A 72,089-nucleotide genomic window follows, 5' to 3' on the forward strand; every position below is an offset into this window, starting at 1 on the left:
TGTCACTGTCCAGCCAATAGTCTGCAGCATGATGGGCTCTTTGCCCTGATAGCGTCTCCATTGTGGCAATATCCTGGTGAAATCGCTTCGCCGTGCTCGTCGCTGCCACTGCTCCGCAGTTCGGTGGAAATCAAGATGAGAGTGCAAAAAATGCTATCTGTAGTGACATGTTGCAACACAGGCTTTTGTTGCTTGAGGAGGTTTTCCACCAACAACCTGTAGTTGTCTGCCTGTGTTGTTCCGAGAAAATTTATTGCACCTAACTGGAAGGCTTTCCAATGTCATCTTTTCATTGCCCGCGTGTCATGGTCAAATGCATCAATCTCGGAGTGCCCGAATCTGAGGACAACAAAGACGCCTTCCTTTATCGTAGCTCATTAACCTTGGAATTTTCCACTAGAGGTACTTAGAAGCTGCTTGTGTTTTTGTCAATGCCTTGGACAAGTTTTTCTCAGACCCAGCCTGACTGTGTAAGGGTTGTACAAAATCTTCTGGATTCAAGAAGTGGTGGTGCTGAACACTTTCCTCCCAGGCTTCATGACTGTCGGAGTGGCCGATCTTTCTTGATGTAGTGGGAATCTCTTGCACGCCTTCCATTCGCAGGAACAGCAGTACTGTTGTTATCCATCTGCAGACCACATGCAAGGAAGCAAACACTTGCATGCAATCCTCGCATTTACAACGAGTAGCTTCACTGATGTTGGTCATAGTTATGCATCTCCAAAGTTGTTTCTATGTTGTCATAGGGTTCCTTCAATATGGTTTGCATGCCAGCTGTGGATATTGATGGCAACACATGCCGTTGTGCAGCAAAAGCTGTTAAGACTCGTCTTTCGATGAATCAAATGCAACAGCTCCACTACATGCTGGATCGTGGAGCGATGTGAGGGCTGCCATCACAACATCGAATGTTGTTGCAGCTACCAAGTCCCCTTCCATGGAAGACAGAAATGGGACAAAGCAATCCTTTGACCGTCAACGGACATGGACCCCTAAACATCACCTGCCAGAAGATTCCATGCTGTAAGTCCTGGAGCCCAACAGCTAGCACAAGAGCCAATGCACACATGTTTACAGCTCATTTTTCATTCTTGCAGTGACCCAGGATATTAAAGTAAAGTCTTGACTACATTTATCTTTCAGAAGCATTTTGGGCTGTAGACAGCTGTACCTATCATCGTCTCGCCCAATTTTACATGGCAGGACGGTGCAAGTTAGGGATGGTACCAATCTCTGCTATCTTGGCAAAAGCATAATGGCTTGCTCGCTGTGTAGCACTGAGTTACGTGTCTGTCAGAGATCCAGTACACATTACAGTGACCAGTGACTAAGGCAAAACGGGCTTCCATGGTTCGCCCTGCCTTATGGCATCTGCCAGGGCAATCCAGGGAAAAAGGGCGCAAAATGATTGTCTGCCGTTGCTTTCATGAGGAAGGATTGAGTGATGACATTTATCCAGAATCACCTGCGACACTGTTTTTGCATTGGGATATCAACCCAGAATTCCAATGGGCGGGGGAGACTGTGGGAACTATGGGATAGCTACAGGATAGCTACCCACAGTGCAATGCTCCAGAAATCTACACTAGCCTCGGTACATGGACGCACACTGCCAAATTATTGTGCTTTGTGTGGCCACGTGCACTCGACTTTATACAATCTGTTTTACAAAACCTGTTTATGTAAAATCGGAATAATCCTGTAGTGTAGACATACCCTAAGCTGTAAAGCAACATACACATTGATACCATTATGTAAATGTCTCATCATGATGAGATTAGGTTCAAGTTCAAACTAAAACCTGAAAAAGCTCCACAATCACCATATAATAAGTAAGGCTATGGTTATGTCACAGAGGTCACAGAAGTTATGGAATCCATGACTTCCAAAGACATCTGTGACTTCAGCCCTGATGGGTTGGAGCTGCAGGGTCCCACTGCCTCCCACAGTGGCAGGGAGCTGTGAGGTACCCCCACTGTCAGAGGGAGTGGGCCCCCAAGCTCTCAGCCACCATGAGCAGTGGAGGTACCCCACAGTTCCCTGCTGCTGCGGGGGACCAACTGATGCAAATGGCTGTCAAGTATTTAGTCACTGCATACATTATCTTGATGTCAATGGTAGGCCAGTAGATGAATTTCTAGATGTTCATTTTATAGAAGACACATCGGCTGCATTTCTGACAACCCATGTCTTAGAAAAGTAAATGCTTGTAAACTGAACCCCAAAGAGATGGTTATTTGTGCATTTGATGGAGCTGCAAACTTTTCTGGAAGACATAGTGGAGTACAAGCTTTGCTCACAGAAAAGTCTAACTCTATACTCTCCTTTACACACTGCAGAGACCATCTACTTCAACTAGCACTAGTATGAGCTGCAGAATTTTCAAAAGGCATTAAAAAGCTATAAATGTAATATCTTCATTATACTCTTTTTTTCAGCAAGAGTTCAAAAGGATGCAGCATCTTGTAAAATATAGAAGATACACTGGAACTGAATTTCATATTAGTTCAACCTATGTAAACCTTCTAGCTTTCTCATGAGCGATCCTTGGCTGTTGTCTTAAAATTACTGCGACCATTATTATTGGCTTTGGAAAGTATCTGACAAGATGGGACGGATCTAAGTAGTGAGGCTGGTGGACTACTTTTGCTACTAAGTTCAGAGAAGACAATCACCATTGTCTCTGGTAAGTCTACTGTCGAAACCACTTGGATCATTACACAATGCCATTCAGGCATCTGCTACAACAGTCATAGATCTCTGTCCAGCAATGGAAGCTACACTTGGATCTATCAGAGAGAGATCCATTGAAAACATACTGGAAGAAGCAAAGACTTCATTCAGAAATTGACTAAATAGGGCATTTATATTGTCTCCTGAAATGAAGAGGACATGAACTATTTGTTAAGCCAGCTGAAAAAGTAAAGTACACAGACTTGATTCTTACATCTCTACAAGAGCAATTTCCGGATTCTATCAACCTCTACATAGCTTTTACAGATGTCTGTTTTGTAAAACAATGAAAGTTGAGTGGAGTGAAGCACTATCTGCAATAGTGCTGCCATGTGATCAGGACAGAATAGAGAATTTGAACACATACAACGAATGAAAATTTGACTTCAACTTTTTCTTTATCATCACTATTGGGTCTACCCAATTTTTGTGCTATGTTTCCTGGGATGTACTCCCAGTCACAACAGCTATAGCTGAGCATTCTTTTTCCTCATTGAGTAGAATTTTATGTTCTGAAAGAAGTTGCCTTCTGCGTGATCATGAGTATATCATGAAGGACTGGAAGTACAGACACATGAGAAGCCACTAAAAATGAAAGCACTGCATTCAAGAAGTTCATTAACAGAATTGTGCAAAATTATAACAAGAAACCAAGAAGGATGTAGAAGTAGTGCTTCATAGTAGGCTTGTGTAGCCAACTTTAATTTGTGTGATGATTTAAAAATAAGAGTTAATTCTAATAAAATGGTCGTGAAACATTTTTCAGTTTCTACTATGGTGCCATACAGCCCACCATCGCCCTAACGGTCTCATCTTTCATTGGTCCTCACCTCCCCCATCTGTATTTTTAAACATTTCCCTAATTTTAATTCCTGGGGAAAACACTGGGCAGGAAGACCTCTCCAGCACCCCACTGCGTTGGTGGCAGGGAGATTCCCACAGCTCCCCGCCACTGGGGCGGGGGGGACAGGGGGACACTGCAGCTTCCCTCTGCTGCTAGTGGCAGAGCTCCCAGCTACCCCAGAGCTGCCCAGTTCCTTCCCATTTTACCATGGATATTTTTAGTAAAAGTCAGGGACAGGTCATGGGCTTCAGTGAATTTATCTTTATTGCCTGTGTCCTATCAGTGACTTTTACTAAAAATATCTATAACAAAATCTTATCCTTAACAATAAGAGAGGCAGAGGCTGCATGATAGTCTATAAACAAACCTTCTCTTGAGAACACCTACCAATGAGCACGCTTCACCTCCTTCCTCCTGCAATTGCAGTTAACTACACAATGCTTTCTGAAATGATTATGCTTTAAAAGCTCAGATATTGTAAAGATTCTGGGCCAGATCCTCAATGGGGGTAAATGAGTGTCTCTCTACTGAAGTCAGTGGAGCTATGCCAAATTTTGGCAGGGGAGGATCTGATCCTCAAATTGCTGTTTTATTTTGTTTATACTGGGCCATTTTAGAGTATTACAACTGATTCAAGTGGTTCAAAATTGTTGGCAAATATTAAATTTGCATGATTCAAGGACTTATTTTAAAAAAGAGGAAAATAAACTTGTTTTTTATCCCTACCTGCTGCAAGCAAAATGACATCTTAGGAGTACAGAGCGTCTGTATGCTAGCTCCCTATTTTGTTTTGTCACTCTGTTGGGTACAAGACCTTTTTCTTTGATGCAGCAAAAGGTGGAAATAAGCCTGATGACTAACGCTGCACATCTCCAAAGTTAACTCTCATCTCCTGTAGCGCTGCTTCCATTACCATCCCTGCAGTATCTTTCCTTCCTCTGCTGTACGCAGGTAGTGAGTGATTTGTCAATATTTCTTATGCTAATCTCTTTTTTTTTTTGCTCTCAGATGAAAGTTGACAGTGTGAGATCTTCCACTGGGAAGTCAATATTTAAAAAAAAATAACCATCTGGAGAAAAATAGTTTGGCTAGTTTTTGAATTAATAAGAGGAAATAAGACACATTTGGTTCTGAACAAATATTCTTTGTGCTCCACTTCCCCTCAAAACAGATTTAAAAAAATAAATATTTTTAAAATAAAAGGTTCATATTCTAGTCTAATGCTATTAAGCTTCCCCCTCCACCACTAAAAGACAGAAATCTAGCAGCAAAAACATTCTCTGCTATCCAGTAAATTGTTTAGTCATATAGGTATTTTTTATGTATAACAATTACATGTTGGGCTTAAAAATCTCCTTTAGACCTATCAGGGACTCCTGTAAGATGTCACCCTTTAAAAAAAACATTCAAGCTGAAGCAAAATTTTCCCGCTGTACAGTATTAAGTATTTATAAAATATAGCCTTCATGTTACTCCATTCCTCATATTCCCCTTTCCTCTTTACTTGTTCTTTTCCATCAGACTGGCAAGTAGTTAACTATTGCTGCTGCTAATAATGTCACACTCAGATAGGAAAATAATCCTGTTTCCTGTCTTTCATCCAACACGTTACAAGTTAATAAGCATACGTCCCGATAGGGACATTGGGACTCATGACCTTTAAAATAAAATGTGAAGGGATTGACCCTGCACTGCCCAAGTCAATGGTAGTTTTTCCACTAGCTTGAATGGGAGCAGGAGCAAACTCTATACGGTGAATGTTTGTCTGTTTTTTCACTTTGTTGTACCTCCATAAATACAAGGGCATTGACAAGAAAAGTAGATGAGCCTGGAGTCATTGTGTGGCTCCAATCCTTCAATAACTCAGTATGTCCGTTACTTTACTTCCATGAGTAGTCCTATTGAAGTCTAGTCCTTCATGGGACTAAATTAGTCCATTTGAAAGCTAAGCTCTTCATGTTAAAGTTGTAGTCAATAAGCCTGTAGGCTGTACTATAGCTGTACTGGCAGTGTTTCATAATTCTAACTAGTACAATGATTTATTAAATATAGCTGCATAGAATTCTGGCACTCCATCCTCTGGTTGAAGAGTAGATCATAACTGAAATATAATTATTTAATTCATTGGAATTCCTGCCTGAGTATAAGATACAGAATTAGGTTGAATTAAGTTGGACGTGTAAGAGACAATTCCTTTGTTAGCTGCAGAAAAGATTTAGCTTCCTTGTTGATTTCAACCAGTTTTCATTCATTTGCCATTTTTCAGTATCATCATCTTGTTTTCCCTGTGACACATACGTAAAGATAGAGAGAACCTATCTTTGATTTGATTTATAGACAGCTTTTTCTCTGATTTCTTCTGTCCATTATTGTTAATGTGTGTCACCAATCCTCCAGATGTCTCATATTATTGTGATGATAAATGGATATTTAACTTTGGTTGCATTTATTTGGCTGGAAGTTTGGAGCCTCTACCTGTAATAATGCCATTGGATTCCCATGGGGAAAAAATGGCTCCTCCTTCAGATGGTCTATCAGTGAGCTCTAAGCAAAGCCAAGGAGCAGGCCTAGAAATGATCTCTGAATTCATGCAGTGTTGCCCTTTGAATCTTGCAGAAAAAAATTTCAAACCACCTGTCATGGGGTGGTTTAGCTTTAGCTTTCCAGCTGCCTATGAGTTTGGGTCTTATGTGAGGCTTAAAAACAATATCTCTGTATTCAGTGTCAGTTGCAAATCCTAGAGAAAGAAATTTGCTTGTAGGTCACATGAGTGGAGCAAATGTTTAATTCCCAGGCTTTTTTTTTTTTTTTTATGCCATAGCAGTAGATTACATGGCTCTGTCTGTTTACACAAACATAGCACTTTCAACCTATTTAAACTTGCTTTATGTCATTTACATCCAGGGGAGGATTCTGAATGTGTTCTCCTTTCAGCGAGAAGCCTAGCTGAAAATTTTTGCAGAAGCTATTTCTGAACTGTCAAGGTTACTGTCATCTGTAGCAGCCTCTGATGCAATCTTGGGCACTTGTATATCAAGCCCTTTATGACAGATTGTATTTTATGGTGATGGCCTCACCTTTGTGACCTGTCTTAAGAAACAAGCCGTTATAAATAAGAATAATAATGACTTGTACTTAAATAGCAATGTTACTGCAAAGAACTTAGAGCTGTTCTTATAGGATTGAATTAAAGAACTCACATCACTCCTGTGAAAGAGATAGGAGCAGTGTATATAACTAGCTCTTGCCTGTGCTCTTAACACTAGACACACCATCACCTCTCTGAAATGAGATCTAGGACTCAATAGGAAAATGGACCAAACATTCACCTAGGAGCATCAATTCAACTGTCCCACATAGGATGCATGAAGTGCTGTGCTATGTCAGTGTAGTGTTCAGTAGCACATCATCAGGGTAGTTAGTAATTTCTATTAATACCAGAGCCACATTGATGCTGTGGACCATATTAGTGATTGCTTATTTGCATTACGTCATTCTGAGTCTCTATTGCTGCTATAGTTATACAAGGGCTGCTAATGAGTTTAGCGTCTGTCATTCATATTCAGCCAAGAGCTTTCCCTAGAGTGCCAGTGTACTGAATCAGAGAATGAAAATGCATTGTGAAACATGTAGGAGAGACTAACCATATTAAGCAACCACTTGTCTTCAGAGACAACTCCAAAGTATCTGTGAAACATCCTAAGTACAGTTCTGCTCCATGCTGATTACAAGATTGCCTTCGTTAAGCAATCGATCTTTTTGGTCCGTGGGGTGGTCACTGAAGACACATATCACTGTACTTTTCAGAAGTTAAAAAAAGCCAATTTAAAGAATGTGTGGTCCTGAGTGCCTTCTCTACTTGAATGAATCAGAGGTAAACTATAATGAATTTAGTGATGTTACACTCAAGTTACAGCTAGAGTAGGTTAGAGAAAAATCAGGCTCTGTGTCTGTTTTTCCTTTTAACTTCCTTTGCCTGTGTTTGAATCAGATACTAACTATTGGAATCTCTATGGAGATAGAGAGAGAGAGAGCGCTTTATATAAACTCCTCCTACATGTGTTTAACTAATCATTGTTATACATGTATATTAAAGGGAAAAATATATCCTCCTTGCTAAAAGCAGAAAACACTATAAAGCAGGTATAGTTAGTAAGATATAGTTGAATAAATATTGGCTAAAAAGCTTCTGGAGCATTTGACCATAATGTACACATCATCTCAGGCCACTTATTTTCTGAATTTACTCATACTTACTTCAAGAAATCAGGAGTTCAAGAAAATTCCACTTGTTTCTATGAGAAAAAGTGAATGGAGGAAATTGGGCAAAATTAATGTTCAGCATATCTTAAAAATTCAAAATACCCGAGGTATGGCTACACTTGGAATTTCAAAGCGCTTTGAAGTGTGAGTGTGGTCAGAGCGGCAGCGCTGGGAGAGAGCTCTCCCAGCGCTTCATGTAAACCACATCCTTTACGGGTGTAGCATGCAGCGCTGGGAGCCGTGCTCCCAGTGCTGCCGCCCTGATTACATTGACACTTTATAGCGCTGCATCTTGCAGTGCTCAGGGGGGTGTTTTTTCACACCCCTGAGCACGAAAGTTGCAGTGCTGTAAAGTCTGAGTGTAGCCAAGCCCTTAGTTCTGGTCAATGCAGTGCTATATCTGTCCCAAGAAGTACTGTGAGAAAAGGAAGCCAGGAGAAAGAGACAGAAAGAGAAATGTGAGTTAAGCTGCAGGCCCTACGTAACTTTTTATGGAACAATGAAATTTCAATATTCAACTTGTTCCATCAAGATCAATGGCCTAGGCAGAGAAACCAAACTGTAAATTAGTTATGTCTGCAGTGACATTAGATGTGAGTGAGGAACATGCAGCAGGACAAGCAGCAAGTAAACTCCAAGAGAAATTGAATCTGCTTTGGGGCTGACACATGGCAAATGAAATAACGACACTGACAAATGTAGAGCAATATGCATTGTTCACAGAAATGAAAACACAAGTACAAAAATTAATGGAATGAAAGTAACCAAGAAAGCAAAGGCGAACTTCAGAAAAGGTTTTGATGCCATCCTTAATCCTTGCTCTAGTTTGTCATGTCTAGATGTTGAAGGAGAAAAGAAAAATAATTGGGGGAGTAGGAAATGCCAGAATTATTCACTGGAATATTGGTGAAACAGTGCACTTTAAACAATCCAGTCTAGTGTAGTTGTGACTTGAGTTTGCTGACTGATCTTTATCTATAAATACAAGACCAGATTCTACAACTTTTATTTATGACTAATCCCATTGTAGTCAATTGGCTGTAAAATACACTGAGAGTAAAGTGAGAGAATTTGGTCCCAATTCAATGGTAGGTTGAATACCTAACTCCTGTACAACCCACTGAAAATACTAGCCTAAAACATCATGGTTTGTGGTGTGAGACTTATAAAGGAGCAACAATTTGCTTTTGTTGGGGGCGGGGGGCAGGGTAAAGCAAAAGGGAAATAAAAGGGATTACTTTTGAATTGTTGCCCATGCTAAGCACTGAAGATGAGTGGGGGTATTGTATTTATTATTTAGTCACCCACCATCAATCTTATTCCCTAGCTTCTCACTTCCACCCAGTAAGACCCATCCCAAATATTGTTTAGTTCAGCTAACTGATGAATTTCTTTAGATTTACTGGTTTCAGAGTAGCAGCCTTGTTAGTCAGTATCTGCAAAAAGGAGTACTTTTGGCACCTTAGAAACTAACAAATTTATTTGAGCATAAGCTTTCGTGGGCTACAGACCACTTCATCAGATGCATAGAATGGAACATATAGTAAGAAGATATATATACATACAGCGAATATGTTTGTTAGTCTCCAAGGTGCCACAAGTACTCCCGTTCTTTTTTAGATTTACTAGCAATAGAAAGAACCACAATGACAGCAAAAATTTGGGTCATTATGGAATGATAAAATACTAGTTTAACCCTGGGAAGATAAGGTGATTGAGTGGGGCAGGAAGGATTGGCTTTGTAGTGGAAGTCAACAGGCGTGTGGTATGAGAAGAGTCTGAACCCAAACCTCCAATTCAGATTTTTAAGGAATTTGGACTCCAAATCCATGTCTGAATTTGCAACTGGTCCCATTCCTTATTCTGAACTGGATCAAAATCCAGGATGTGAACAATGGAGAACACTCAGATCTGAATTGTGTGGCTTGATACCATTTTTAATAACAAAGAGAGAGGCTTAAACTTGAGGGCTCCAGTCTACTTGAGCCAATGTCCTGGGTCCCTTCCTATTAACTTGAGGAAGTTAGAGTTCTGTTGGGAAATATTACTAATAGGGAAGTGGCTTAGATGTTCAGACATTCGAGACACAGTCACCTCTCCTAATTGGGAAAAAAAACAACACATCAAGCAAAATCCATCAAATTAAATAAAATTGTGGCATGTACACAATACAAAGTGACACCATCATTGTGGCTGATCCTTCCCTTGAACTGTATGATGATCCAGTGGGACTAGGAGAGAGAAATTTGTGTTATTTAAACAAGGATGTAGAGAGACTATTTGGCACAGGAAAACAATATGTATGTAGTTGAGTGATGTCAACTTGCGAGGGGACAAAAGCGTAAATAAAGGGGAAAAATCAGAGCAGACAGCAAGATACCTTTTGTTCAAATGAAATCGTGTCCACTTGGTTAATAAAGGGGAAAGGGATCAGTCCTACTTACGTTGGGGTGGGGGAAGGGTGGTTTCTACCTTAGGGGAAAATGTTTTTTGGAAAGTCTGTGGCTTGAAGTTTCCATTAATTCCTGCAGAAATATATACCCTTTGTTTGTTTTTTCCTTCAGTTTGAACTGTGGCAAACACTGTAGCAAATAAGAAGAGCTATCAGAGCGCCAACTGCTTCCAGCACAGAGGAAAGTCTTTAAATACTTTGTAAATAAAATTAGATAAATACAATCTCCAGATGTTATAAACACAGTATCACTTTCTGTAACAGTTTTCCAGCATTCTGCCTTCCTGTTTACAACCTTACTAACCTATGGGGAAAGAACCCGAATGTCCGGGCAGCTCAAATAAGGACTACTGAAAAGGTCACATTTAGTGTAACATAGCATCAAATAATTCACAGGTTATAGCAGACAAAATGAGACTCGACAATAGCTTATTAAATCATGGATTTAAAGAAATACTCCCCACTTCCCCAATAATAGGTGGCAAAATCACCTGCCTAAGGCATTTTCTATCTGTTCTCTTTCTCTCTCTCTCTTTCTCTCTCTCACACACACACAGTCACAGTCACAGTCTTTATGTGTACTTTAGGTTGACATATTTCTTTACAAAAACTGAGCCTGGAACAGAGAGACACACAGCATAGTTTGCTTTTATGATGTGCTACTGCAAAAATGAAGTGGATCATTTAATGTGTATAGACCTTTCCTTTTAATACTGTTATAAAGTAGAATGAGCCATTCTGGTGCATAATATATTTATGACCTATAATTGTACTTGACGATGTACATGCTAAGAGAGGTTGATCCAATCTTCAGGGCATCAGCTGAAAGGTCTCTCCCCCTTCTTATACTGCCTTGTACAACTGGAACAATTTGAATTTCTCTGTTTGAATATTTTTGCCTTTTTCTGAAGCTTTGGGCATAGGAAGCTGCTAGAGGGAGCCTATCACATTTAAACCATTGTTCCAATCCAGTAATGTTGAATTCTGTGCTCTGGTGATGAGGCTTGTTCTTTTTAATCATTAATAAACAGACCTCAAAATGTCCAAATGTTCATTTGAACATAACCCAATCTCTTTGATCAAGAAATCTGACTAAAAAATCTCACAAGACCAAGACCTCATGAGATTTCCAATGCCTCTTAGGTTTAGCTGGTAATGAAGTGCTACAATAGGTTTAATTGTAGTATTTTTATGCTTCTGGAGCCAACAAGGAAGTAGAAGTGCACAGTGGGAAATAGGGAATAGCTAAGTTTGTTTACTTTCCACATCTCAAAAAATGGTGCAGGATTTAGCTTTGGTGAAAGATTCAAATTGTTTTTATTTTATCAGAACCGTTGTATCCATCGCTACTAATACCTAATAAAGTTGGGCAAACTCCGATATAAAAGCCTCTTAAACTTAATTGATTCCAGAAGGTTTAGTGTAGCTGTCTGTAGGTGGAAAGTGAAGACAAAGCACATTCTCTTTTTCTTTATAGAAGCAGTAGATAATCAGATATTAATTTTGACATTGTCATTACTGATGAACTCATAATTATGAAACTTCTAAGCCATTTGAAACAGTGATCTTTGTCTATATAAATTGCTCCTGAACCTACAGTAGAGGTGGTAAACTGGGTTAAATTAAATAAGAAGTGACCTGAACTCAACCTTTTTAAAATTTGAAAAGGTTTACCTATTCATTTTGTGAACCTCACACATCCTGCTTTGGACTGGAGGTAGCTATGCTGAAATGCCATACAAGAGTCTGTTCCTGAGAAATTTCAAGCCAATGTTGCAGTTTTAAGAGCTTTTTTAAGTTGCAGACAATCAATTGACCATCAGGGTGGTTATCAGAATTGAACATCTTAATTTCCAGAGATTCTTTGTCACTAATTTTGATTAAAAAGTGAAATCTAAACTAGAATCCTTTCCCTTCCTCTTGTTCTAGGATAACTCCATTTTGCAGAATACTTCTTTCCCAACATTGCACCTTGAATCCCCTTGCCTGCTTCCCCCTCCCCCACATAGCTGCTATTCCCTTCCCATCGTTAGCTCATTCCTTGACTACTGGCTTTATTAAAAATCTAGCTTCTCCAGCCTGCTACTATGGCCATTGCTGTCCTGGCCCAGTACAGTTATTTCATATTCTGTACTATTTCCCCTGAGTTGTGCAATCTGTCCTGCAGTGTTCTGAGAGAGCACACCAGGGCACAGGATCACCTTGTAGACTCACAGGCCCAAATCTAGCAAAGCCCTTACACACATGCTGCTAAAGCCATTGGATGCGTAGAGGGGTAGGAGCAGAAGAAAAGGAAGGCCTATCCAAAGCCTTCAGCTTTTCCAGTGTTTGCTTGCTTTATGTTCCAGCAGTGCACGTACCTGTGTGCATATCCAAATCAAACAATTGCACTCCTCTGTTTAGAGAGCTTAATCCACCTCCAACCTGCATGTAGTTTTCTTTAAAAAAAAAAAAAACCTGATTATGAGAGCCTCACTAACACTTTAAGCATTGCTGATGTCTGTAATGAAGTAATTATATTTTAATTAAACACAGCTTCTACAAAATATTATAATGGATGTAAGAAGCATTTATCTCTTGACTCTGTCTCCTTGAACATTCATTTTATGGCACTGCAGAAAGAATGTGGCCTTTGCAGCACATATCCTCCAGTGAGCCCAGCTGATGGTTCTCCCTTGTGGCAAAGTATAACATTACTCTGTATACTTAATGATGCTTACAGATGGAATGAAATATGTAATCAGTTAAGTATGTAATGAAAAAGGTGACACAGAGAGTGGGAGGGGGAGTGAAGGGAGGTACTGAGACTCAGGAGGGGTGTGGTGGGGGGATGAAGGGCAGCCTGCTCTAGATTGGAAAGGACGGTCCCAGGGGTTCTTAGCTGCTGCTAGGCCCATTCCTGCCGTTCTGAATCCAGTTCCCTGGCCCAATCCCAGGCCCTATGGGGGCCGCTTGAATCCCTCTGGCTCCTGTTCTTGCCTCCATCCACCCCGTCCCTCCAAACAGTGCTTGAATTTATATGGGAACAAAGCCCTCATGCTATTTCCATTGCAGAAGTGCTAGTGTCCCCTAGCTGTCTCCCCAGTTCAGCCACCCCTGGGGTGACATCTTCTCTCTTGAAAACCAAGCTTCTCAGTTATTTTGTCTGGGCATAAATTTTGCTTCCCCACAAAGTATTCCAGGGATGCGAGAGGAAGCCCCATTTTTTCCTTTTCTTTCCACTCTTTCTGGAAAAAGAGACTCACTTTGCTGAATTTCTTTTAGACCAACAGAGAATTACAAGTATGCCTGGTGTCCTCCTTCCCCCTGGGTCTGATATACAGGAGTTAATTTTGTTCATGCAATGCAGCAGAAAGCTGTTATTTCCAGTGAAAATGAGAGCTCGCAGACTAAGTGCAACACACTACTGTTTTGTCACTGCGTAACCTTTCGATGGGAGTGAAATTAGCTTGTCAATATACTTTCTCCCATCACATAAGGGATGGATGAGCTAAGGGGAAAGAAACAAGAAAGCCTGAAAATATTAATAATAAAGCCCTCTGTTCAGTGTGGAATGAGGAAAGGAAGATGATCAACATCCACAAGATAGCAGGATAATTAATTTTAAGATTGGGCTAATTCTTCTGTCAAAGGGTCCCTCAGGCTTTATTCCATTCCCAGCCCATTGTTGCAATGTATTTCAGGTCAGGTTGTTGTGTGAATTGATAGATCATTTGATTTAAAGAACAGTTGTGTGGGTGCTCATGTTTCTAAAATTGACCAGCTAATCAGACATTCAGTTTGTCTACCACACCCTCTCAGTCATTTATGAAGTTACCTGTTTGCATACGATATGTAGGGCTTTGTGTTTGTCATGAGCATGATTTTCATGATAAAAGTTATTATTTGCAAGGTTTATTTAAAAGAAATCCTGGTCTTTGCTAGCTTGCTACTGAGCAAGACTGATTTTTTTCCAAATGTGCCTCTCTCTATTTCCAAGTTATTGCTATGAGGGAGAGTGACTAGGATTTTTGAATGCTGTCAAAATATTTTGACTGAGACTACAGGACATTTTTCTCAAAATATTGGGATCTGGGGACTTCTTGCTTTTTTTGACTTGCATATTTTGCTATGCTAAAGCCATTCCCCCTTCCTCCCCCCCATTAGCTATGACATATAACCACCCTTATCAATATGGAAATAATAGCTTACAGCTGCAACCAGCTGGGAACAGAACTGCTGGCTTAGCCAGAGGGTGGCTTACTTTTGGCTCACCTGTATCATTGGACTACAAGGGTCTTGGTCACACACTGTGCAGAATGAGACTACAACAAGTATTAAAATATGAGATTCTTGATTTATTGGTTCATCCTAAAGTCTTATGTCTAAGTTGACAGACACGATATTTAGCAGCCTTTATCTTCAGAAGTGTTCTAATATGGTGTCTCATCCTACATACTCACCTTCAACCCAGTCTGCTTTAATGAGGGTTATCTTGCCACCAGAGATGAAGCTTTATCTGGCTTCAGTGAACCTAATAATCTTCTTTAACAGATGCAGGGGAAGGTAGACGAGATTGTCATCTCAGCAAAGGGAGTGTAAGGACCATCTCAGTAACACTGGGGAGCTAAATCTCCTGGGAAGAAAATAACATATACAGTCCTATGATGACTAGAAGTGTGCCGTGGTTAATAACAAGCCATTTGACATTCCCACATGTTTCAGAAAGAGAGACAAAAAGTCCTAATTAGCAGATGGGTCACCTGCTTGCTGCACACATTTTTATAAGTGGATACAATATCTAATTGTTAGACTTCTACAGTGCATTTATTGGTGACTATGAGACTTCTTCATTTAATAGAAGATAGTACTTAAACCAGATCACTGTCACAAGTTTGGTCATTTGTGGTAACAAATGCTGTAATAGCTATGCTTGGGTTTAAAGTGACATTCATTACTCTGGGGCCACACCTACTGCATCCTGGGTAGTACCTCATTCTAGTACCTTTGAGGAAAAATAGTCAGTTCCTTCTAGCTTGGAAAACTGAGTCCTACAATATAAATGCCTATCCTCATTCTTGTTAAAAAGAGTTATGATTTCTCAGAATGTATCCCAGTCTGTTCTAATGAGAACAAATGTTTAGGATTGTTGTGACTTCATTGCAAGATTAAATAATAAGAAGAGATGGGCTGGGATGGAATAAATGGTTGTTTTCAAGTGTAAACACATTGTCGCTAGTCCAAAAGTGTGTCGGGAATGATTACGAAGAATGAATTGGAAATAGATTTGCCTGAAATGTTTGAGAGTCTCTCAAGCATAAAAATCTCCACTGAGGAACACTTCTCTCTGGTAACCAGGTGGCAATCAGATATACTCTGTTTTCTATAACACCTATTGCCATAATATAAGTGCCAGCCCAAGTCATGTAGTGGTGTTATGTCCTTGGCAGTTTTCAATACAAATAATAACAAAATAAAATAACAATAAAATATTAGCAAGGGCTTCCTCAAATATTGTTAACCTCAGTCGGTGACATATATGACAGCCCATTGATAAAATACTCCCCCTGCCCTCCCCTCAATTTCCCTCTTACCAATTTAATACTTTTTCTTTCCCAGTGTTAATCTGTTATTTCTTCCATGCCCACCTTCTTGATCCATCATGTTTCCCCCTTCCCAGAAGCTTCTGAGGACTTTTCTAGGTGTCTTCACTTCCTGGCAGCTGTTCCTCACAGAAGAAGCAATGGTGGCAGGATAATGATTCTCCAGCCTCTGCTAGGAGCAGTGGTGGCTGGAAGCTTTGTCCTGTGGCTTCTGTTAACCTCTGCTTTCAGGGAATTATCCTGCAGGTGTGAGCTCTTGGGAGCAAAATGGGAATAGGTCTTCTTCGGGGGGTTAGCAGGATTCCTCTGACTGCTGGTAGTAGCCCCTGGTTGGTGTGAGAGGACTGGGCACCAGACTTCCTCCCACTATTGCCTCCTTAGTCTGGGTAGCATTGGTTGGGGGAGAGCTGAGCTGCAGTATTCTCCTTTCAGTGGTGCCAGCAGTAGTTTAATCCAGATTTCTTTTTTTTTTTTCCTGTTTCTCTTCCTTATTCGCTGCTGGAGTGTATATGTGTTCCTCCCTGCTAGGTCCTGTTATGAGGATGAAGTAGGAGAATTCCGCTTGCAGCATTTGCCTTGGTCACAACAATAGAAGGCACATCTACAGTGTGGCAGCTGCCTCAGAGCTCAGTATCAGCTCCTTCCTGCCTCAGAGAGAGCTGAAAAGATGAACAAGCAAACCTTAACAATTTTGTGCAAACCTGTGAAATAATTTGTAGGTGGGCCTGCGAAATGGTTCTTTCAGATACAACTTAAACTTCACTGATTTATTTTACATAAAAATGTCTTTTGACCAATCCCTCACCCCGGCCTCTTGCTGAAGAAATGGAGCCTGCCGATTCTTCTTTTCATCTGTAGCAATGGTTTTATGCTTCCGTGGTTTTCTTTGCATGAAAAAGCTAGAAAATTACTTAATAAAGTATTTTTAAAGAGAAAACAAAGATGGTTCTTCATAGTGCCTAAAGGCCATCTGTGCCAACCAATGGCTCACACAAGCCCCCTCTAGCTTATCTACCAAGCGACACCCAATTACCCGATGGAGATACTGAATAATGGGAAACTGAAGGTAAAGTGAGAAATTGTTTTTGCTGTTTCTCAGACTTAAGAATATTTGAAGGACTCCCACTTCAGAAATAAATGTCCCAATTTTACATTCTGTGATACAGCATGGCCAGAGGGCAATAGGAAAGGGTTAGAAGGGAGCCTTATTCTCTATAAGGGGAAGAAAGTTTGCTATAGATTAACTAGAGCACCTGATGCCAATTAGAGCACCTGTAGTTAGTCACATGATAAAAACCCATGCTTCAATCAGACACTGTGAGAGCAGGAGCAGAAAGGATTGGTGTTGGAGCAGAGAACAGTTTGGAGAATTGCTGTGGTGGGCTAAGAAGTCCTAGACCCTAGGTAAGGGGCACCTGGCGTATGCAGAGGGAAGGTAGGAAGCCCCCCCCCCCCCCCCATAAGCTGAAGGGCAGGAGAGGGAAGTAGCCCAGGGGAAAGAACCATTTGTTCAAGTGGTTCACTACTATCCTCAGGGCCCCTGGGCTGGGACCTGGAGTAGAGGGTGGGCCCAGGTCCCTCTCTCCCCACTCTTCCACTTTAGGACACTAGTAGGGCAATTAATATTCCAATTCACGGGCAAAAAATGGTGCCCTGACCCCCACCCCAAAGAAGAGAAAGCGTGAGACCCAGTATAATAGTGCTGGCAATTTGCCACAGTTCCCAGACAGTTATTTTAAGACAATGAGGAGGGAAATAATGCAGAGGAATGTTATTTAAAAATATTCTTTTTTCCTTCCTAGTCTCCTGTAAGAGGTTTATCCTGACTTGTTTCTGGTCAACCCTCTTTTCCAGAATAACAATGAATATATTTTTTAAAATGCAACTTTTGCAGAGACACAGTCATCTTGCCTGGAATGACTATAATAGATCACAAAAGTATAATGAAATTAGGTAGATAAAGGCATCCACTGTAGGCAGTTTCTATGCTGTTCTATCCTGGGTGGTTTTTAATTAATTTAATTGAAATCAGTCAGACCATATTATGTACTAGGCAGTGGCCAAATTTCTTTTGAAACATAAGCTCATGTTTGAGTTACTTCCCTTTGCTTTTGTATATCTTAGCCCAATAACCTGCCCATATTTTTGCATCTATTTAAACATGGTCAGTGAGAGCTGGGGAACAATTATCCATGGAGGAAAAGCAGAGGGAACAGGGAAGCCTGAGGGTCATGAACGATATTATTATTTACTTTTTGTAATGCAGTAGATCAGGGCCTCATTGTGCTAGGTGTCCCACAAGCAAAAAAAGAGAGTCCCAACCCAAAGACTTTAAAGCTTATGTAGAAGATAAGAGACAGAGGGGCACTGACAGACGAATGGGGGAGTATAAGGAAACAATGATACAATGGTTCATCTTCCAAACACTGAGATGTTCATTTAGGATATTTAGCTTTACTTTTGTGATGGAAATCTCATGAAAACAGGGTTGTTAGTGAGATCTGCAATATTTCCTGTCTTTAGCTGGGCTGGAAATAGAACAAGACTTACCAATTTCTCTGTATTTCTTGTTATGAGTCATCCCTCTGTTTGTAGGAAGGCAGCTATAACTATATTTTGCTCATTAAATTTTCTAAGAGGATTTCAAGGAAAATGGATACTGGATGCACATACACCCATCCCAGATGTATCAGGTGTTCAGTATACACATCAAATAACTCAATGCACTTTTTGGGGAGAAGTCTTTATTGTTCCTTTGACACACATTTTTAAGTTCTTTATTACTGATGCTAGTTCACCTAGCAAGGGCAGACTAGGCCTGATACAGTGGTCTTTGACTCTTAATCTTTCAATGAGGATTTTGTGAAATATTCCTGTCAGAAGATAGAGTTGGTGATGAATTTGAAATGGGCTGGAGGGACATGCCTTTGGAGCTCACCTACTGGGCAATTTTGCCTTGCACAAATTTCCTGACTATTACAAAGTATTTATTTTCATTTTCCAAGGTCCATCCCTTCCCTTCCCTTTATGTTTTAAAATCTATTTAGTATTTCCCTCTATGATATGTGTTATGTCCATTGGTGCAGAAGTTAGAAGTAAAATTTTCCAATGTGCCTAAATTCCATTGTTAAGGTGACTTAGGCACTTAGTTTTCCTAAGTTTCATTGAAAGTCAGTGAGACTTAGGAACACTAAGTCTATCAGGTTCTTTCATTTTAGTGCTACGTCCTTAGCAATACCTGCTGGTAACTGCGATTTCATTTCCAGTGTTCCTGTTTAGGGCAAGTGTTTTTGCTGGTGAGACTACAGCCATCAGCCTTTTCATCTAGTATCATTTTAAACAGAACAGAAAACTTAGCTCTCTTCCAGCATACACTGAAAATAATTATCAGAAAAGGTTTCAGTTTTGAGGCCTTTTACAATAACATACTGTAAAGGATGGTGCGTAGCTGAAGAGAGAGGATGCTGAGCATCACCATGCCAAATTTTAGACAACTAGAAAATCATTGGGATACATGAAGCCTGAGTTTGGTGCCTAGACTCCCTATACAATGACTGGGAAGAGATAGGCACCTCAGAATAGAATCTGCAAAAGCTAGCAGACTACGTGGCTTCTCGCATAAGGCTAACCAATGGGAGTTGCCAAGATGTCCTAAGCTAGGCCTGTCATAAACAGATAGCTAAGGGTTAATGTTTCTTTTACCTGTAAAGGGTTAACAAAGGGAACCAAACACCTGACCAGAAGACCAATCAGGAAACCAGATTTTTCAAAGCTGAGGGAGGGAATGTTTTGTGTCTTGCTTGTGGCCTCAGCTAGTGCGAGGGTTACTTTCTATCTTCAAGCTTCTAATCTCAGTTTCAGTTGTAAGTACAAGTGAAAAACATAGGCTGTTATTGTTTTTTGTATTTACATGTGTGAGTTTGCTGGGATGTTAATAAATGTATTTCTTTTTGTATAAGGTGTTTATTGCATTTTTCTTTTAGCAATTGATCCCTGTTTATGTCATCTTTGATACAGAGATTATTTTTTTGTCTTTTTTCTTTCTTCTTTTATATGAAAAGTTCTTTTAAGACGCTTGTTTGCAATTTTTCGTCTTTGAGGTAGGCTGAGGACGAAGGGGAGGAATTGTCTCTTGTGTAGACTCTAGCGCGGGTGATCTCTGCAGCACCAGGAATTGGTGGGGAGGGAGAACGCAAGGGGAGAGAGAGAATCATCTTCTGTTTCTGTAGTTGGTTTGTCTCTTGTGGAAGGAGAGACATGGCTTCCTTGGTATATGGATGTAAGAAGGTTGCATCAGTACACTCTCAGTAGCCCAGAGAGAGAAATTCTGGGGGGAGAGGTGTGGGGGAATGGTGTTATCCCTTGGTGAGAGACTCAGGGCATCTGAGTCGGGTCCTGTGTAATCTAGCCTCCCAATCCAGACCTGGACTTAAGTGTCCACCAGTCTGGTCCTGCTCCCAACCCTGACTTTGCGTCCAAATTTGGGGGCTTACCTGAAACTCCCCCAAGCTCACTACCAGCTTGGATATTCTCGTTGCACCAGATTCAGAATAATCATGGGCCTGATCCCCTTTCCTCCGTGGTCCCCAACCCTCCTTGGTGGGACCCCAGATCCCAATCCCTTGGATCCTAAAAGCAGGGACAATAACCCCTTCCCCTCCTTCTAGGCTTGCCTCGCGGCTAACCTGGGTGAAGGAAGAAACCAGCTTTTCTGCTTCCCAAGGACAAGATGGATTGCAAAATACCCACAGCTGGGGCTCTGCCACCCCCCTTGCTCCAGGAACGAGGAAAAACTGTAACCACCAGAGAACAGAGAGAATTCTCGTCTCTTTCCCCGTAGTTCTGCTTTCCTGGACCCAAATAGGAAAATAGCCACAGCCTGGCTTTTCCCTTTGCCTCCCTAGGAAAGAACTTTGTCACAGAGTTAAACATAGAAAACTTTATAGAAAAAAGAGAGAAAATAAAAAACATATAAAACAATCATCTTGCATTAGAAACTCAATACAGGTCTCTTAGCCTTACTAAGAAATAGTAGCACTGATTAAAAGATAGCCCAATTAAACCAGCACAACAATTAACATATACAGGTAAATACATTCCCAAAGACCATCATAGCTGAATTACTTTGCGGGTCCTGTGTACTACAGATGTTTAGAAGAAGTATCAGGAGAGAATTAGGAAACTTGTTCTCATAGCTAAGAAAACAAAAAAGACCCGTATCCAAATTCCCGCCCCGACTTTAAACAATCCAGTTCTCTGATTGGCCTTTGGTCAGTGTTCGGTACACCCTTTCAGGTAAAAGAAACTTAACCCACTTACCTCCATCCACATTATGACAGTCCCAGGGAACGGTTTGGGGAGACCAGAATGAGACAGGCACTGATTCCTGTCTGGTGGCAGCGATATCAGATCTAAGCTGGTAATTAAGCTTAGAGGGTTCATGCAGGCACCCACATTTTGGACTCTAAGGTTCAGAATTGGGAATTATGCCCCTCAAAGCATTTGGTGCCAACGTCCAAGCTGAAGGGAGGTGCTTCCCTCTGCTTGGAATTCTCAGCTGCAAACCCTCTGAGGTTAGCTGGGTATCCTGACCACAGGGCTAAAAGTTATGAGGAAGGTCCTCCTCCTACCTTTTGTGTAGGCTCCCATTTAAGGGGCCTATATCCAGCTGGTGAGCTCTGAGTATTCCTACCGGTTGGGCCCACTATGCAAGTTAGGTGGAAGAACACCTATCTTCTGCCAGTTTGTGCATCATTCTAGGGGTTAAATGCCTTTACACCTATTATGAAGACTGCAGTGTGCATGCCCATGGACAAAAACATTGGCACCTAGGGAATTTACTGCAAACATGTAGGTGCCTAAACTTGATCAGCACCTAAAAGGTTTGGCAGCAGATGAGCGGGGGTTTTATGAATCCTAGTAGAGTTGATTCTGGGCTTTAGGCACCTAAATCATTTTGAGAGTTTAGCCCAAGGTGTCCAAATCCCTTTGGCCACTTTGAAAATCTCATCCATTACATTCATTCTTTCAGGAATGTAAAAGTTAATAGTAAATCTTTTTCTTTCATATAAGGGCCAATAGGAACAGCAGCCAACAACTGTTTTCCTGTAGTCAGCATTTCAAACATAAATGAAGGACACAAACAGAACATGGTGGTTTGTTCCAACAGGCAGGTGACTGTGCCATAACCTCCCTTAGCACAATCTCTAAACTGCTCTTCTCTCAAACTGAGCATGTTCATGTATGCTGATTTTTCAGCAAATGTGTAACCATTTTATTTCTGCTGCAACAACAGTGCAGCGTCCCACTTTCCTTGCTTCTTCCCAGTTGATGGTTTTTAGATGTGTTCCTAAAGCCAGCACCCCAAAAGGATGATCCTTTCCCTCTCTTGTTTCTAGCATACAAAAAAGTTTGTATTATGTATTAGGATAGTGACTCCCATCTACTCTTAGCAATTATAGCAGTTTAGTAGGACTGATACAGGAAACAGTTATGCACGTGAATGGCCCCATTGTCTTACCTGGGGCTACTTACATTCCTAAAGTAATGCGTATATGTAAGTCAGCAGTTGACAACCTGTGGTGCGGGCCTGGCCACCGCTTCCCGCAGGTCCCATTGGCTGGGAATGGCAAACTGCTGCCACTGGGAGCTGTGGGTAGGCATGCAAATATAAACAAATGGTCTGGTGGCCCACCAGCTGATTACCCCGACGGACCTCATGCAGCCCCAGGTCGCAGGTTGCCCTCCACTAGTCTAAGTACTTACAAAACTGGGACCTATGATCTCCTTTATAGCAGCCAGTACCAACTGCTTCCCATTCTGTGCAATTGAACGTTGGACTGCATCACACTTAGGTTTTTCTAAGATGCAAATCGGTGATAAACCAATTCCCAGATTACAGATTAGAAGGCAGGCAAGCAGTGCAGCAGAGCCCTGCAATAAGATTAGCTATTAAGCAGGGCAGCTGAGACGCTGGAGTACCAGTCATGGTATTAGTATTATGTGAATGATTGCTCAGGAATTGCTGTGATATAAAAATATCGGGGCATTGCGTGGTCTTCAACAGAAAAGTTCAGGTGAAATCCTAGCTCCACTGAAATCAATGGCCAAACTCACACTGACTTCAGTGGAACCATAATTTTACTCCAGAAGCACAGTTAGAAAAAGTGCCAATGTTGTTTTCAGAACTTCTTATCAATGGTTTTCAGCAGTATAAATGAGAGTATAGACATACTGTTGTGAAAACAAGAAAATCACAATCTACCTAATGCAAAAGGGAGAAGGCAGCACTTAACCCAAAACATCTCAAGATACTTGATTTGCAGCTGGCCAAAAGTTATCAGCAATACCATAACCACAGGCTTCTGCCTGCCTCATAATCGGCATGAAAATGGACTCTCTTGGAGTTTGGGGAGTTCAGCAGCTGTGGATTAAAGTTCTAGCATAAACAAATACAAACCTGTGGCTGAGCTGGACCCAGGCAGACATGGTGTGGAGTGTGTTGTAACAAATAGTTTTCACCATCTATGCTTGCTTAGGCCCCAATCCTGTTAACGCTTAGAGAGCACATGAGTCGTCCCTCTGCAGTCAGTGGAATTATTTATATACATAAAAGTAAACATTGAAGGTGATTAGGGCCTATGGAGGAGATCTGTAGTTGGTGTTGTCATGGTTCCATTGAAGCCAATCACGCCAGCTAATGAATTGTACCTTATATATAAAACCTGTCTCTGTGTCAAAACAAACAATGCCTATGACAGTTTTTGCTCTTTTCTAGCAGTTATGCACTGTCTAGTCTCTCAAGGAAATTGTGCTCTCCTGATATTTTTGCACTCAAATATATAACGTATCTTCTCAACAGTATATGCCACACTAACAGTGGAAGTTTTCTGCATAAATGTCTGCACATTCTGTTTGTATTTATCCTGTCCTATCCTTTCACCAGATGATGCTTAATGAAAAGGTCAGTTATTTTGTAAATCTGTTTTTTTTATTTTTTCACCCAAACAATTTCTTAAGAGATTTACTTCCTCTCTTCCTCAGCATCATATGCTCATTTATATTTTACGTAACCTGGAAAATCAGGGGAATAGCAACCACCAAGTGCGGTAATCTACAGTGCTTTCAGAAAACAAAGTGAAGAACGCAGTATATATGTACTTTGGCCAAACACTCCTGTCCTGACGCTATCTTCAAAGACTATATTCAAAGAATTTATGTTAACATTATAGTCTTAAATTCTGCTATTAAGGAGAAAGGAAGCAAAGGGCTCTTGTCTTGGAATATTGGTTTCCATATTTGTAGAGCTCTACAGTCAATTTTTGCAGGATGTATGTACAGTGTACACCTGTGAAACAAATGACAGAATTGTTTGCTAAATCTATCGCTATATAGATACTACTTATGCTGCACATTTAAGATAAGAAGACAATTTCTGAATTACGATATCACTCATCTAATTTGTTGAATTCTGCTTAATTTGTCTCATTTTTAACTTAAAAAGAGTTTTCACAGCTGAAATTTTAGATTAAAGGTTTCAAGTTAAACAAATCCAAAAAAAAGCATCTTAAGCCAGTATATATATTATATTTTTGCATTTATATAGTTTGAAAATGGTTAAATTATATTTTAGGGGAAATTGGCTATGCAAACACTCTCTAAGGCCAGTGGTATACAAGGAAGAAGGAAGGATCAGAGCAGTGATGTTCAGACTTCCAAAGATCCAGGTCTACATTTACGATATTTATATTGGAAACCTCATAAGAACAGATTTTATAGTAAGAGCCCCACTGCTTCTTGGCTTTAGCTGAGCTAGATGCACCATGAAATTAATCTATCGTAAAGTATTTTGGTATTTCTATTACCAATCTACCCACCCATCCACCCATGCTTTGGATACTTAGAATAATTTCTTGGGGTCAACAAACTTACTTGATAATCTTGCATGTTTCCCAGTGTCTGCAGTCTTAGTATGGAAATCTTGCTTTATTCCAAGATCAGGGGAAGCCAAACATGTCTGACATAGGTGGAATAGATAGCTAATTACAGATCCCAGTAGAATATTATAACTAAAGGATCACCAGGTTAATGTGGTAACATCTGTGGTCATTAAACAGTTCAACATAAAACAGTCTTCTCCAGCTGTATATCTGTGGCTCACCTGGTCACCTATTGAAAAAGTGCCCTTGTTTCTAAACACTTCCTCTGGTCTGGAAGGATCTCATGTGCTGAATATGCTTACAGCATCACTGAAGAGAAGCTATCTCTGAAGACGGAGGCAGAAGCCAAGTGGACAACTACCATGTGCCAATCCATACAACATAAGGCAGACAAGAACTGTTAGCCAAGGCAAGAGGCCAAACTGTCTGCTATTACAAAATGTGCCTCATGGTCTTTATCATCCATGCAGGGAAAACAGGACTTTGGATTTTAAGGCCTGCTCCAAAAAAGCCCCACACTCTACACTTGCAGAGTCCTCAATTTATTTCCATCAGAAAGTTGACCTCATCCCTGTCAGGATATGAAGCAGTGGCTCTGGGTAATTCAAACCTAGTGCTTATGCCACTGCGTCAACCCTTGAAAAAGAAGTGCTTGTTGTAGTAATCTTGAAACAAACTGAATTTATGCTAGGGATACATTATGAAAAGCAGTTTAAGAAATGTATAATAACCTAGCTTCTCCCTTCCCCCGCTCCACCCCCGCCGTTTTGTGTGTTCATTCACCTGTTGCATGTTCTCTAATTGCTAGATGTGTCTGAGGCAGGGACTGTTCTTGCTGAAATGGGATCCTGAGTCTTTTGTGGGGTTCTTAGGCACACCTACAATAGAAATAACAATAAGCACAGGCAGTTTTACAGATTCATGTGTGAGGCAAAAGTATTCTCTGAAGAACAAAAACTGACTCCTACAGCGAGAGACATGGATTTGTAAAATCCATGCTTCAAGCTTTGTCGGCCTGTCTCACCACCTGAGCAGCGTTTCACAGTACTGTTTGGCAGGCATGCGATGTGCATCAGCCTTCTAAAGCTCTCTTTCCCCTGCTGCTTTATATTTTAAGAATAGTCAAACCACAATAGATGCTGCAACTTTTACATTAATTTTGTAAAAGTCCACCTCCTCCTCTGAAAACGTGAATATCTTTTTGCTATTCCTTTCTCCCCTCCACTCCCTCTTCAAATAGCTACAGGCTCCCACCTAGCTGCCCTACATTTCCCATGATTTCTCTCCTAACAACTGGCCCCTTACCAATTTGTCTCCATCCCCTGTGATGCTTGCCTTTATCTTCTTCTCCAGAAACCCTCACCTATGACTTCACTCCACAGCTTTTCTCTTGGGAGCTCTTGTAAAAATTCTGCCCTCTAACTGAAAGAAGGGCTTCCCTGCTTCTGATGGAACTAACTCCCTCTCTGGCTACAGCTATCACAGCTGTCAAGGTATGACATTCCTGAGGGATCATAAAAATAGTTGAGAGAGACAATTTTTTTGCCTCTGGTTCCATCTGCTAATTCCAAGTAGATATTTTTCAACAATATTTCCCAGTGGATGGAGAGACCTTCACCTCACTCCTATACCCCAACCTTCATACACTATTTTCACTTCAAATTGTACTGGCTGAACATGGCTCTACTAATGTTATCCAGTATTCCATGTATGCTACACACACCTCTCTGTGCCTAATCCACAGAGCCATGGTGCCAGCTCAGAGAGAGAGTCCTTTAGGCTCATGCACTATGCTCTGGAAATCCTAATTCAGTCCCTGGTTGACAATCATTGCACTCACATGCTCTGTATATTTGATCACGTGCACTTAATATAAGCTAGTTTGCCAAGTGGTGTTGCCTCTCTCCTTTTTTATGATTTGTACTTAAATGCAGACAGTAATGCATAGATTCTTAAGCCCTCTCACCCTTTTTTCTGCAAAACACACATCCCTCAAAGACTAAAGGGAATTTTTTTATAAAAATGCTGACAGTACGTCAGTGATAAGTGGAATCAAAGAAGAGGGTTTGTTCTTCTGTGGTAGATGATATTGGGGTGGAAAAACTGGATGGAAAGGGAAAGAAATGAATAGTGAGATGGCTTATACAGAAATGGGGTTTCATTGAAATATAAAAAGTTCCATTGTGGATTTTATTTCTCTGCCACCATGTTCAAACTTTTAAGAAAAAAACCACAGGTGTGTTTATTCAGACGAAAAGTTTGATCTTTTGGGATTACTAGTGTATCTTTCGCTATTTGCAAGGCATTTAAGTAGTAGGTGGAAAGACTAAATACCTACAGACCCTGTAGCCATTTATGAGAACATATTTCCATCAGTGTGATTTTCTTTTCTTCAGTCAAAGCTGAAAGGAGATATTCCCTGTGTGAATTTAAAAAACTTGGCAGTAATGTGACCCGGTGGCTGTAAACAATTCTGCCACCTGTATTCAGATAGAATTTCTGATGTCTTGTTTTCATCTCTGCCACTGGTGTATCTTCCCTTAAGACAATATTTAATCAGACTTATAATGAAAATGATAATGTGGTCTTGGTTTATTTATGGGGTACATTTCTATGTGGCTGAGAGAGGGTTTTTTCATTATTAATCAAACCCCAGGCTGTTAGTGTGGCTAAAACCCTGCAAACTATATATCTACAAGAGCAAGGCGCTTCCATAGCCACAAACAAAATTTGCCAATATAATACAGACTAATAAAATGTAATTAATTTCACTGGAGGTCTTGGTAAGGATCACAAAACCGATAACGAAGCTAGTAAATGCTCGGTCAAAGCAGGATGGATGGGATTGAAATCTTTCCACAGGTATGTGTAACAAAAAGTGGACATTTTCACCAAATTCCACAGTGTCACCAGACCAACTCTAACAAGCTGGACTAGCTCGTTTAGCTAAGAATTGAATTGGTTTTCATACATTCCCAGGGCTTTCCATTTTCACTGTGTAACATGTTTTCAGGCACATTGGGCCAGACTGTAGCCTTTTATGGGCTAACATCTATTATAGAGATGTTCAGTGTAATAATAGTTGAATGGAGCAGGTGAGGGGGAGGGGAGAGATATGGATGTTCTTTTAAAACAAATACAACCCAGCTGCTGTGCAAGTTGGAGTATGTTATCAGCCCAGTGCTGACAGGTAGATGGGGTTCTGCTCTGGTGCATTCAGGGAAAGGCATGCATTTGATTTCCAAATGTTTATATATATATCTATATAGCTCTCTATCTATAGCTTCTGAGATGGTGGATTCTTAAGAGCTTTTAGTCATTATCACTTATTTGGTAAGTACCTAGGGACTTACTAGAAAAGAGGGGCTAATTGTACCAAGCACAGTACAAACAGAGTAATGGACAGTCCCTGCCTTTAAGAGCTTACAATCTAAATAGACAAGACAGGCACTGGCTGGGAAGGGCTAGAACACCCAAGCAGGGTAAGGAACATGATGGTAGCAAATGGCATGGTCAGTGCCACAACTTAGCAACATCTCTCGACGACCCTCCCCTCACACACTTTTTTTTTCCAGAAGGAGATCAACAAAGTGGAAAGACAAAAGAAGGGAGAGGGATGAGGTATGGGGCAGAGTTGAAGAGGAGAGCATGGCTAGCATGTGCAGTGAAGCTCAGGTGAACAGATGGCAGGAGAGGAGACAGGAAGGGATTGGCACAAACAGCCAGTCAGCACGGGGAAGAGAATGTCCACAGGGAAAACTATACAAAACACTTTGATAGCATCAGTCCCCCAAGGTCCCTGCAGCAAAACCTGCTAAAAATGTCAGGGATTCTAAACAAAATTTGTGCTGCCTGTGATAAGAGGCAAAGTAGAGACCTGAACGTGGATCTCCTATGTCTCAGCTGAACACTCTAACTGGCTAGTCTGAGACGTATATGAACGTCTGTCTCTCCCTTCCCTTTCTTCTCCCCCAGAAATCTCAGCCTGGACCCAAGAAACCTTCCCAATGAAAGTTATGTTGAAGCCAATGTTTTTGTGAAAAGCTTCTGATTTAATGAATCTGCATTTTCCAAAGAAAATTTTTTGTTAAAAAGTTTTCCCAACCAATGAGGAGAGGGGGGTGGAGTAGAACCATCACCACTGAAGAGTAGTTCTGGCTGGGTTCTAGCTTTCCCCTTTCCCTACCCCAGTGCTGCAGTGCTCACTGGGCTTGTTTCTGTACCTGTCCCTGCCAGCTTCAGTTTTTTTGGAAACTGAACTCTCTGTCCTCTTACCAGGAAAATCTAACATCAACATGCCCTTTAGGTGGTGTTATAACTTCTTTGTCTCCTTGTTTTTCAGCACATAATTGTGTTGAAGTTGCTGCGAATTGAACTTGGTCTCCTTTTCTGCTCTGTAGCAGTGAAGGAGGAGAGATATGGAAGTGAACTTTCTGTCACTAGCCTAAACCTCTGCTTAGAAAACAGAGAATTCTACACCACTGGCACATTAATTATGGCATACGCATGCTCTAAGTAGTTGCAGCATTAACAACTGTGTGTAACCCTTCTGCCCCTCTGAGTTGGCAGCAACATGGGCCGGGTTCAGTATCCAGGGGTTCCGTTTCAATAACACCATGCATAACAAGCTCAAGCTCAAGCCCCCACCCAGTGACCTGGGACACTTACATACCACACCCTCCTGGGTGCCTCTAGGAGGCAATACTTCCCCTCTCGCAAGCACGGAGTCTGAGTGTAGCGAAATCTTTTTAATAAAGGAAGGAAACAATGCGGCATCCCATTGGAGAAACACCACAAACAGAGTTATAACACAAACCATAACCCCCCCCCCAAGTACATTTGGCAATGTCCTTTTCCCCTTAGGGTCTTAAGTCCAATCACTCCAAAGTCCAACAACCCAAAAGTCTCTGGTCAATGCCACCCCAGAATTCAAGAGTCTATCTGTAGAGGTCCCTCCCCCCAGCCTGGGTGAAAGGGGCACCTTACGTGGTCCAGGGCCAACTGCCCTGCCTCTCCGTGGGTTCTGCTTCCGCCTTCTCCACGAACTGCTCCGCCTTACCAGCTGCTCCACTCTGCTCCTCCGGCCGTCCTCACAAACTGCTCCGCTCCACCAGCTGCCTCGTGAGCTGCTCCAGTTGTCCCTGCAAACTGCTCGGCTCCGCTCGCTCTGTGGGCTGCTCCACACGCCCCACAGCTACTCCGCTCTGCCAGCCGCTCCACTCCACCAGCTGTCCTGTGGTCCGCTCCAGCCATTCCCACAAACTGCTCCACTCCGCCAGCTGCTCTGTTCCACAGTATAGCTTCAGGCTCCCCCACTAGTTAGCACAGTACTCAGTGCTCCCAGCTCAGTAATTTCAGCTCTTTTGTGATTTCAGCTCTTAGTGATCTCAGCACATAGTAGGGGAGCCCAGTGCTAGTGCACCATTAGCCCAAAGTGAGTTCAGCTCAGCAACCTGTATCTAGAGTCTTAAGGGAATAAAAAATCAGCTCTGACATTCCACCGTAGAGAGAGGAGAGGGTGGAACTGGTGCTTCTGGCTCCACAAGGAGACTGCACCACCAGGCACAAATACCTGTCCCCAGCCTCTCTCAATTCACTGGGTTTTGGAACCCATGTCCCTTGTCTAGCAAGTACCACCCAACTGAGGTTGAGTCATTTCTGTCACAAAGCAGTCCCACAGCTCCCCATTCACACAATCAGGGTGACAAATTTTTTTTCCTCCTGCCCCAATAACAAAGAAGTTGGGGATCCCAGAGCTGTTAAAATCACCATCCCAAGCTGCTGTGGGCTTATGCTAAGTGGGGGGTGGATGCCAATGCAAATCTTTCCACACCGTTTGAAATTCTTGACATTCTTTCCACACTTCCCATAATTCACCACCAGATGTCAGGGTACAGCTCATCCTGACTCTGCTTACATGTGCATTTGTTAGCTGGGGCACTTAGGCTGAGGTAGGGTGGTATGTCAACTATGCAAGTGAGAAGGGTGTGTGTGTGTGCATGCAGGGGTGGATCCAGGCACCAGCACACCAAGCGTGTGCCTGGGGCGGCAAGCCACAGAGGGGGGGCGCTCTGTAGGGCGGCAGGCAGGCTGCCTTCGGTGGCACACCTGCGGAGGGTTCGCTGGTCCCACGGCTTCAGCGGACCTCCCGCAAGTGTGCCACCAAATCCGCGGGACAGAGACCTCCCACAGGGAAGCCGCCGAAGGCAGCCTGCCTGCCATGCTTAGGGCAGCAAAATTCCTAGAGGTAGGTGTGTTGGTGTGGGTGTGAGAGACTGAAGTGTGAGATGGGATGAGGATAATTCTTTCTACTCTTGTAACTCTTATTGAAACAATGATATCCATGGGAACTGGGGACAGGATGGACTTTCTGAACTGCACATATAGTGGATTCATTAGGGATTCATTCCAAGGAGATCAGTAAACCCTCCCATCCAAGTGGAGAGAACTGGGTTTATCATCTTTCTATCATAAGCGTAAAGCTTGTCTATGCAGGAGACAGCTTTCCCAGGGTCTGTTCCAAGACTGTGAAATGAACCTGCCCAGGAGATTGATCTCAGGCAAGGTAATGATTCAGCTGACAAGGGATTTGCTTAATAAAGAACTAATGGTGGGTAATGTAGTTAATGCAAATCAACATGAGTTCATGGAAAATTGCTTCTATCAGACTAGCTTGATATCCTTTTTTGATGCGATTACAAGTTTGGTTGATAAAGATAATAGTGTTGACATAATATACTGGTACTGCATCACGTTTCAATTAAAAAAATCCTAGAACAATATAAAATTAACATGACAGACAGTAAATGGATTAAAAACTGGTAACAGGTCTCAAAATGGAATTGTAAATGGGAAATTGTTATCAAGTGGGGTCCTGCAGGGATCAGTTCTTAGCCCTACATTATTTAACATTTTTATCAATGACCAGGAAGGAAACATAAAATCATCACTGACAAAGTTTTCAGATGACCAAAAAATTGGAGTGATAAGTCTGAAGAGGACAGGTCACTGATTCAGAACAATCTGGATTGCTTGGTAAATTGGGCCTAAGCAAACAATATGTTTTTAATATGGCTGAATACTGGACTGAGGAGCTCAAGGATCTGAATGTGGAGGAGGCTTGGAATCATTTTAAGTCAAAGTTGCAAGAATTGTTTCAAACCTGCATCCCAAGCAAGCCCCCTCCTCCCCCCGCCAAAAAAAAAACCTCATGGGAAGGGATGCAAAGCAAACTGGATGAACTTGCATCTCAAATGGGTTATTAAGAGAAAGGAATGGAATGGAATAAGAGATGGATCAGTAAGGGATGCTAACTTTTGGAGTTCAGGAAGTGCCAGGATAAAATGAAGGTAAAAGTATAAAGTAAAAGATAAAAGTAAAGCTGTGCCAAAAGCCAAGCAGAGCTGGACCTAGCAAAGGAAATTAAAAACAATATAGCCATTTACATGAAAACAAAATGAGGAAAGAAGTGGGACTGCTAAATACTGAGGACAGGGTGGAAATTAAAGATAATCTAGGCGTGGCCCAACATCTAAATGAATACTTTCTCCTTATTACAAATTGAGGCAATGAAGAGCTTGTGGGGAGGGGCAGGGTGGGAACAAGGATATGGAAGTAGATATTACCACATCTAAGGTGGAATCCAAACCACTGAATGCAACCAAATCAGGGGGCACAGATAATCACCAACCAAGAATATTAAAAGAACTGGCATATGGAACTGCAAGACCAATAGCAAGGATTTTTAATTAATCCATAAACTCAGGGGTCATGCCCTGTGACTGGAGAATTGAAACTATAATATCTTTATTTAAGTAAGGGCAGGAGAGGGGAATGATACAGGAAACTACAGGCCTATTAGTTTGGCCTCAGTTGTATGCAAGGTCTTACAATAAATTTTGAAAGACAGAGCAATTAAGGGCATAGAGTTAAATGGTATTGGAATAAAATACAACATGGTTTTACAAAAGGTATATCATACAGACCAACTTCTTTTTCTTTGAGAAATAACTGATTTTCTAGAGAAATGAAATGCAGTAGAACTAATCCACCTCAATTTCAGAAATGCAGTAGAACTAATCCACCTCAAGCATCTGATAGTTTCACATGGGAAATTAATAGTTAAATTGGAAATGAGGATTAGTACAACAATTAAAAGGTGGGTAAGGCATTGATTAAAGAGGAGTCTACAATGGGTCATACTGTAAGATTAATTGTGAGGCTGGAAGGAGGTTACTAATGGAGTTTCTCAAGAATCAGTTTTGGGACTGATTTTTATTAATGTCCTTAGGTATTGCTAATGTGGACTGGAATATCATACCAAAAGATTTGGATGATCTTGAAAACTGAAGTAATAGAAATGGAATGAAATTTAATACTGCAAAGTTCAAGGCCATGCACTTAGGAACAAACAAGAGTTTTTCCTATAAGCTGGGGACTTGCCTATTCGAAGAGCAAGACCAGGAGAATTGTACTGGTCAATCACAGGAGAACTGTGAGCCACCAGTGTGGTCTGGCCATGAAAAAGGCTACGGTAATCCTAGGATGCATCAGGTGAGATTTTCCTTTTGAGATAGGGAAGTGTTTTTACCATTATACCAGGCACTGATGAGACATCATCTGGAATACTGTGTGCAGTTCTGGTCTTTTGTGTTTAAGAAAGATGAATTCAAACTGGAACAGGTGCAGAGAAGAGCTACTAGGACTACTAGGATGATCCAAGGAATGGAGAACCTGCCTTACGAGAGGAGACTTAAGGAGCTTAGCTTGTTTAGCCGAACAAAATGAAGGCTGAGTGGATAGATATTGTTATCCTTCTGATATATTTGTAGAGAGCAAAAACCAGGTATGGAGGGGAGTTATTTAAGGTAAGGGCCAATGTGGACACAAGAACAATGGATGTAAACTGACCATCAACAAGTTTAGGCTTGAAATTAGATGAAGATTTCTAACCATCATAGGAGAGAAATTCCGGAAAAGCTTTTCAGGGGCAGGGAGGGGCAAAAAAAAAAACTTGTTTCAAGACTGAGCTTGATAGGTTTATGGAGGGGTTGATATGATGAGGTTACCTACAATGGCATATGTCCTATTCTCCTCTGCTATTAGCAAGTATCTCTAGTGGACAGCGGTGGGACATAAGATGCAGAGAGCTCTGAGTTACTACAGATAATTCTTTCCTAGGTGTCTTGCTGGTGGATCTCTCAGACATGCTCAATAATTGATCTCCATATTTGGTGTCAGAAAGGAATTTCCTACCAGAACAGGCTGGCAGAGACCCTGGTATTTTCTCACTTTCCGTTGCAGTCAGGGGCATGAGTGACTTGGTGAGTTAAACTAGAGTAAATGATAGATTATCTGTAACTTGAAGTCTTTAAATCAATATTTGAGGGTTTTAGTAACTCAGCTAGAGGTTATGAGCCTATTGCAGGAGTGGGTGGTGCTCTGTGGCCCACAATGTGCAGGAGGTCAGACTAGATGATCATGATGGTTCCTTCTGGCGTTGAAGTCTATGCATCTGTAAAAGTAGCTGTATACAACTGAAAACAAATAATGTAGGCCATACTTACAGGACGGGGGGCTCTATCCTGGGAAGCAGTGACTCTGAAAAAGACTTGGTCATGGTGAATAATCAGCTGAACATGAGCTTCCCAATGTGATTTTGTGGCCAAAAGTGCTACTATGGTCCCAGGATGCATAAAAAGGGGAAACATGAGTAGGAGTAGAAAGATCATTTTACCTCTGTACTTGGCATTACTTTGATTTCTGCTAGAATACTGTGTCCAGTTCTGATGCCCTCAATTCAAGAAGAATGTTAAGAAGTTGGAGAGGGTTCAGAGAAAAGCCACAAGAATGATTAAAGGAATAGAAAACATGCCCTATAGTGATAGACTCAAAGAGCTCAACTTATTTAGTTTAATAAAAAGAAAGGGGTGATTTTATTAGAATCTACATGTACCCACGTGAGGAATAAATATTGGATAATGAGTTCTTTGATATAGCAGAGAAAGGTATAAAACAATGCAATAATTAGAAGTTGAAGCTAGACAAATTCAGACTGGAAATAAAGAATGAATTTTTGACAGGCAGGGTAATTAACCATTGGAACAATTTACTAAGGTTTGTTATGGATTCCCCATTGCTGATAATTTTAAAATCAAGACTGGATTTTTTTTTCTAAAAGATCTGCTCTCGGAATGATTTTGGGGAAGTTCTATGTTATATAGAAGGTCAGACTAGACGGTCACAATAGTCACTTCTGGCCTTGGAGTCTATGAAATCTTGGTTGGGGCAAAGGCCTGATCTTCTGACTTCTCATCCTCATTGCTAAGTTGAAATATAACCTGTACACGATGCTTCTAGAAACTTTGCTAAATTGGGTTCTGTGGTTAAGGCATAGAACTGGGACTCAGGATATCTGAGTTCCATTCCTGTCTTTGCCACAGACTTTCTGCATGACCTTGGACAAGTCATTAAGCTTGCTGTGCTGATGTCTCACCTTCTGCATCTCGGAAATAGGGATAATATTTATCCACTTAAAGAAGTACAGAGAATGGAAAAACCTAGTTTCCTGCCAACTCATCCTAGTTCCTTAGCAGCCTGCTTGGAAGAGTTTGCAGGAATCCCGGATCACAGACTTGCAGCTCCTCAGCAGCCTGGGCTTTTAGGCTTCTGTCACCTCAGGAACAGGGGGTCCCATCACTCAGCTCTTCAGCAGCTTGGGCTCCCAGAATGTCCAACCTTGCTGGTTCCAGGTAGTCTGCCCTGGGGCTGGGAACCCGAGGGTTTCCAGAGTCCATGGCAATGAGACAGTTTGCCATGCAGACTGCCCCAGAGATGGGTCCCTCAGGTTGCCCAGTGTATCCTGCTCTGGGGCATCCCACCAGACAAACTTCCCCAGAGCCAGGGCTCCTTTCTCTTCTGCAAAGAATTTCAACATTTTGGGTTTTCATTCCAATTTTGAATTAAACTTATTTTCAAAATAATTAAATCCTCTATTCAATGTAATTACCTTTCTCCACCCAGCTCTATTCAGGGGTGTTTTGAGGCATAACTCATGAATTTGTGCAAATGACTTTGAGATTATGTGATTGTAATCATCTCTGCCTTCATTTATTTTACTTGGTTTCACTTAGCATATGTCTTGTTGTTAATAAACTTGTTTTATTTTAATCTAAACCAACCCACTGCTCTGTTTGAATTGAAATGATTGTTAACTCCAGTTAAAGTGGCGAGCTGCTGGAAAATGTCTCTTTAAAGGAGCAAACAAACCTTATTACAGCTGAGTGGTCCAGTAGAGGGCTGGACACTTCAGGCGGGTGCTTTGGGGGAAATTTGGGACTGAAAGCATGTTGGGGTCATCTTGTCAGGTGTAACTAAAGCTGGTGGGGCTGCTGTGCTTTGGCAGGCTGCTGGGGTCAGAAGCACTGAACCAAGTCCACATAGCACACAGACACTCAAGATACCACATACTTGTCTCCTGGCTGTCCATGTCCAGGATGTGAGCACAGCAGCAGAATATTTAAGGCACCTAGGATACAGAGAAGATGGTGAAACAACCCCTTACTGGTCTGGATTGCACCCCAAAATGTGACACCTGCCTATACCTCAGTGCATATCTATAGCTTTACTGTGTAGCTTTGTTGCCACTTGTTGTAACAGATATGGTAATTTCCTGTAATATTCTGGAGAAACTTTATTGAATTGAGTTGAACCTTATTGAATTACGTTTTTATATCATTGTGGGCCAGGGAATGTATGTAATTCCATGGGGCAGGGAGACCACAGCCGTCCAGGAACTAAGAACAGTGTGGGGGTGATTAGGAAAATTCAGTCAAGTTGTAACACCTCCAGAGCCTCACATATACTGGTTCAAACTGGATTATCTAGAGACCAATGATCAGGGAAAGGACTTTTGATTAAATAGCCAAAGTTAAACCTGATTCTGGGCCTTCTTTCTGATGTAACAAAAGGACAGGACCTTCTGTCTAAGGGGAGCCCAAATCCTTCCTGGGAAGTTCCAGAAGGACTTGACCCAGTCTGGGTGCTTGTTCTGTGTTACCAGCTGTTATGAACTTCTGAAACCTGGAAAATGCCCGAGTGGGGTTTGAAAGACTGTTCACCAGATAGAGCTCTTGTGGAGTTTGAGTGATCTCTGGTAAGCTTATTAGCACGTGTGTAAATTCATTTATTGTTTTAATGTTTCCTCTGTTGTTCTTCTACCTTAAGAATAAATGAGGTGCATAAAAAGAACTGGGTAGTAATTTAATTCTGGCAATTACACCATTTACCATCTCTGAGCGGAAAAATAAAGCAGGCCTGCATAGGCAGTCTGACTTTGCTGAGGAATTCACAGTGTATGTAGGGAGCTGTGAATCCAGGAAATACCCAAGTCAGGAGGGAGAGGAGTGTGTCTCTGCCCAAGATAAATCATGGCTGAGGAGCTGGGACCCCAGAGTGGAAGCCCTCACTGGAATATTGATGGGGTTACATGTGCCATTGCCCTGAACTTTTACACGTGTAACTTATTGTGTCATTGGTATATCATGCTATACGAGTTTGACCCTGCTGTCCTGCACAGGGAAAACTCCCACTGAAGTTAATGGGAGTTTTGCCTCTACGGTCAGCACAGAATCTGACTGCAGAATTGACACTCTTACATATTTTCTCAGAAGAGGATGCTGTCGGAACACTTGGAGTACACTTATGCTATACGTGGTCATTTAGACACCTGGGAGCAATGGGATAATTAAAGAACCCCCCCCCCCAGTAAAAATATGCCAGAACAGTAGATAATGTAGGGCTTAATGACTCTGCAGATTAGAGCAGCAGAAGACACTGTGATATTACTCTCTGCAGAGTCTTGCTTGGACTCTGCTTCTGGGCCAAGGGTCAGATTTTTCTCAAGAGACTTGTCTGTTTCCAGAAGTAGAGCTACCAAACTTTCCAGCCTCAAGAATAAGAAGTTAAGCAAGAGTGTAAATGCCACACTGCAGGGAGCCCATATGCTGTCCAAGCTAGAATTTAAACTGAAATTTTCCAGGAGATAGACCCCAATCAAGGTCAAAGATGAAAGTATAAATTGCTTCCATACGTGCTATGCATACAATCTGCCTTGGTGACCTGGCATGAAGCTTCCTTTCAAATGAAATTTCTCAATTAAGGAAATAGCTTTTCCTGGCAAGCTGAGCATTATAATTTTCCACAGAAGCTTCTCTCTTAGCATGAACACAATGATACGTTATTGGAGTAAATTCCTCATTCATTAACTCCAAACTGAAAATCCCCTAGTAATGCTGCATTTCAAAACAGGCTCAAATGGTTTCCTCTGTCTGTATAATGCAAATGTATTATAGCACATATAGCACAAGAGATTTATACATGAGGCAGGCATATCACTGAAAGCCTCTAAGGACTCCAATTCCCAAACAGCACTTAGATCAGAATTCAGTATTCATTCCCATTCATCATTAGTAGGTCTCTCCATGACTCCTATACTCCAGGAACTAGTACTCTGTTAAGTTTTATCAGCTGCTTTAAAGAGAACCCAGGCAGGCTAACACTAGCGTTGCCAACTTTCTAATCATACAAAACTGAACACCATAACTCCGCCCCTTCCCTGAGGCTCCGCCCCCACCCTGACCCTTCCCCTAGGCCTTGCCCCCACTCACTACATTCCCCCTCTCTCGGTGACTCACTCTCCCCCACTCTCGCTGGGCTGGGGCAGAGGGTTAGGGTATGGGAGTGGGGGATGGAGTCTAACTGGGGATGCAGTCTCTGGGGTGGTGCCAGAAATGGAGGGGGAGGGGACTGTGGGCTGAGGCAGGCAGTTGACGTGCAGGAGGGGGTGAGGGCTCTGGGGTGGGGATAAGGATGAGGGTTTGGGGTGCAGGAAGGGCTCTATGTTGCGGAGGCTCAGGGCTGGGGCAGGGGGTTGGGGCTCAGGATTGGAGCATGGGCTTACCTCAGGTGGCTCCGGGTCAGCGGCACAGTGGAGCTAAGGCAGGCTCCCTGCCTGTCTTGGATCTGGGCTGTGCCCTGGAAGTGGCAAGCCACAGGTCCTGCTCCCAGGCCAGGGGAACCTGGAGGCTCCATGCGCTGCTCTCGCCTGCAGGCACTGCTTGCCCCCCAGCTCCCATTGGCCATGATTCCTGGCCAATGGGAGTGCAGAGTCAGTGGTCGGGCTGGGGGCAACACACGGAGCCTTGTGTCCCTTCTCCCCCCTGCCTAGGAGCCGGACCTGCTGACTGCTTCTGGAGCGCAGCACAGTGCCAGGACAGGTAGGGACTAGCCTGCCTGAGCCCTGCAGCACCACCAAACAGACTTTTAATGGCCCAGTAGCAGTGCTGATCAGAGCTGCCAGGGTCCCTTTTCGACTGGGTGTTTCAGTCAAAAATGGGACACCTGGCAACCCTAGCTAACATATTAGATAGCAAAAGGATTCATACCACCTTCTTACAAAGGCTATTGCACTTATTTCCATTTCTTTTCTCACTTCCTTCCAATACAGTCTTCCATATGTTTAGTGCATGCCCGTGCACATTTCCTGAATTCCTCTCTCACATCTTTTTCTGCTTCTTTAATATCTCCCAGGATATTCTCGCTCTGGTTTTATTTATTTTTTCTTCCTCCTCTTAGTGAATATTTCAGCAGGAGTTTTGTGTGAGTTATTGCGTTATGCTGTTGTGAATGCTGTTACTCTGTGATTGATGGTACTTTTCTTTCTCTCTAATTTCTAAAGAAATCCACCCTTCCTTCCTCCTGCCCCCCGCTCCCATTCTTTAAATACCATGGGGGTGAGAAGGGAAGATAGATTGGTAAAAATTCATTTCTTTGGTAACAATACGGTGCTTTAGTAGGAACTGTCAACCACACCACACTCCCTACCACCACCACCACGACATAATATAACGATGAAACCGTTTGATTTTAGATATGAATTATTTAGAGCTAGAGGCAAAATATCACAAGACAATGGAGGATGGGAGTGCATATGTAAGTTCTCATAGAGTCACATAGCAAAGCAGGCTGCATTTCAAAGTAGCAGCCCACAGCCTTCAAGAAGTTTTATACCTGTTTCACTGCTGGGCCCCATGGATAAGAGCTTGCCTCTGTGCAAGTGTAGCAGCTTGAAATAAAAGTCACCACATGGAGACTACCATAAGCCACAATTCTGCACCTTACTGCTTGCCCATGTGTAATGCTATAAAGAAAGAGAGCCTTCTCCCCTCCATCATCCTTTGCGTAGCCAGTTTACTAACTGTCAAGGTGCTTTTCCACCCGACACAACTATAATTTTTCACTTAATTCAGAAAAAGCTAATTGCAAACAGCTGGAGTAACAGGAACGAGGATCACCTTCAGGAAACAATGAGCTAAGAACTGTGAACAAGCATTCTCATTTTAGCCTTGCCATTGCCCTCAACGTGCCTACGTTTTCTTTCTCTCTCCTGCTGAGGGAGTGAGGGGGTGAGGTGAGGAGAGAATCCTCAGCATTTCTACAGGGTTGTTGTTTTTTTTCTGTTACAGCGATAAATCTTCCAGGAGACTAAGAATTCCACTGACAGATTTTAAAGTATCTGCTGCTGATATGCTTTTGCAAAAAGGACAAGTCTTTGAAATATGAATAGAATGTATTTAGGGGAAAAATAAAATACAAAAATATGGCCCTGTACCTCTGAATCTCAGTAGCTGATGTAAGCAGAGTCAGGATGAGCTGTACCCTGACATCTGGTGGTGAAGTATGGGAAGTGTGGAAAGAATGTCTGGAATGCAAAATCTCAAATATTTGCATAGGCACGCCTAACCCATCCCAGACTGCCGAGCTGTGGGTGCTTTGTGACAGAAATGACTCAACCTCAGTTGGGTGGTACTTGCTAGACAAGGGACATGGGTTCCAAAACCCTGTGTAGGCGAGAGTGGGACAGGAGTGTGTCTCGGTGCAAGCTCCTTGGAGCTAGGCTTCAGTTGCACTCCTCCTCTCTTCCCTGTGAATGTCGATGTAATTTTTATTCCCTTAAATATAAACAGGTTGCTGACTGACAATCACTGGGAGCTAAATGGTGCAATAGCATGGTTGCTCCCCTACATGTTGAATCACAAAAGAGCTGAATTACAAAAGAGCTTGAAATTATAGCTGGGAGACTGGTGGTACTTGCGGTGGTGGGAGGAGCCGAAGCTATACGTGGACAGAGCAGACTGGCGAGTGGGGCAGTTTGTAGATGTGAGCGAACACAGACAAGCTGATGGTAATGCAGTGGAGCATTGCAGAGAGCTGTGGGGTGGTGGAGCAGTCCAAGAGCAGCGCGAGACGAGCAGTTTGCTGACAATGGAGCAGCTCAGAGCACGTGGAGCGGAACAGTTTGTGATGACGGCCGGAGAAGCACAGTGGAGCGCTGGGGCGGAGCAGTTCGTGGGAAGAGGAGAAGGAAACCACGAGAGCAGGGCAGTGGCCCTGGACCACGAAGGTGCCCCTTCACCCCAGGTGGGGAGGAGCTCTAACAGAAGACCTTGATTCTGGGAGGCATTGACCAGAGACTTTGGTTGTGGACTTTGAGTGACTTGGACTTAAAGACCTCAAGGGAAAGGACATTGCCAAATGTCCTTGGGGTGGTTAGGTGGTTGTGTTATAACTCTGTTTGTGTATTTCTCCACATGGGTATGCCGCATTAATTTCTCTTTATAAAAGATTTGCTACCAGAGCTCGCTGCTCGAGAGGAATATTGCCTCCTGGAGCGCCAGAAGGAATGGTATGGAAGTGTCCCAGGTCACGGGTGAGGGCTTGAGCCGTTCTGCCTTGTGTTATTAAAACGGAACCCCTGGATACTGAACCTGGCCCTTGTTGCTGCCAACTCAGAGGGGCAGAAGGGTTACAGTAATAAAAAATTAGGCATATTATTGCAAAGCTACAGTTGACCTAGTTCTACTCTGAAATCCCCATAGTTTGAACACCTTATGGCTTCTTCTTAATTGGCATCTATAACATGGCTTCAGTGTCACAACACTGACTGCCCTGGTGAACAGTCAGTGCCTACTTCTATCTTCGCTCTTCAATTAAGCTCTCCCTTTCTGATCCCAGGAAATGCCTAAGAAAAGGGGAACATCACTAATCTGGATACCAGTGCCTGCCTGCCTGTATTTTAACTTAAAGGTTGTAGGAATAAAACAAGGACATGACATTGTGGGCTAGGGCTGACATACTTATTGCTTTAATGCTATAATAATATAACCTTGTTTCTTTACTTACCAGAAAGGAGATATTGAGCATTTACTGCTGTGCAAATGGCAGGTAGACCAAAACAAAGTTGAGCTCCTGTCTCCTCTGGAGCCATTCCTCCTCAGATAAACAAGAGAAGTTCTCAATATGATAATCCTGGTTTGGCATTACTGACAAAAAAAAAATTTGAAGACAATTGTCCTTGTGCAAAAGCCTGCTGGGGCTGTGTAAGATTATCTCCATTCTTTGGGGCAGCAGGAAAGAAAAAAGTGCAATCCAAAAGTTAAGGAAACCATCAAATAACTCTGCTCCATACAACTTCCGAAGCTCTCAAAGCACTTTACAAACTCTAAGTCCCAATACTTGTCTGAGGTAATTATTATTTCTGTTTTGAAGATGAGTGGCAAAGAGAGATAATGTTATTTGGCCAAGGTCACGCTGAAATTGCTTGGTAGAATTAGGTTTCCCAACACTCAGGCCTGTGACTTAGTCACATGACCATCCATTTGTCAAACATCCATCCCTGTAGAAGCAGAAACTTAACAGCAACTACAACACTAACAGCAACCAACCCCAGAAATCCCAGGACAAACTACCATATTAAAATGGAGAAGGTTTTTTTTCCACCACAGTTCTCTGAATGAATCAGTTGCATTCTGTATAGTATATGCCTATAGCACTTTGGCTTGTCTTTGCACTTAGAACTTTTGATGGCAAATGAGTCTGCATTACCAACAAATACATCACAGATATCAGCAAGATACATCTCAATGAGCATGAGGTTTGATCTGATAAATACTATGCTAGGGCACTGATCTGAGATGAAATCCTTTTCTTTGGAAGAGTATGAACAATAAATAGTATTTGGTACTTACACATATGCATTTTAGAGGTCCCTCATCACTAAAATAGAAATTCTGGAAATACAACCTTGATTTCATCTTTTAATTCCCTCTCCAACTTCCTCATATTCCCCACCTCTCACAGCAATCCTCCCCACAACCTAGGAAGCCCAGCTGCATCTTCCTTCCATGCCAATCTATGCAATGCAGCAGGTTCGGGACATATCGTACTCAATAGCAACATTAAAACTCCCAGTCCCTACCTTATCTAATAGCCTGATCATTCTGTATCTGCTTAGCACAAAGGCTCCAGAGAGTGAAGGATGAGTTTAAAAGTCAAACTCTCGCTTCTCAGAGTGGGATGATGTCATACTGTCCCTAGAACCATGGACAGGCACCCTCACTAAAATTTAAATTTTCCCTGCATTGTGATGAATTATCTCTGAGCACAAGTCTGCTTAAGCCTGACGAGTCATCCCTGAGCAGGAGAGTGTAATGATGAGTCATCAGAGTCAATTTCCTGCACATCTTGTGATAGGCACATAACATTCAACCAGGATTTGGCCAAGACGCTGGGAGTGGAGGACGGGAAATGGATCACTCAATGATTGCCTGTTCTATTCATTCCTTCTGAAGCACCTGGCAGTGACCACTGATACTGAGCTAGATGGACCATTGGTCTGACCCAGTTTGGTTGTTCTTATGTCCAATTCCCAGGTGAGGACCCAGCCTGGTGATCCCAAGGCAGGTATAGAGGCTCCTAAGGGAAGCAATCTCACCAGTCTGTTCAGTGTTACAACCTGCCTGGAAACACTCCCATTTCCTTGTAGTTTTGACAGCCTGCTTGTGTGCCTGTGCCTGTTTCCACGCTAGCCCACCCCTTGATCTCTGCGTGCCTCAGCCAGCTGCCAGGGATGCTGACACCTGTTCATTAATAATGAATGTTTCAAAAGTCACTGTTTGACTAGGGGTTCTAAAGTCTACAGTGTTGGTGGAAATCACCATTTATTGCTTCTTGCTCAGCCTGCCTTTGTAGTACTAAGTAGAGAGAGAAAGGATGGTCTTGTGGTTCAGGAAATCTAAGTTTTTGATTTCCTTTCTGCCACACAGTACCTGTCTGACCTTTGGCAAGATGCTGAATCACTCTGTGCCTCAGTTCTCCGTCTATTAAATGAGGATAATAATACTCCCTTTCTATTTAGATTTTGAGCTCTTCAGAGAAGGAACCAACTCACTAAGTGTATGTACAGCACCAAGCACAGTGGTATCCTGATGCTGCTTGGGATCTGTCTGTGATACTGGAGGCTAATAATAAGAACAGTAAAAAGCATTTACAGCATGGCAAGAAAGACCACGGCACCGAGAAACAAGTTATATTTAAAAACATTTGTAGCTCTACTTGTGCAGTCTCACAAAAAAGTATGTCATTAGGAAATGTTTTAACCTCCACAGCAGAAAGACTACAGGATTGCTCAAAAGGGCTGTATATCAACTGATTTTCATTATCCCTTCAAAATGCTTGTCCAGAAGTAGACTAGATTTCAAATAGCTGATGAGATTACACAGCAACTGTGCCACTTTCTGACTGGAACTGGTGAAGTGAAAAATACTGAAGCAGCTATATACATTTTTTTTCATCCCAGCCGAAATGAAATCCATCCCTCCCTCTCCACCCACTACTGCTCCCCACGCCAAACACACTGCTACGATATATACACCAAATGAAACACCTTAAATATTCAAACAAAAACCATGAAACTAATATTGTACAAAGTAGTCTGCAGTTAAATGATACATTTAGAAACTCAAAGCACAACCTCATTCGGGATTTGCAACAGAAAGGCAAACAGCAGGGTGTACTGTGTGAGTGAGCGCCTCTCACCTTGCCATCTCTGCTATACCATAGGAGAGCTCATCCAGTGCCAGCTATGTGAGTGCACAAGATGATAAAATCACCCTCTTTCATCAGCAGGAACTCCAGGCTGCTTGCCCAGTAGCTAAGACACGGGAAAACAGAGGTCGGCGAGTGTTGGCAGCCCCAGTTTGCACACATGAAAAGGGGCTCATTTGGTTTGTGGCTGAGTAGCTGACATGAAGTGTATGTAAACGTTCCTCTGCCAGCGAGCTTTTCTGGGCTCCGTCTCCAAGCAGCATTGCTGCAGGAGGTGCACTCTCTTCATTTCTCTCTCATTATTTTAGCAGTCATGTCTGACCTTCAAGTTCAAGATTTTCCCTTTATCTCTTTTTTTTTTTTTGACATTTAGCTTGAAGGTTTTAGTGTGCTTTGTTGGGCAATAGACTTAGGCACTAAGCCCTTAGTGGGCTGCTATGCTGAGATTACTCTATTTGTATTCTGTAGATTCTTATATTGCCCTCATCATTGGTGGAGTTGAGCACCTTTTAGTCGTGAATTAGGCAGCATGGCTAACATCTGTCATGTAAGCTGTGTTCTTTCATCCTCTCCCCAGGAGAAGGATTGTGTGGACAGTGTTTGGTTTTGGTAGGGTTTTGTTTTTCTTTGAAATCTACACATTGATATGTCTCTATCAGAGAAGGTCAAGTTGAAGTGCACCTTGCCCTGGGAGTGAAAGGTGGTGAGATTTGTGATGGACCTCGATTCATACATTAAGAAACAAGAATCAGTGAAATTCAAGGTATTTAATGTAGTTCAAGGCATTGTATACGGTGTGACTGGAGGAAAGTAATGGACACCATGGCATATTGGTCTTGGGTGGACCCATCAGGCAACTAGGTCACAAGAACTGGTTCCACATTTTCATCAGGCTGGTCACTGCATTAGTTAGAATTCTAAAGGTGGATAAAACCTTAGCAGAGGAAGTTCTACAAATTATTGATGCAGAGAATACCTCTCAACCTTGTTCCCAGGATGCTTGTTCACTATACAGCCAACAATATTGACATAAGTGATGCTTATCTGGATAGCAAAAACACATTCCATACAATTCCAAGTTGCTGCTTAACAAAAATTATCTGCCCCTGGTCTGATATTGAGTGATCTAGAGTCATCAGACAACAGCAAACTCATATGTTCCTGATGCAATTGACACAATCAACCAGCCAATGTAAGACATGGTATAGCTAGACTAATATTCAAGGACTGCATTTGCAAATAGTGGTACTCTGAATCTGAAGAAGACTGCCAAGCTGCAGCGCAGGCAAGAGGGGTATGGCCTTTATCATTAAATGTCAAAATGGGATCCTAGTGTAGATGAACACATTTCAACCAATTGCACATGACAACAAAGCCAGAAATAACTACAGATGGATACTTGCCAATCATTCCAGCCCCATCCTTGAGCTAGATGCTCTCAGTACTGTTGTATAGAGATGTAAACATGTTGTCAGTGCTTGGGTAACAGGATGTGGTTCTAACTATTGATGAAGCTCTGTACTGTAAACTCATTGAACTAAAATGGGACACACCAGTGGATAGTGACTTACTTCATGATTAGGAGGCTTCCATAGCTCAATAAACTTTTACACTCATACAGGCTTCAGGGCTAGCAGATGCCTGGATTCAAAGTGGTGTTCTTGGAACAAACCCAACATAACAAGCTATAAATGGAAAGCTTTTCATGCACTCTGGTGCCTGCTTCTTCTGCAATGCTTGGACTTTATAGAAATGCATGAACAATAGAACTCAAAGGGGATATTGTCAAAGCCAGTCAGTTGCATTCTTATGGAGAGCTCATGTCAATTCATACTTCACAAAAATTTCAAAATCTCACCTTTCTCTGACCAGCAAAGGTGATGGTAATGCGAACTTCAGGTGTTGGTGGTAGTACATGAAAATAGTGGCCCCTTTGGTCGTGTTCAACTGTTCCCAGAGAGAAGGAAATTGTAAGCTGCATCTCTTCGCCTTCAAATGAATTCTTCCACTCTTTATGAGATATGACCACAAAAAAACTATGCAAAGCGGGATGTCATGTGTATCACAGAAATTCATCAATGATTAGCTGAAATGCTCAAGGAGTTCCAGCAAGGGAACTTTGTTGTCAAGAGATCATCTCAGAAGTTCAACCAAGTGGAATCTGATCAGAGCCAATAGTGGCCTAATGGCACAGGAAAGAAAGGAGGTGGAATTATAGGCATCATCAAGACTCACCCAGCATATGGGCCTTGTCTTACAACCTGAGAGCCTGCATCACAGCAGACACTAGATTCATGTTGTCTTGGATTACCAATTTATTCACGAGTCAAGAAAAGTAAGAGAGCAATGTGATAAGGAAGATGAGGATGCACTCTTATGAACATTACAAAGGTTCAAGATTTTATCTGGGGAAGAATGACTCACTTCATTGCAAAATACCACAACAAAAGATCTGGCTACTGAAACCATGGAAGAGGCACTGTTGAATGCAAAGATCCTAGGACAAGTGAAATTGGATAGTTTTGTGGAGAAATGACTTATAACACAAGAGGAAGAGCCTGAATGCATACACATCCACAATCTACTGCCAAAAAATAATGCTCCAACTTTTTTCTTACTGTATGAGGTAGGGAAAAAGTCAATGGAAAGGCCTCAACAATGAAGGTAGTAGACTGAACTATTCTTTGGTGACTAATCATAGCCTATGAAACTGGCAGGACTGTGAATTTTCAAAAGATTTTGAAACATGAGTTAATGCCTGCTGCTTCGTCATTAGTGCAGACAAAGCAATAATGAGTGAGGTACGGACAGCTGATGTCCATTGCCCACCAACAGTTACCCCTGCTGGGAGAACTTGTCTTGTAATAGAAGCACAAGCTTTGGTACAAACCATAGGAAAGCCATCTGGAGCCAAAACTTTTGGACACCTTGCAGACACATTTATAAAAACAGTACTTGGGACTGCAGCAGACTTCTACATAATAGAAATTGTATTTGACAGGTACTACAAGGAATTTCTTTAGAATGGTACAAGGCAAAAATGCTTTAGAGGTACAAGACCCATCCAAAGACTGGGGGAAGGCAGATATGTGCCTCTTCCAAGTAGACGGATGAATGTAATTGCACTTCTAGAAAATAATGAGGACTTTGCACTATTTTTATCTGAGCAATTAATGCCACAAGCTCCACATGATAAAATCCTCATTCTGGCTACTGGTTTTCAGGCTGTGGCTAGAATATGGTGCTCAACTGGAACATTTGGTACAATCCGCTGTGTGTTCATCAGAAAAAAGCAAACACAAGAATGAATTTGCACCGTGTCCACAGTGATGCCAACAGTGTGATTGTTGCAGCCACGGACATTGATGTGCTTCTTCTTTTGCTGGCTTTGGACGAAAGCTGGCGCATCTAAAGGAACCCACGTACTTTCCTATTCATGTCATTTCTGAGAAAATACAATATGAACCCACTGTTCTGGAAACTTTGCTCCCATTTCATGCCCTGAGGGATTGTTATGCTACCTCTTTTATTGCTGGACACAGCAGGAAGACTGCATGGAAAGTTTCAGTGACACCATCAGTTTCTAACACATTTTGGACAGGGTGAGCTGGACTCGGAGAAGGTGAAGAGTGCATAAGAGTTTATTTGTAGGATGTATTTCTTGCCAGAGGTCCACAGCACTGACAAAGCACGTGCTGCTTTGTTCATACACTTGTGGTCATCAGAAACTCTACCCCCAATGGGTAATGCTCTTTTTTCTAATTCTTCTCCCTCCAAATACAAGTGGTTGGAAACAGGAGGACAGAGGTTTGATGCCACAGCTCATGTCATTGCTACTAATACTAGCAATATTCTGTGGCTACACAACAGGATGCTGTTGTAAGTAGTGGATAGGACAGCACAACTTCTTTGTACAGGAACGTGCAAAGGTAGAGAACTGGAGCAAGATTGTATCAAAGGTACCTGATCTTTGTCCCTAAAGACAGTACTGTATTATCAAATAACTAGATGAGTCATAGGAAGTGACCTAATAAGCTGCTGATTCAATCTGCCACTGTATACAAGAATTTCTTGGAATAGTATCAAATATCAGGGGGTAGCCGTGTTAGTCTTTATCCACAAAAACAACAAGGAGTCCGGTGGCACCTTAAAGTCTACCAGGTTTATTTGGGCATAAGCTTTTGTGGATAAAAAACCCACTTCTTCAAATGCATGGAGTGAAAATTACAGATGCAGGCATTATTATGCTGACACATGAAGAGAAGGGAGTTACCTCACAAGTGGAGAACCATTGCTGGCAGGGCCAATTCAATCAGGGTGGATGTAGTCCACTCCCAATAATTGATGAGGAGATATCAATTCCAGGAGAGGCAAAGTTGCTTTTGTAGTGAACTAGCCACTCCCAGTCCCTATTCAAGCCCAAATTAATGGTGTTAAATTTGCAAATGAATTTTAGTTCTGCAGTTTCTCTTTGAAGTCTGTTTCTGAAGTTTTTTTTGTTTAAAAATGGCTACTTTTAAATCTGTTATAGAATGTCCAGGAAGATTGAAGTGTTCTCCTACTGGTTTTTGTATGTTACCAATCCTGATGTCTCATTTGTGTCCATTTATTCTTTTACGTAGAGACTGTCCAGTCTGGTCAATGTACATGGCAGAGGGGCATTGCTGGCACGTGATGGCATATATCACATTAGTAGAAGTGCAGGTGAATGAGTCCCTGATGGTGTAGGATGTGGATGGTCCTCTGATGATGTCACTAGAGTAGATATGGGAAGAGTAGGAATGAGTTTGTTACAGGAGTTGGTTCCTGGGTTAGTGTTTCTGTGTGTGGTGTGTAGTGGCTGGTGAGTATTTGCTTTAGGTTGGGGGGCTGTCTGTAAGCAAGGACTGGCCTGCCTCCCAAAGTCTGTGAGAGTGAGGGATTATTTTCCAGGATAGGTTGTAGATTGTTGATGATGTGCTGGAGAGTTTTTAGCTGGGGGCTATATGTGATGGCCAGTGGTGTTCTGTTATTCTCCTTGTTGGGCTGTCCTGTAGTAGGTGACTTCTGGGTATCCATCTCACTCTATCAATCTGTTTCCTCACTTCCTCAGGTCGGTATTGTAGTTTTAAGAATCCTTGATAAAGATCCTGTAGGTGTTTGTCTCTGTCTGAGAGATTGGAGCAAATTCGATTGTATCTTAGGGTTTGGCTGTAGATAATGGATCATGTGATGTGTCCTGGATGGAAGCTGGAGGCATGTAGGTAAATATAGCCGTCAGTAGTTTACAGGGTATAGGGTGGTGTTTATGTGACCATCACTTATTTGCACTGTAGTGTCCAGGAAGTGGATATCTTTTGTGGACTGGTCCAGACTGAGGTTGACGGCTGATGGAAATTGTTGAAATCTGGGTGGAATTCTTCAAGGGTCTCCTTCCCCTTGGTCCATATGATGAAGATGTCATCAATGTAGCAAAAGCAGAGGAGGGGCGCTAGGGGACAAGAGCTGAGGAAGCATTGGTCTAAGTCAGCCATAAACATTTTTGGAATAGTATGATATTTACCTTTTGTGCTTAACTTGTGTATATAAAAATATTTACTTAGTGTTTAGCCAAGAAGACATTTTCACTTGTTTTAGAAACAGGTGTTTTCAGATTGTGTTGTGTTTCGGATAGTTAAATCGGCTTTGTATTCTTTTGTTTCAAGGTGCTAAAACAGTACTCAAGTTCTGAGTCATATAGACATGCTATTTCATGGTTGTGGAACTTTTAAAAGATTTCTATTACCTATTGAAAATTTAAAAAATGAAATTCAATAGCTTTGTAGAAAGGTTATGCATAACGTTTGATCACTGTTCTTACATCCTATAGCTCATTAATATCAGACTGAAGTATATAAATCCTAAATGAAAAGGAAATAAAGATTTACATTTCAGCAACTTTTGTGTGCTACTTTGTTCTCTTTGTGGAGGCCTTTATACACAGGAACAGCTTAGTAACAATCATATTTGGATTCAGCACACCCTAATTATCTTAAAAAGGCTTGTTACCAACTTTTTACAAAAAATACTTCTTATATTTCACTTTTCTGAAAACTGAATTAGTCTATTGGGATTCTTTTTGTTCTTAATATACCTTAAAAATCTATTTATTGTCCTTAACTCTGCTGGGCATGTTTAGAAATTCCAAGGATGTTTTAGTGCTGGCAGCACAAGACTTCCAGCATATCTCACTCAAATTGGAGTCCTCCATGATCATGCAGCTTTTCCCATATGGATTATAGACAGGTGAGCAAGGGGCAGTCATCCTGTTCCCTGGGGTGATTTGTTGGTCTGTAACAGACACCAACTAATACTCCATTTCATACTTTTTGTGTTTGGATGCCTGTGGATCAATGTCCTGATCATTTTCTTCTGAAAATGGAGCACATTGTGCTAGGTGTTGTGCAGATAGTAAGAGACAGTCCCTACTCTGAAGCACTTACAATTTAAATGGACAAGAGAAATGATAGGAAGGGAAACAGAGGCACAAAGCATGCCTAAGGTTACACAGCAGACTAGTGGCTGAGCCAGGGATCGATCCCATCCAGTCCCCTTCCCACTGAACCATGCATCAGTATCAGAGGTGAAATAGAGTTCCACTGTTCCATTGGCACTCTAAGGGCTAGTCTACACTGCCACTTACCTCAATGTAACTTACATCACTTCGGGATGAGCCCCTGAGCGATGGAAGTTATATCGATCTAAGGGTACGTCTACACTGCACGATTATTTCGAAGTAGTTTAAACCGATATTACAAAACCGATGTTATAAAATCGGTTTTGCGCATCCACATCACAAGTGCGATCAAAAAATCGATTGCTTATGTCATGGTCCAAGGTCTATCGATTTCAGGAGCGGTGCACTGTGGAGCTGTCTTGCAGCTTATCCCATATGTTCACTCCGTGTTGAAGCACAGTGCTGAGGGTCAAAAACATTGCGCCGGGTGCTGTCGGGTGGTACAGCTCACCCCTCCTTTGTGAAGGCAGCAGACAAACCTTTGGCGCCTTTTTCGCGGAGTGCATTGAGCAAACGCCATAGCACAGCAATCATGACCTGAGATCACAAACGGTATTCTGACCGTTGTCAACACTCGCGTACTCTCGTGCTGACACTGAACAATGAACTGCAAAGGCAGGAGGAGAGGAGGAGGCAGCTATTGCTGAGCGGCGAAGACAGCGATGACGAGATGGAGGCAGAATTCTCCATAACCGCTGGCCCCAGCGTTTTGGAGCGACCTGCTATTAACGGGCATCTATACCATTGACGCCGAAATTTGGCACGGGAACAAGCACAGATGGTGGGACCGCATTGTTTTGACGGTGTGGACGATTCGCAGTGGCTGCGAAACTTTCGGCAATGCGTAAAGACTGCCTTCTTAGAATTTGTACATGGCTTTCCTGCCCTGAAACGCCGTAATACAAACATGAGAGCAGCCCTCACAGTGGAGAAGCGAGTGGCAATAGCCCTCTGGAAGCTTGCAACGCCAGACAGCTACCGGTCAGTCGGAATCAATTTGGAGTGGGCAAATCTACTGTGGGGGCTGCAGTGATGCAAGTAGCCAAAGCAATCGTTAAGCTGCTGCTACGAAAGGTTGTGACTCTGGGAAACGTGCAGGTGATAGTGGATGGCTTTGCTGCAATGGGTTTTCCGAACTGTGGTGGGCCATAGATGGAACCCATATCCCTATCTTGGCCCAGAACACCAGGGCACCCAGTACGTGAACCGCAAGGGGTACTTTTCAATGGTGCTGCAAGCACTGGTGGACCACAAGGGACGTTTTTCACCCACATCCACGTGGGATGGCCAGGAAGGGTTCATGACGCTCGCGTCTTCAGGAGCACTAGTCTGTTTAAACGGCTGCAGCAAGGGAATTACTTCCCAGACCAGAAAATAACCGTTGGGAATGTTCAAATGCCTATAGTTATCCTGGGGGACCCAGCCTACCCCTTGATGCCATGGCTCATGAAGCCATACACTGGCAGCCTGGACAGTGGTCAGGAGCTGTTCAACTACAGGCTGAGCAAGTGCCGGATGGTGGTAGAATGTGCATTTGGCCGTTTAAAGGGTCGCTGGCGATCATTACTTACTCGCTCAGACCTCAGCCAAACCAATGTCCCGCTTGCTATTGCTGCTTGCTGTGTGCTCCACAATCTTTGTGAGACTAAGGGGGAGACATTTATGGCTGGGGGGGAGGCTGAGGCAAATCACCTGGCCGCTGAGTACGAGCAGCCAGAGACCAGGGCGATTAGAAGAGCACACCTGGAGGCGCTGCGCATCAGAGAAGCCTTGAAAACGAGTTTCAGCACGGCCCAGGGTACGGTGTGACTCTGTTTGCTTCCCCTTGATGAACCCTCCGCACTTGATGGACTTATTCAGTGTAAGCAACCCACCCTCCCCCTTTTCATTACAGGTTGGCGAAGGAAATAAATTCTGTATCGTTTAAAAATCTTTATTATTCATTAAAAGTAATTATGCATCTGTTAAAAATCATGAGTTTTTCCTTACTAGATTTCCCTGTAAGCAACCCACCCTCCCCCTTTCGATGTATTCTGTATTACAAAGGAACTATAAAAAAGGCAGAGAATTAGGAAGGTGTCCCTGGCTGCTGTGCTTTGGAAGGAGGGGAAGGAAAGGCTATTAAGCACATTGTAGCGTAATTACAGCCTTTTCCTTGAACTCTGCAGGGGTGTGGAGGAGTAGGCGGGTGCAGAAAGCCTTCCCCACGCGTTCTTACACGTCTGGGTGAGGGAGATATGGGACGTGGGCTTGCAGGGAGGTTATACAGGGGCTGCAGCGGCACTCTGCTACTGTGCTGCTCTTCCTGAAGATCCACCATGCGTTGGAGGATTTCAGTTTGAGAACGCAGCAGATCCAGCGTTGCATCTCTCCAACGCTGGTCTTCCTGCCTAGCCCTCTCAGATCGTTCACTGGCATCTTTCCTGTACTTTGCTACCACATCCTTCCAATCATTCTGTTTATCCCTCTCATTGCGTGTTACTTCAATAATTTCTGTGAACATTTCATCTCGCGTCTTCTTCTTCCTCCGCCGTATCACAGCACGCCCTCGTGATGGCATAGGGACTTCAGAGAAATGTGCAGCTGCATGGGGAAGGCAAACCAGGGTGATAAGTATGTGGAAAGATACCTTTTACAGAGCAATGATAGTACTCTTTCACATAGAACACTATCCACCTTACAGAGCACATGTGATCTCTATACAAGGTCGCATTTTGTATCGTTTAAATATTCAGTGTCTGTGTGACTGGTGTGGCACACACACAGACGCAGGTACGGCCAACCGTACGTCCACGCGGCGATGGTAAGTGAGGCTTTAAAATTTTGACTTCTCCGCCGTTCATATACACAGTGATCTATATGATGCCTTGCTCCTGTTAAGAGGAACCTGCAAAGCCCAAACCCCCCTCTTTCACATCCACCAACAGCGCATGGCTCCTATCATATACGATCGCTGCTAGTGATCACCCTACATCACCCCCCGCAGCGCGTTGCTGGTAGCAGGGAAGAATCCTGCTTGCCAGACGCTGAAAACTCGTCGCTATCCCTCCTCCCATCCCCCCGCTCTGGCCAGTAGCAAAATCGCCATGTCTGCCCCCTATTTACATTCCTGATTTTCTACAAGGTAACAATGGATGATATCTCTCTCCTGACAATAGCACCGCAGGAGGCAGATCGTTTGTTTATGCAATGCCTTCAGTGCAATGCCTTCAATGCCTGCAGTACCCAAATGTCTTGCAAAATGCATGGCGTTGAAAAGTTACCTACTATGGGGGAACGGAGAAGGCTGTCTTGGCCAGAAATGTTCTCATATAGCATAAGGGTTTTTGAGTTCCTCCACGATCGATTCATGGAGATTAATTTGGAGGATTTTCGCTCCATCCCCAGACATGTTAACGAAATTTTCCTGTAACAGTAATGGCTGCGACTGCAGCAAAAGCCCTGGTGTCAATGCGATCTAAAAAACCGTCTTGTTTTAATCCGTGTTTGGTACAGAATGAAGGGACACTTACCGGAGGTCGCTTCCATGGCTTCACTGTCTGGGCTTCTCGCTTGGGAGCGCAGGGACTGTAATTCTTGGGTCTCAAAAAGATCCTGGCTGTTGGGGTTTACGGACTGCTGTGTGCTATCACCACGGTCATCTTCATCCTCAAATTCGTCTCCATCTTCCCCTCGGCTACATCCTCAGAAACACTTGATATTTCAATCCCAAAGTCTGAATCCACGGCAGGGGTGGGGCACTGGTAGCGCTGAACCCCAAAATTGCATGTAGTTCAGCATAGAAGCGGCATGTTTTCGGCTCAGAGCCTGACCTTCCGTTTGCTTCTCTGGCTTTCTGGTAACCCTGTCTAAGTTCCTTCACTTTCACTCGGCACTGAAGGGAGTCTCTGCTGTGCCCTTTTCAGCCATAGACTTTGAAATTCTTTCAAAAACTTTTTCATTTCGTCTTTTGGAACGCAGTGCTGTGAGCACTGAGTCCTCACCCCAGATAGCGATCAGATCCAGAACCTCCTGTGTGGTCCAAGCTGGCGCTCTTCTTCGATTATCAGGAGACTGCATTGTGACGAGTGCAAATGAGCTCTGTGTGGTCACCTGTGTGTGTGCTGACCCTCACGGTGGACAATCAGGAAATGGAATTCAAAAGTTCGCGGGGATTCAGGCTTTTTCCTGTTTACCTGGCCAGTGCATCACAGTTTAGTGTCCGATGCTATCATGAGTGCCCCTGTGACAATGGTTCTGAAACCCAAATTGGGAGTGGCTCACTTGGGGCAGAGTCAATCGCTCCCTTCTGGTTTCTAAAAATTGAGTATGTCCTGCCTGGACTGTCATAGCCACGACTGCCTGCCTCCAAGTGCCCCCCCCCCCCCGGTTTATGTCACGAATAAGTCTATGTTTCTTATTCTTGTATTCCTCACGACTGCATGACAGAAATGGGGGGGGGTGGGCCCTGCCACGGTAGCTGCGGAGGGTTGGGAGAGAGTGAAGCAATGTTGCGGTTCTTGCCGGGGAACCCCTGTTAATACAGCCACGGAGTAGCTGCGCTCTTCTAATACACTTGACTCTTCTTCAGAGGAGTAGCCGTGTTAGTCTGGATCTGTAAAAGCAGCAGAGATCCTGTGGCACTTTATAGACTAACAGATGTCTGTTAGTCTATAAGGTGCCACAGGATTCTCTGCTGCTTTGACTCTTCTTGTAGTCAGGACTGACTCTATTTTTAGACAGCATAAGGGAGGGATTGACTCAGTGGCCAGTGAGTCAATCCCAAGTTTGCTTTTGCGTTGCGCCCCCGGCTGATTTTAGCCAGGGGCACTCATGATAGCAGCGGACAGTTCAGAGAAGGAGAGATAACCGTCATGTCATTGCCAGTTTTCTCTGGCAGTAGACGGTACAGAACGACTGGTAACCATCTCTGCTATCATTGCAAAAGCAATTGAATGCTGGTGTGTAGCGCTCGAGTGTCGCCTCTGTCTCCACGGCATCTAGTACACAAATGGTGACGGGAAAAACAAAAAGCCGACGGTCTCTAGTGCTGCCGTGCTATTGTTTCTGCAAGGGCAATCCAGGAGAAAAATGTGCGAAAGGACTGTCTGCTGATGTTTTCCCGGAGCAAGGAATGACTGACGACATTTACCCAGAACCCCCCGCGACCATTAACATTAGCATCAGGGGGCCGGGGGATCATGGAGGACGGAAAGGGGGTGCTGAGGACTCCCGCTATCCCACAGTCCTCAGCAGTCTCTGTAAAACTATTTGCATTCTTGGCTTAGCGCCCAGTGTCTGTAGCTTACAACACGGTGTCTTTTATGGTTCACGGAACAGCTATTCAGTTTTCTTCCCCTACCCCAGCACGAGAAATGAAAGTTAAATAAAGCAATCCTTGAGTACTTACAATGTCACCCTCTTTTGTACTGAATGCTACTGATAGAGGCGAATCTGCAGCACTGAAGAGCATTAGAGCTTTGCACAGTGGCAGTATCATAACCAATGAAGTTCCAATGAGTGGAATCTGAGTGGATTATGCAGCTTTTGAACATTGCTTATCTCCCCTCCTGGTGGTAGGTACATAACTACTGTAACAGCAGAAACTCTATACTATCTCGCTCTTTTGTAAACCACTAGTAAAGGACAGACAGATAATAACCCGTGTAAATTTTTGAAAGGAAATGGGGAGGTGAATCACTGGGACTGAGTCAATCCTGCCCTTTCGGTTATAAAATAGGTCAGTCCGACCAGAATAGATCAGTGTATTAAAATCAGTGTAGCACAGCACAGCTGCTGCTGTGTTAGTATTCACAGGGACCACTGCAAGTAACGCAACCATTGCTTCCAACCAACCTGCTATCCAGCATGCCCCCCCACCCATTGTTGCATGTGTATGAGATGCATGAATAAGAATCACGAGTGAGTTTACTGAGATCAAATGAGGGAGGGCCACCATGGGCTATGAAAGTCCATTTACAGTTCGATCTTTTCGTGTGATGTGAGGAGATGAAGGGTCTGATACTCACCCAGTGATAAGATGAGACCAGTTAGCAGGTGTCTGTACCAATCCACTGTCGAAAAAGGGAGTTCATTCGATTTTCACCCCGAGCCCTGCCACACTCGCCAGGGTACCTCATTCTGCAGCCATCTACCCCTGGAGGGCAGAGGAGCGATTATGCTTCTTCACCGCAGCAGCATCGCGTCTGCCAGCAGCATTCAGTACAACAGAGGGTACATTTACATCTCAAGGAATTTATTCACGTGTGTTGTGGGTGCGGTGCGTGAGAAAAAACTACGAGCTGTTCGTGAACCACGCAAGACACCGTGTATACGCTGCGCTTAGGCGTGCAGCAAAGATGCAAATAGTTTTAGTAGAGCGCTGTTGGAGACTGGAGCTGTAGTCACTCATTACCCCCTCCCTCCCGCCATGGCATCCGTTGAGTGTCTGGTTTCCCGTTACGGTTTGTCACGCACCGCTGTGGTCTCTGTAGTTTATGTTTCAAGCTTGCATTTCCTGTTTTAACGAGCTCTGATAAAAATGATTTGCTCACATACAGCGATAGACTAGCCCCGTAAGGTTCAATGCAGAGCTACTTTTGCATTTAACTGCTCGCACCATGGTATCGAGCTCGACACGTGAAGCAGAAATAGTCACGTAGCTCTCGGGGATTTCCTGTTTTACCGCACTCGGCATCGAGTTCGATTGCGGACCAGAAAAAGCGGTCAGTGGTTGCACTGTCCTGCCTAGAATAATAGGCAGTTAATAGAGATCCAGTTATCAGCAGGCACAGGTGCTCCGTGTCAGTGTTCATAGGGTTGCCCTGAATGAAGCCACCGTCTTTCCTCCTCCCTCAACCTTCCGGTACCGCAGGTGCCCTCCCCATTTTGTCTAGTTATATGTTAGCAGAATGATATGATGAGCAGAGACTTTGTTAGTTGAGATACAATCGATGCGGGGAGCAGTTGGAGAGCAGCGTTCCTGGGGCTAGACAGTCAGGCAGAGATACAATGGAGTTCCGGGGGGAGCACTGAGCAGCGTCCTGGCGCTTATGAACAGTCTAGGAGGATGGACTCTATTTTAGACACCTAAGGGAGAATTGACTTCATTGCCAAGCGAGTCAATACCAAAATGATTGCAAAAATTTTCAGCCCACCGAGTTTCAGTTGTTAAGCTGGTTATTAGCGCGTTCTTCCTATCTACTGCTAGCCATTTCCCTCGATGTTGAGATTTAGGCGTTTCTCCTGGATGGTGGGCAATTGCAGCCATCTACCACCAGACGGAGGAGTGGAGAGAGCGGATACTGCTCTTCAGTAGCTGTAGCGTCCCGTCTACCAGCAGCATCAGTACCATAGGGGACATAGAAAGTCGTCAGGAATGATTTTTCCCTTTTTTTCACGTGTGGTGGGGAAAGAACTGAGGAGCTGTCTCCCTGAACCACGGCAACACTGTGTTTGCAACCTACAACATTGAGCTCAGCCGAAGAATGAAATTATTTTCAGACTGCTGGGACTGTGATAGCTGGAGTCTAGCACCTCCCTCCCTTGATGAGCGTCCATGTGAGTCTCTGGCTTCCTGTTACGCTTGTCACCACAGCGCTGGTCTATCCGCAGTTTTTTATTCAAATGCTTGCATTTGTCTTCTGGTAACGGAGCTGATACAACAAGATTTGTCTCCCCATACGCGATCGACTAGTATCCTCCCGTATTGTCCATGCTGGAGCTCTTTTGGATTTGAGGACTGCATCGGCCAGCCTGCTGATCAGAGCTCCACGCATGGTACACGCAGAATGTAATGACAAAAAGTTCCGGTGGCTTTTCCTGTTTACCTGCCGCTGATCCGAGTTCAGATTGCTGTCCAGAGCGGTCAGTGCACACTCTGGAGTGCCGCCGGAGGCCACATAACGTGCGATTCCGTCCACCCGCAACCCTAATCGAGTTCACTATCATTTTAGCGCATCTCTCAGTTTGGAGTGATTCCGAATCGATTAAGGAGGCGTTTTAACTCGATATTAATGACGACGTCGTGTGAACGGATACAGCGTTAAATCGGTATCGGCCATTAAACCGATTTAAAGTCGCAGTGTAGACCTGGCCTAAGTGTTGTCCACACCGTTGCTATGTCAGCGGGAGATGCTCTCCCACCAACATAGCTTGCACCTCTCTTGGAGGTGAAGTAATTATGCCGATGGGAGAGAGCTTTCCTTCAGCTGACCTAAAGCTCTAGATGTAGGGCTCTGTAGACTTGCCCTAATTGTGAGCAGCTTGGCTCCTCAGCCTGGAAAATGTGTATTATCTATACCACACTTTACACCCCCATCTCAAGTGTATATGATCACTTGATCAATACGTGTTATGTTCTCTCCCACTGGGGCACTTGGCACTGGCTACTGTCGGTAGACAGGATACTGGGCTGGATGGACCTTTGGTCTGACCCAGTATGGCTGTTCTTATGTTCTTATTCTGTAACTTATCTCCTCTATGCTGACTTTAGGTATGTCTTAGATAAATGAAAGTCTAAAGACACGTATGCCACTTTTATTTAAACTAGCTATGGTTCTTATGCACCTTTCTGTCAGTCGCTTCTGAATATCTGTAAATAATGATATTATTATTTGGAAAGATATTCTCAGCTTGAGCTGTGGATTCAAATTAAAAGCCTGGATTGTAATCCATCTCAAGAGAGAGGATGCTGTATATGTAAAGCCAGAAACACTCTGAACCCAAATGTTCCATCTGTCTGAACAAAAACTAGCATGTGAAATCCTAAATGTGGGAGAGGAGCATTCCAGAGGCATAGCTCCTTCCTTTACAGACAATCCCTTCTGTGCCTGGGGGCACAGTTACTGCCAGCATGGAAAGGAAGATGAAATCTGAATGTCTAAGCAATGTCCTCCTTTTTCCATGGCTGGCTTGTGAGTAGAGAGGGATGACTAGAAGCAGCTGCCAGGCATTGTGGGGTACATGGACAAGACTAGGCAGCTTTCCTTGCACCACAGACAGGTTCTCATTGCTGCACTGTATAGAAAGACTATGTGACTTGCTCAAGATTACACAGCAAGTCAGTGGGAGAGCTGGGAATTAAATGCTTGAGTTAGGCCAGTGCTTTAACCAAAAGACTAGCCTTCCTTCTGTCCTTCACTAGCACTGTCTAGGACTGTGTAGTGGAATGGCCACATGCTAGTGCCCTGAAGGACTTGAAATCAGCCCTGGGAGAGGGCTGAGGCTGTGAGAGGGCTGCTGCTAGGAAAAGCAGAAAGCCTTGGCTGATTGGGGAACAGCCACAGTTGCAGTCATGCCCCAATCCCAGCTGGCCCTTATAAGAGGGCAGGGGGCCAGGATCACACACAGTCTCTCTCTAGTTGTGGAGAGGGATGGGCCTGTGTCATAGCTTTCCTACTCAGATTTGAACCTTAGTGTTCATAAACTGAGAAGCTAGCATGAACCCTCTAAGTATTCACTTAGAATTGATATCGCCGCACAGCCCGTGTTCAGGATTGGTCCTCTCTTGGTCTTCGCCAAAACCTTCCTCGGGGGACCGCAAGACCAGAAGCTGTATAAATAGATTAGGTAAGGTAAGGTTAAGTTTTCTTTTACCTGGAAGGTAACCAAACACCTGACCGAGACCCATCAGAGACTGGATTGTTTAAAGTCAGGGGCGGGAATTCTGAACTCGGGTCTTGTTGTTTTCGTTAGCTAGAGGAACAAGTCTTCGTCCTAATTCTCTCCTAATACTTCTTTCTATATCTCTTAGTATCAGGAACCGCAAAGTATTCCAGCTATGAGTCTTTGGGGTGTATTTCTGATATGTTAATTTGTTGTGCGGTTTAATTGGGCCTATCTTTTAAATCAGACTGTTCTTTATATTTCTTATAACGCAAAGAGCCTGTATTGAGTCTTTCTTAACGCAGATGATCTGTTTATATTTGTCCCTTCTTTTTTCTATAAAGTTCTGTTAAACTTGTGAAAGTTCTTTCTTGGGAGGCAAAGGGAAAGCCCAAGGCTGTGGCTATTTTCCTATTTGGGTCCAGGGAAAGAGCAGACTAGGGAGAGACGAAGAATCTCTCTCTGTTCTCTGGTGGTTACCAGTTTTTTCCTCGTTCCTGGAGCAAGGGGGGTGCAGCGCAGCTTGGGATTTGCATCTCATGTCCGAGGGAAGCAAGAAAAGCTGGTTCCTTCACCCAGGTTACCGCGAGGCAAGCCTGAGAAGGAGGGAAGGGGTATGTCCTCGCCTTTTTAGCATCAACGGAGGGAGCTGGTTCCCACCAAGGGAGGGTTTGGGGCACCAGAAGAGAGAAGAGGGGTCAGGCTCTCTAATTAAATTCTGACCTGGTGGCAGCGATAATATCCAAGTGGGTAGGGAGCTGGAGTTTAAGGTAAGCCCCAACCTTTTGGACGCAAAAGTCCAGGATTGGGACAGGACAGGATTGTGGACCCCCATAATTCAGGTCTGGACCTGGCGAGCTAGATTACCACAAGCCTGAAGCCTAACACCCAAGGGACAAAAACCTTTCCCTTGTTCCTCTTTATTCATCCCAAGCTGCCCCTTCCCGTGGGTTATCCGAAGTACAACTGTTACTAAACTCTTTGATGCACAACAGATAGGCAATTTACTCCTTCCCCTCTCCTTCTTCCCTGAGTCTGCCTAGATTCACCTCAAATCCTAACAAAGAGGAGTTCTCTTTCCTTCTGTTCCTTAGCCACCCAGAGAGAAAAACTCAAACAAGTCTAAAAGAAAGCTATATAAAAAACAAGAAAAAACACATGAACATGATCTCTACTATCAAGCTGAACAATACACAGGGCTATTGCTATAAAAGAAAAATATGTGATAACAGTCTTATTCAAAAAGAGATACAATTTAAACATCCAGCAACTACACAAATGCAAATACAAAAAATCAATAACAGCCAATTGTTTTTTCTACCTTGTACTCACAACTTGAACTGAAGATTAGAAGCTTGAAGATAGAAAAGATCCCTCTCATAGCTGGGAGCCAGACAAAGACACAGACCAAACATCCCTCCCTGAGCTTTGAAAAATCCGATTTACGATTGGTCCTCTGGTCAGGTTTTGGTTCCCTTTGTTAACCCTTTACGTGAAAGAAACATTAACCCTTCTATCTATTATAGACAGACTGGCTGCTGGAACTGAGCAGAGTACTAAAGAGAGCAGGGTGGGGAAAGCCAGAGGTCTTGGGGAGCTCAGCCTGAAAACCTACAGAATGCAGGCCTGTTAAAGGCCAATAAGGTTGGGGTGTGCAGAGGGGCCAGCACAGGGTAGTGCAGAGGCAGCAGTCCAAACCCTCTGCCAATGATGAGTGTGCAGTTATACTGCAGTCCTGCCCCAGGAGTGGGGTAGATGGTGACTGCGAAGTCACAGACTGAGGCAGATTGGGATAGGGGGTTGGGGTCCCTGGGGAGGGAAGCAGAAGACTGCAGGGAACCCAAGAGAAGGGACTCAGGGTCCAGGAGGGACAGTGAGGCCTCTGTGAGTAACACACCGCAGAGGGCGCTTCGGACCTGGAAATACTAATTCCCTGGATGACCAACAGGAGGCGTCACAGGGGTGAGTCTCACAGCATTACAGACACCCTCTTCAAATAATATTTCTGCTGGGCATGATTCCTCACAATGAGGCTGGGTAATGCACTGAGCACAAGCAACGTGGGTGAATGGATAATAAGGATGTTGACATGTGGGGTAGAATCACCCCACACCCAGACACCATACCCTATTGGGGATGTGGTACACAGGCTGATACAGTAACAATTATCTCACCTAGTGCCTTGCTCAGAGTTATGGGGAATTCCTGATTTTAGTAAGTGTGCAGGGAAAAAAGGTTTCATAACTCTTCTAACCTGTCCCCTTCCCCCTGGCCTTTTGGTACTGATACAGAAATACAAGCAGAAGTTAATCAACTGTGTCTAAGAGAGGTAGAGTGGAATAAGAGAAACGATTCTTATGAGCACTCTCAGATTTCTCAAATTAGAGTCTGATATTGCTTTAGCACTTCTACTTTTGCTCTCACATCCTGCAAACTCATGCTGCGAACTCGGTTTGTAATCCTGAATCTCTAGCTGGGTCCTTTCTGCAGTCTTCATGCGTCATCATGAATAACAATTCTGCACTCTCAGATTATTTAGCAACAATTCTATTGGTGATGCCCAAGCTGCAGTGGAATCCCACTCATTCTAGGAACATAAGAACAGCCATACTGGGTCAAACCAAAGGTTCATCCAGCCCAGTATCCTGTCTATCAACAATGGCCAATGCCAGGTGCCCTGTATCTGTGTTCACTCTGCAATGTGACAGGAATAAAAATACTAAGAACTCCTTTAAGTCAGTAAACTGATAAGACTATGAATATACACAGGAACATTTCTATTGAGTAGGAATTTTTATTTTTACATAGTAATCTTTGAGAAAAAGAATGCACTTTAACTGTCTAATTTTCAATAGTGCTAAAATGCAACACCCCAGTTCAAGTTAATAAGATCTGCAAGTGTGCAGTAAAAGAGGTAATCTGAAAATCTGCTCCTCAGTGTTCAGTTTCATCCTGTTTACTGAGAACAGGTTGGTATTTAATAAATACATATTTCAAAGGAAAAGTGAACTGGGGCTGGAGCACCTAGTACTTACAATAGCCTCATCTCTCTCTCAGATTCAGAAACAAATCAAAGTCTGTGTTTTTTCTGGGTTTTATCTCTCCTCACTCTCCCATACAAACACTTCTTGGCCTTTATAAAAAAAGAGAGAGAGATTACAAGGCATGAAATAGTAGAAAGTCTCAGAGCCTACTCAGACACCTGATGAATTAAAGCATAGAATTAATCAGAACTCATGATTGCCAAAAAGCCACTGAAATACTTCTTTTTGATGTTACAGTGAGCTGAGCTGAACAAGATTCTTCTCTGTTCTGAAATGTTCAGAAACATTTTGTGAACTTGCCAGGTCCATCAGGAAACCCAAAATCCTCTTTTAATCCTCACCATGGTCTCTAACATCAAGTTGGGTTTGACATTTCCTTCTGTGTTGAGTGCTCAACTGCACAGTGGCTCATGACGACTCTTCCTTTTAATGTGCCCTATTGGGTATTAATAGTGCTTAGCATTATTTTCCATAATTTAGAGGTTGCCTTATAAAATATTTACTTGCTTATTAATGTTTGGAAAAGTGGCAGAGGAGCTAATACATATTACAGGCAGCACGCTGCTGATCAGCCACATACTAATTAGGTACACACAGAAAATATGCACAGACTGCTGCTCTTACTGTACAAGTGCAGGCAGAAGAACAAGACTAACTCTCTTTCTCTTTATAAATTGCACAGTTGGAGTTAAAGGTCTCCTGTCAGATATTTCCCAGGACAGGAGGATGAAGCTTTCTCCATCCTTTTGTTGGAGAAACAAGTTCCCACACATTATGACCAAAGCTAGATACTTACAGCACACTTCTCCTACCCGGGGCAATTAAAATAAAACTTGCTAGCTATATTCAATTTGTAAAAGGAATTTTATTTTCTAGCAGACAAACTTAATGATCTAAGAAACAACTTTCAAACAACTTCTCTTACACCAGTCAGCATGTATATGAAATATAAGAAAACAAAGCACAAATGAACTCCGTATTCTTTAGATAAAAGCAGAAAAGAGTCCTGTGGCACCTTATAGACTAACAGACGTTTTGGAGCATGAGTTTTCGTGGGTGAATACCCACTTCGTCGGATGCCAATGCATCCGACGAAGTGGGTATTCATCCACGAAAGCTCATGCTCCAAAACATCTGTTAGTCTATAAGGTGCTACAGGACTCTTTGCTGCTTTTACAGATCCAGACTAACACGGCTACTCCTCTGTATTCTTTAGATAGCATCTTAGAACACAAATTTATCTACTGTTCACTAGGTTTATTTATTCTGATGATGAAAATGGTTATTGTGAATCTTGTGAAAGCATAAATCCTTTGGATCCAGTAGAGATTAGTACCAGGTCTTGAAAAAATGTTGTGGAGCTATGATACTTCTGTGTGGAAGCTTCCAGTTCAAAGAAAAATAATTAAGATGGCATTGGTTTACAACACAGTGTTTGGTATCAGTTTATTAAGAACAATACTTAGCGCATTTCATCCACAGATCTCAAAGTGCTCTATGAAGGTGAGTAAACTCAGGCTCACAAAGGCAAAAGTTCACACAGCAAGTCAGTAGCAGAGCCCGAAACAGGACTTTGGTATATTGTCTTCATGTCTCAATTCCTGTTGAAACACATTTCCTCATCTTCTATATCAAGCTGGCAGGAGAGTGACAATTCCATTTTACAACAACTTTTAAGATTTCAAAATTTGTTTTCATTCCATGTTTGAAAATGTCCTTTCTCTCTCTCTCTTTTTCTCTCTCTCTCAGTCTCTCAGTGGCCGGATTTGGACCTCAGAAATCTTCCTCTCAAAAGCTTAGTGAAAACTAATATATCTCCACAAAAAGTTTTGATTTTGCCAAAAAGCCTTGTGGCTAACATGGTCAGACCAGCTCTGTGTATATTACATCCAGGAAGTGTTAATTTGAATTCAAAGACTCAACAGAAGGCAAATTGTGGCTTTATATTGAGAAGAATTTGACAATACTTGTTTTATTACTAATCTGGGTGGCTATCCTTCATCAAACGTTTGAGAATATATTTATAGATGCTGTATTTTGAAGACTCAGCAGGGAGACCAGAATACTTTAAAATGAAAGAGCAATGCCCTTTCAGAGAAGTGTACTTTGTATCTTGGAAAATGTCAACCACACAGTGGAATTTGTGGTGGGGATTTTTCAATATTTAGTGGGATATGTTACTTCTTGAGTGGAGGTATGACTTATTTGTGTTAATGGGGGTTGCATGTGACCACTGAGAAGAGACTATAGGCCCTCAGACTGCAAGACATTCCAAATCTTTCATACTGGGTGTTAGAGTATCTCAGAATAAAGATAGTTTTTTGACACCTCCATTATTGGCATGAGAGGATTCATATTTCTAAAATCTGCTAGACCCTTTGTTCCTCTCAGGCCCTGAATTTTCAGTGAAACTTCAGGGTAAATAAACTGAAGAAATGGGAGTAATATTTCCCAGTACATATTTATTTCTGCATGTATCTCTCTGGCTCTCTTTCCTGGAAGATTTGTTAGAGGAGTACTGCCCCCTACTGTAGAGAAATGAATTAAGGAAAGAAATACAACAACTGAAGCAAAGACAAATGAAAGAAGAGCAACCTTGATAGCCTGATTAAACCACAGGCAGGGCAACGTGTGGTATACTAGAGATCAGGAAGAAGGAGTTTATTCACCTTGCATTTGCTGGGAATTTTTGCTTGCAGATTTGAGGGCTGCAGAGTGAATTTAGGGAGTTGAATATTGCCGCTGTTCACATTTTGCATGTTAACGTCATACACAGAAGATTAGATTGAAATGAACTGGGCATTTGATACGGGGATAAGAGGAAATGTAACCATACATAAGTAGGTGTGGACAGTGTGGGGCAGTAAAGGCAATGGGGGGGGCGTCTTTAAAGGGTTTGTGTTAAGAGGTGTAAGCATTGCATTGAAAATCATCTGTGTAGTGAGGGAAAAATTTAGTAAAAATGCTGCTGTCTAGCGTCTGCTTTGCACTTTTATTTTAGAAATATGCAGTTTGATTGTTTAAATAGAGATTGATTCATATGTTCTGGTCAGTGCAAATTAGACTGCCCCTTAGTGCTGTCATAACATTTGTGGGTTTTTTTCTTCTCTATATTATCAGCTTTGACGACTCTGTGTGTTGTGAATCTCAGTATCCTTCTCCTGGTTACACAGCCAGTCAGAAAATCTTTCCCTTTTGGAGGCAGAAGAAGAAAAGCTCACCACCCCTTTCAGAAAAAATTACTAACAATCAACATCCCAGGCAAGCCCCATTTGTAGCTGATCACATGCCTGGAATAGGAGAGAGAAAATATTTTCTCTTATCAAGTGTCTCTGTGATAAAATGAACCCCCTAAAGGAAAACATGTAGCTTTATTCTTTTCCCTTGTGTTCTGGTTCTAAGAAGATCTGGCAAAACAAACCCAGTCTGTGAGGAGGAGAGGGATTCTCCCATGGCATCTTACCAAATTATTCTCAACCTGTCTTTTTCTTACTTCCAAATAATAGCATAGTTAGAGGCCCTGGGGAGAAATCTTGATCCCACTGAAGCAATGGCAAAAGTCCCGCTGCCAGGATTTCACCAACCTGGATGAAGTCAGTTAACGTCTCTGTGCCTCAGTGTGTCCCACTAACAAATGTGGATAACACTTACTTACTATGTAGGGATGTTGTCAGGTTCAGGGCTTATAAAGTACTTCGAGATCCTCAGAATAAAGATTCTCTATATAGTAAGGGGAAAACTATTTTTATTTTAAAAGCATGGCAGACTTACTTGTTTGCAGATTTTAAAAAAACAAACAAAAAAAACCCACCCTCATTTCCCCTACTTCTTATGGGATACTTCGTAAAATGTGCTCTGAGATTATTTTGAAAGATGATAGAGGCTGAGGCCTTTGTCATCCTTTTACTAGCTTCCTCCCAAGGTCTATGAGAATAGAGCTCCTCAAGGAAGAAGACAGAAGATTCTTTATCCTCACAGCCTCATTCTGTTTGGAAAAAGAAAATCCTTATGAACTCCAGAAACCTTTTCCCCTTCCAGTTATGTCTCTGAGTGTGGGTGAGATGAATGTGGAGCAGGAATGGGTATTTTCTCCTGTCTTACCAAACCACTGTAGGTTCCTTGGAAAGGGGATGATTATTTTTTCTTTTTAGTGTGGAGTTCTAACAGGACCAAGAGGTGCATTTTTTGACCCCAGGAGACAATAGGTCTATAGGCCATGACATACAGTATTAATTCATACAACAAGACCTGTCACATCATCCAGTGATAAAAACAGAGAGGAAGAAGGGATACCCATGATTTTTCACAAAATGTTGCTATTTTTTAGGTGCTTAGTTATGACGTTCACCCTTGGACTCCAGTTCAGCTCAAGCACAGGCTTAACTGTTCATTATTTTAGAATGTTACCAAAATGGGATCTGTGCAGGGACCGCGGGGCAGTGCTGGGTACTGCTTAGCCACTCCAGTGCAGCTGGATTTTGGATAAGTGAGGCTGCAAGAATAAAGCATGGAAGGGTGGGGCGGGGAAGGGGGACAGTGGGCTGCACCTGTATAAAGTAGTGTGATGGGGCAAGGCCAGATGGCTACGGTAAAGTACTGAGAAATAGGTATGTTAGCCCCAGGCTAAACAAATCCCTAGTACCCTGGTAACCAAATGGCAGTTGCTCCAGGTTAATCAAGGCACCTGGAGCCAAACTCCTTCTCCTCTGGCTCCTCCTGCCTGACTGGATAGTTGGCTCCTTTTTTAAACCCAGGTGCCCCTGTATTAGCCTGCCTTGATTGGCTGCAGGCTGTTCTAATTGAAAGTGCATCTTCTCTGCCTTCTAGAAAGATCTTAATTGCGCTCCAGGTGCCTTGATTTAACTGGAGCAACTGCCATTTTGGTTACCAGGGTGACTAGGATTTGTTTAGCCTGGGGCTAACATAACCTGTTTTCCAGTACTTAGCTGTAGCCATCTGGCCTTGCCCATCACATTATCCCCACCCCGCTCAACACCATAGGTTTGGGCACTTGGGACACAGGAGTGTGCTGGTGACGAAGACCATCAGCGTGCCGTGGTGGTCAATACAAAGAAACGAAGTGCGTATGCGAAATGGAATGGTTGAGGGACTAAGAACCACCTGGCTGACCTTGCATTCTTTTCCTTATTTCGTCTGCATCCACTGAAGGGGTGCATGGTCCATCACAAGAGCTAAATCGCCAGCCTAAAGGTAATAACACACGCGTCTCCCATGGGCCATTTGACAGGCAAGGCATTCTCTTCTCAATACTGCAACTTTCTGTTCTTGGGAGCAGCTTTCTGTAGCGTAGAGGATCGCAGGTGATTCTTGCTTCTCGCAATCATTTTTGACAGAACCGCCCCCAACCCCACCTCGGAAGCATTTTGATTTGCCAAAATAATCCTTGGCAAAGTCCGGGGCTATGAGGATGAGGTCATTTAGAGAGAGCTGTCCGAAAAGGTGATATGAATGTGCCCTCTTTGCTGTGTCGGTTCCACTTCACCATGGTCTGGACTCGGGGCCTTCACCAGTTACGCGTTAGAGACTTGCCCTACTGGGGCTAAGTTGGGGAATAAAATGCGTAGTTAGCCCTGAGCCACACCGGAGCGCACGGACGCTTTGCCTTTCGTGGTCCGCCGGGGGCAGTTTTGAATTCGTCTCTAGCTTAGTTAGTTTGGGCTTCACTATGACCCCTCTACAATATATCCAGGTTTACTTAGCCTCTGCTAGTACCTATGGCGCATTTAGTCAGTAATTAGCGGTGGAGGCCAGCTGCTTAAGGTGCGTGTATGGCCTCAACTTTCTCAAGTGGGTTCCCCAGTCTGGAGATAATGGATGAGCAATCCATCTAGGTATGCGCTACCATAACTAGTATGGGGGGCAGCAGCTAGCTTATCCATGAGCGCTGAATGATAGCTGGGCCCAATTAGCCCAAAGGGGGACTGTGTACTGGAATGAGCCTGTCCGTGGTGGAGAACACTGTCTTTTCGTTAGTTCTTTGGTTCAGGGGGAATTGCATACCTTTTGTCAGATCCAGTGTAGTCAAGAATCGGGCATACTCAGTCCGGTCTAACGGTTTTCGGATGCGTGCGTGTTGGGGTAGCGCATCGATAATTGGGATTACTTCTCAGTCGGCGAAATCATTACAGAATCTCATGGTTTTACATTCAGGTTTAGCACTAGCACATACTGACTGCAACCACTGACTGTAGATTCTTCAATAATGCCTATTTCTATCTTTCTCGTTATACTTCAGCCCTGATTTCCTCTCTTTTGGCTGCTGGGGAATTCCATGCGGGCCATATGGTGAATCAGGTATTCAGTTGTCCGCCCCGGTTTGTAGACGAAACACATCATCATTGCGATTAATCATGTCGGCTGCCCAAACCTTTGGATTGTCAAGTCGGGTGAATATCCTCCACTTTGCTGGTGCTAGAGTTATATTCTGAGAGAGGTCTCCTGGTGACTAAGCATGCCTTCCGAGGGCTGCAGGTTTCAGAGATTGATCTGGAAATTTGCTTCAGATTTCCTGCGGCCTGGGACTGCCGCACCTTATAGTGTACCTCCCAGTTCAATCACTTGTAGGGTCCTGCAGCTGGCAACAGTTTGCTTTCCCTGGTGGGGCACCCAGGATCATTCTCGATCCCTGAGTTCGGAAGCTGTTGAAGTTGCGTTGGTGGTTAATGGGTTCGTTGGGTGCTCTTGTGCTTTCTCAAGTGTTCCCGTATCAATGGGTGTAACTCGAGCTATCCAATCCTCACTGTCAGTAACATGGTCTCGACGTTTATGTCTCGCGGATTTGCTCCTATTCCCATGGTTTCTCTGCTATATCCAATATGCCCACGGGGATGGCGCCCTTGATAGTGTTCAAATGGAGAGAAACCTGTGGAGGCTGTGGGACTTACCCGGATGGCAACATATGAGTAGGCAACTAGGTTTTCCCAGTCTTCCCATCCTGGCTCAACCACTTTCTGGTATATGGCCTTTAGGGTCCTATTGAAACTGTTCCAGCAAAGCGTCTATCTTGTGGGGTGTATACAGTCTAGGGTGTACAGGGAGCATTGAAGCAAGGATCTCTTCATTTCAATTGACATGAAAGGCTGTCCTTTGACAGTCAGTATTCTTGGGTAGCCAACGGAAAAGGATCGTGTAGTACTTTAGCTCATTGGTCTTGGAAGCTGTGTTGCCATGTCTGTACAACCAAGACATGTTGTGCCCAGCTGTTGTTCTCCAGGGGCCCAATCAGAGTCCATCGCTATGCGTTTCAAATGTTACCTCATTATTGAGAGTATCAAAGGCCTGCAGGTGTAGGTGCAGGTATGTAGTGACATGCTGGACAAGAGGTGCAGTATCGCCGACATCTTCATGTACTCTGGCAGAAAGAACTCGCAGGACTGTTGGGTTTTCTCTACCCTAATAAGGTGCCCTCCAAACATGTGACTGTGGGCGAGAGCTCAATTGGCTCTTTGAGTTCCTTGTGCACAGAATTTGATGTATCTCTTGGCTCTCGGCATTTGCCCACATGGTACAGGAGATGCTTTCATCACTATAAAGCTACTCGTTCCTGGACCCGGACCTTCCCTCCACTGGTGTCCCAGCTATCTCACACCTTTTCCTGACTACTTATGCATATCCTAGGGTCCTCTGCACTGTCCCTCTCCGAAGTCTACTCTGCCCAGGGACAAACCTGACCTGAGCTCCCCAGGGAGCCAGCTTTCTGTTTTCTTCCAACGGCTTCATCACCTCAATGCCATGGACCAGCCTCCGGCATCACCTTCCTGCTTGATACGTTTTCTTGATTGCTGCTCTTGTCCATCGGCCTACTACGCGGTTTTCGTGGCCTGGGTCAGGATCCGGGGTTCCCAAGCCTTCTCGCAGCTTCCGTTCCTTTTTTGTCTGTCGCAGGCCTTTTGGGGCTGGAGAAGTAGATCCTGAGTAAAACTTGGAAAAACATTTGGGGGAATTGACATTACCCCACAATGATGAGTCTATTGCCAACAGGGTCTCCGCCATTCTCCCTCAGCCCATCTGGGGAGTAAATTATCAAACCCTGGACTAGTCTCTCACAATGAACTACAGGATATGGGGAATTTGGACTACCGCCCACTGTTCAGCCTCAATGGGTTCCCCTGAACCTCTAGCTCCGACTGGGGAGTGGGGTTAATGAC

The sequence above is a fragment of the Chelonoidis abingdonii genome, chromosome 3 (genome assembly GCF_003597395.2).
Source record: "Chelonoidis abingdonii isolate Lonesome George chromosome 3, CheloAbing_2.0, whole genome shotgun sequence".
NCBI classification, from domain to species: domain Eukaryota; kingdom Metazoa; phylum Chordata; order Testudines; family Testudinidae; genus Chelonoidis; species Chelonoidis abingdonii.